The sequence below is a fragment of the Chiloscyllium punctatum genome, unplaced genomic scaffold, assembly GCF_047496795.1.
Source record: "Chiloscyllium punctatum isolate Juve2018m unplaced genomic scaffold, sChiPun1.3 scaffold_229, whole genome shotgun sequence".
In the NCBI taxonomy this organism is placed as follows: domain Eukaryota; kingdom Metazoa; phylum Chordata; class Chondrichthyes; order Orectolobiformes; family Hemiscylliidae; genus Chiloscyllium; species Chiloscyllium punctatum.
The window spans coordinates 53,538-125,626 of NW_027309963.1; the positions used below are offsets into that span (position 1 = coordinate 53,538).

Here is a 72,089-nt window from a genome sequence, read left to right on the forward strand (position 1 = left end):
CTGATGTGCCATTGATGTATTCGAACAGAGGAGAGACCATTCAGGAGTTCTCACTGCGGCATTAAGTTCAGACAATTATTTCAACTCATTACACACTAGCGAGATCACACTGGGTAGAGGCTGAGAACCTGCTCTGACTGTAGCAAGGAGTTCATTCAGTCATCCAGCTGCAGATATATCGGCAAACTCAGACTGAGCCGAATGAGAAGGCATCGTGTACCATATCCTATGTGCAAAAACACTGGTGAGTTCACACAAGCGTGAGACCATTTCATTGCGACGTGTTTAGGGAGGGATTTACTCACTCTTCTGCCCTACTGGGAGGCCAGTGAGTTCACACTGAGACTAGGCCTTTTAAATGTCCAGACTGTGGGAAGTGCTTTAAAGGTTCCAGGAAACTGATGTTCCATCAACATGTTTACAATGATGAGAAACCTTTCTGGGGCTCTCACTGCAGGACCAGGTTCAGTCAATCATCTGACATCAAACATCAGTGAGTTCACACCAGGGAGAGGCCATTCACCTGCTCTGTGTGTAAGAAGGGTTTGCTCGCTCATTCAACCTGCTGAGACACCGATGTGTTCATAAGGAACTGCAGCAATGAGATTGTGCTGTTAACCACATCCAGGCCCAAACCATGTTCACTGAGTCTGTTTATGCTCAGGTTAATTAACCTGTGTGAGACAGGTTAAATATTTTGGATAAAAGTCAAATAAATTAGTTTTGCATTAGCTATATTGAGCCATTTTAGCATCTCTGACACAAGTTAGTTCATTTTTGAAGGCATCACCCCCACTGTGGTATTTCACCATTGGCCCTATTGAAGGTTGAAGGTTCATGGATTAAGAACTCCAGAAATGGACTGGAGGACAGCCAAGTTTCAGTATCTTAAGGAATGACTGGTGAGAAACAAGAGAAAACCTGACTGAAGTCTGGGCTTTCCTTGTCAGTGTAAGTCTGGGGTGAATGATGCCTAACTCCCTGATCTGTCTGACATTCAACCAGTTTGGTACAAGATGAGCTCAGTTTCTACGAGAATAGGGACAAATATTCTTCACAACTGAAGGCAATAAATATAGCCATTAGAGAAGTGGAAAGGACTTTAAAAAGAAGATAGTGAATTATTGTAATAGAACTGAACAAAACCAAAATGTTGCGAAAAGAAAAACAAAATTGATCATTTCTGCCCTACACTGGTCAGGATTAGAAGACAAGTAAGCAAACTGAAACAGGGAGAACCAATTAATGAGTGATAAGGATTGACATGGAGATGGAGCAAAAGCTATCAGGATTTGGGTAATCCAAGATGGAGGATGGGAAAAGTTTTGGCTGTAAGAACTGCTCGCTTTTGGAGTATTTTACGTGTTGGAAGTGAGTTCCTCGAATTCCACAAGCTGTAATTACTGTTTTTAAGCTGTTGCATTGTTTTGGAAGTTTGGGAGAAAAGATCAAAACAATGGCTCTTTAAAAAGGAGGAAGTGAAGAAAGGTAGTGACCACATGGTCAGGGAGAGAAACAGAGAGGGAGAGAGACAGAGACAGAGACAGAGAGAAACAAACTTACACTGCTAACTGACTCAGCAGTGAATCTGCACAGTTACTGCCTTTGCTGTTTGAGTTCAAGTGTTTCCGGATATTGGAGTGTGTTGAAGAAAAATTGACAAACAGCGAAATTCACAGCTGACATTTGAGGAACCTATGTTGGAGAGCACACAGCACAGGAGCAGATAAGTACATGGTTTTTAAGTGTAATATTGCTGTCATTTTTAATGGTCAGTGTTTTTTTTGAGATCTGTCCTTTGATTAAAATTTAAAAATATGAAACATAGATACTAAGTTAGACTGGATTACTTTTTTTTTAGTGCATATGACTATGCTATTTTCTGTAGGTTGTTAAGGTACAAAGATGGCCTTGAGTAGAGTGATGTGCTCTTCCTGTCAGCTGTTGGAGATTAGGGACAGTTTCCTTAATACTGATGATTATGTCAGCAGTAAGTGTGTTTGGTTCTGAATCCTATCAGATCGCATCGATCAGTTGGAGTGGCAGTTTGAGGCAAGGAGGAATTTACAGGAACTAGGGGCATCTGACGGATGGTAGTTTTAAGAAAGGGAGAAAAACCAGGAAAAGTAGGAGAGGGAGGCAGGTAGTGCAGGATCTCCTGTGGTTAACCTCATCTCAAACAAGTATGTTGTTTTGGAAAATGTAGGGGGTGATTGCCTTTCAGGAGAACGCAACATGAACAGCCAAGTTTCTGGGACCGAGACAGGCTGTAATGTAACAAGGGGTATGTCAGGTACCAAGCGATCGATTGTGAGAGGGGACTCTCTAGTCAGAGGCACAGACAGATGTTTCTGCGGTCGACAGTGAGAAATCAGAATGGTGTGTTGTCTCCCTGTTTCCAGGATCAAGGCAGAATATTCTCAAAGGGCAGTGGGACCAGCAGCAGGTCACTGTGCACACTGGAACGAATGACACAGGAAGGAAAAAGGATGAAATGCTGAAGAGAGGAGATAGAAAGTTAGGCAGGAATTTTAAAAGGAGGTCCTCGAGGGTAGTAATATCTGGATTACTCCCGATGCTGTGAGCTGGTGAGGCTCGGAATAGGAGGATCAAGCAGATGAACGTCTAGGAAAAAGTGAAGACCGCAGATGTTGGAGATCAGAGTCGAGAACGTGGTGCTGGAAAAGCACAACAGGTCAGGCAGCATTTGAGCAGCAGGAGAATCGACATTTTAGGAAAAGGCCCTTCATCAGGAATGAGGCTGTGAGCCAAGGGGGTGGAGAGATAACTGAGAGGAGGGGGTGGGCCTGGGGAAAGGTAGATGAGAGTGCATTAGATGGATGGATTTGGGGGTAAAGGTGAAAGGTCGGGGGGAGGGTGGCGTGGATAGGTGGGAAGGAAGATTGACAGATAGGATAGGTCATGATGGTGGTGCTGATTTGGAAGGTTGGGGCTGGGATTGGGGGGATGGTGAGGGGGAGGAGAAAAGAGGAAACTGGTGAAATCCACATTGATAGTGTATGGTTGCTATGTCCCAAGTTAGAATGTGAGGCATTCTTTCTCCACGAGACGAATGGTTAGGGTTTAGTGATAGAGGAGGACCAGGAACTGCATGTCCTCAGCGGAGTGGGAGGGGTGGGGGGTGTTGAGAGGTTTTCAGCCACAGTGGTGGGGTTGGTTGGTGCGGGTGTCCTGGAGATGTTCTCTGAAGCACTCAGCAAGTAGGCGACCTGTATCCCCAATGTAAAGGAGACTGCATCGGGAGCATCGGATACAGTAAATGACGTGTGTGGAAGTGCAGCAAAAGCTCTGTTGACGTGGAAGGCTGCTTTGGGGCATTTGAGAAGTGAGAGGGAGATCGGGGCACAGGTCTTACAATTCCTGTGGTGACAGAGGAAGGTGCCAGGAGGGGAGGGTGGGTCGGTGGGGTGTGGGGTGTGGACTTGACAAGGGAGTGGCGGAGGGAATGGTCTTTTCAAAACGCAAATAAGTGTGTGGAGGGAAATATATCTGTGGTGCTGGGGTCCATTTGTAGGTGGCGGAGGATGATGAAATGTATCCGGAAATTGGTGGGGTGGAACGTGAAGATCGGGGGATTCTGTCCTTGTTTAGCTGTGGGAGCCGGTGGGTTTGTAGAAGATCTTGTGTTGAGTTGGACACTGTTGATGGAGATGGAGCGGTCTAGGAAGGAGAGGGAAGGTGGTGTCAGAGATTAATATGTAGCCAAGGAGCTTGTGTGTGGGAGAAAGATTCACATTTTAGATCATTGGAAGCTCTTCTAGGGCTGAAGTGACCCATATAAGAGGGATGAATTGCACCTGAATTCGAAAGGGACTAATATACTGGCAGGGAGATTGCTGCAACTGCTTGGGAGGAATTAAATGAATAAGGTGGGCAAGGGGATGGGACCCAGGGCGATAGTGAGGAAAGAGATCAATCTGACACTGGTACAGTTGGGAAAAGGAGCAAGTCAAACAGTCAGGGCAGGCAGGAACAAAGCAGAGAACAACGTAGGACTGATAAATCAAACTGCATTTTCATCAATGCAAGCGACCTAGCAGGGAAGGCAGATGAACTCAGGACATGGTTAGGAACATGGGTCTGGGATATCAGAGCAATTGCAGAAACGTCGCTCAAGGATGGGCAGGCCTGGCAGCTTCATGTTCCAAGATACAAATGCTACAGGAAGGAGAGAAAGGGAGGCAGGTGAGGAGGAGGAGTGTCATTTTTGATAAGGGATAACATTATGACTGTAATTAGGGAGGATATTCCTGGGAATACATCCGGGAATTCATTTGGGTGGAAGTGAGAAATAAGAAAGGGACTATTACCTTTTTGGGATTGTACTATAGAGCTCCACATAATCAGTGGGGAATTGAGTAACAAATTTGTAAGGAGATCGCAGTTATCTATAAGAATAATAGTGTGTTATGGTAAGGATTTTTAACATTCTAAATGTAGACTGGAACTGGCATAGTGCTCAGGGTTTAGATTCGATTAGATAAAGTTAGATTAGATTTGATTAGATTACTTACACTGTGGAATACAGGACATTCGGCCCAACGAGTCCACACCGATCCTCCGAAGACCAACCCACCCAGACCCATTCCCTTACATTTACCCCTTCACCTAACACTACAGGCAACTTTGCTTTGCCAATTCACCTAACCTGCATACTTTTGGACTGTGGGAGGAAACCGGAGCACCCAAGGAGCGGAATTTGTTAAGTGTGTACAAGAAGATTTTCTGATTCAGTATGTGGATGTACCTACTAGAGAAGGTGCAAAGCTTGACCTACCCTTGGGAAATAAGGCAGAGCAGGTGTCAGTGGGGGAGCACTTTGGTGCCAGTGACCATAATTCGATTAGTTTTAAAATAGTACTGGCAAAGGATAGACAGGATCTAACTGTTAAATTTCGAAATTGGATAAAGGACAATTTTGGCAGTATGAGGGAAGAACTTTGAAAATGTGATTATATGCGGATTTTTGCAGGTAAAGGGATGGTTGGAAAATTAGTAGCCTTCGAAAATGAGATAATGAGACAGTATGTTCCTATTGGGGTGAAAGGCAAGGGTGGGAGGTGTGGGGAATGCTGGATGACTCGAGAACTTGAAGGTTTGCGCAAGAAAGAGAAGGAAGCATACGTCAGGTATAGACAGTAGAGATTGAGTGAATTCTTCAAGTATAAGGGCAGTAGGAGTATACTTAAGAGGGGAAATCAGGAGGGCAAAAAGGGGGCATGAGATACATTTGGCAAACTGGGTTAAGGAGAATCCAAAATGATTCTACGAAAAAAGCATTAAGGACAAAAGGGTAACTCGGGAGAGGATCGGGCACTTCAAAGATCAGCAAAGCAGCCATTTGTATCAAACTGCAAGAGATGGGAGGGGGATATTAAAGGAGTATTTGCGTCAGTGCTTACTGTGGAGAAGGGCATGGAAGAAATAGAATGTGGGGAAATAAACAGTGACATCTTGAAAAATGTCCACATACAGAGGAGAAGGTGCTGGATGTCTTAAAACACAAATGTGGGCAAATCCCCAGGACCTGATCAGGTGTACGCTTGAACTCTGTGGGAAGCTCGAAGTGATTGCTGGACCCATTGCTGAGATATTTTTATCATCGAGAGTTACGATGAGGTGCTGGAAGGCAGCAGGTTGGCTAACATGGTGCCACTATTAAGGAAAGGTGGTATGGAAAGCCAGGGAGCTATAGCCCAGTGAGCCTGATATCATTGGGGGCGGGGTGCATTGCAGTTGAAGGGAATCCTGAAGGACAGAATGTATTTGGAAAGGCAAAGACTGATTAGGGATAGTCAACATGGCTTTGTGCATGGGAAATCATGTCTCTCAAACTTGATTGAGTTTTTTGAATAAGGAGCAAAGAGATTTGATGAGGGCAGAGCAGTAGACGTGATTTATATGCACCTCAGTAAGGCGTATGACAAGGTTCTCCATGGGAGACTGGTTAGCAAGGTTAGATCTCATGGAATACAGGGAGAACTAGCCACTTGGATACAGAACTGGGTTGAAGGTAGAAGACAGAGGATGGTGGTAGATGTTTGATTTTCAGACTGGAGGCCTGTGACCTGTGATGTGCCACAAGGATCAATGCTGGATCCACTGCTTTTCATCACTTACATTTAAGATTTGGATGTGAACATAGAAGGTATATGTAGTAAGTTTGCAGATGACACCAACATTGTACGTGTAATGGACAGCGAAGAAGGTTACCTCAAAGTATAACGGGATCTTGATCAGATGGGCCAATAGAGCAAAGGTTGGTAGATGGAGTTTAATTTAGATAAACGCATGGTGCTGCATTTTGGAAAGGCAAGTCAGGGCTGGGCTTACACACTTAATGGTAATGTCCTGGGGAGTGTTGGTGATCAAAGAAACCTTGGAGTTCCTAGTTCCGTGGAAGTGGATTCCCAGGAAGACAGCATAGTGAAGAAGGCATTGAGTATGCTTCCCTTTGTTGGTCAGAACATTGAGTATAGGAGTTGGGAGGTCATGTTGCGGCTATACAGGGCAATGGTTAGGCCACTGTTAGAATATTACGTGCAATTTCCCTCATAAAGGAAGGGTGCTGTGAAACTTGAAAGGGTTCAGAAAAGATATACAAGGATGTTGCCAGGGTTGGAGGGTTTGAGCGACAAGGAAAGGCTGAAGAAGCTGCAGCTAATTTCCCTGGAGTGTCGGTGGCTGAGGCGTGACCATATAGAGGTTTGTAAAATCATTGAGGCATGGATAGGGTAAATAAGGTTTTCTTTGTTTAAAGGCAAATGTGACATTGATGTTCCAGATGTGATGCAACTGGTGAAACCACTCGGCATTAAGCCAAACAGAATTGACTTAAACACTACGGTTGAAACACAAACAAAAGAAAGTGGCATTAAACGATTGGAAAACATAACCGACTACTTGATACAGTAACTCACTAATTTCCTGATCCAATGTTGTAACATCTCATAAACACACCCCTTGGCAAAAAGGTAAATTCAAACTCGTATTCGAACAGGCAGGAGGGAACAACATCCAGAGAAATGTCCACGTGCTCAGTTAGGAATCATTTACTGAAGCTTGCAACCTTCTGTAACTCAAAACATCTTGGGAATGCTGCAGCGAGACCAAAACTTGAAGAACTTGAACTGGCCACTCCTTTTCCATTGTTAAACATTTTTAAAGAAAAAGCTACAAACACTCTGGATTCTTCAGCACCTCTGCCCTTCCAATCTCTCTTCAAAAAACACAGGACAAAAATAACCTTTTTAAGATAACAGTATCCTCACATCACCACACCCTCACTCCCCCTGCCCCCGACAAACAAACACACGCACACACACACACACACACACACACACACACACACACACACACACACAGACACAGAGTCTTTTGCTATCTCTCTCTCACGCACACACACAGAGGCATGGTCTCTCTCTCTCTCTCGCTCTCTCTGACTCACTCGCTTACACACACACGCTCAGGCACAGTGTTTTTCTCTCTCTCTTACACAGATTCCACATTGTCGAAGCTAATGTCCTAAAAAGAGATGAACAAAAATACGTGACCAGGAATTGAGATATTTTTGCTCAAATATTGATCTTGGTTTGCTGCTAATTAGCCTTGTCGACTTTCAATGAGTTGCTTCGTAAAATCTGGGACCGCCAGCAGAAGGTGAGGAGCGAGAACATTTGTGGAATTGCTTACTCAGTAAATGAACATAGATACATTTTGTTGAGATTTTCACAGTAGATGCAATGACAGTGCTTCTCCAGCAGTTGGAAGTGAGGGCTGATAGTAGATCCTTCACCCAACACCTTTACTCATAAAAAGTTAAGGCACACAAAAGATTGACTGATGTTAGTTTAACATCATTGATTGAAAAAAAAATGGTGGAGTCTTTAAAAAAGGATGTTCTCGCAGAAAACTGAGAATGGCTTTACAAAATGGAAATCTTGCCTGAGAAAAGTATTGGAATTCTTGGAGAAAATGGAGGAAACCATGATTGTAATATGTTTTGATTTTCTGAAGGTGTTTGATAGCACCCATGCATAAGATTACTGAATAAGATAGGAGCCTTGGCTTTGGAGGTACTGTATTAACATGGAGAGAGGATTTTTGAAATCCCAATCAGAAAAGTTTGACTAAGGGTTTTATTTTACAGGATGTGAATCTGTGGAGTACCACATAAATCTGTTCTGGGGACAAAAAAAATTACAAAGTATTTTGATGACTTCGATGAGGAAAGTGAATATATTGTAGGCAAGTTTGCGAATGACTCAAAAATTGGAGCAGAGACAAGTGGTGAATATGACACAAAAAGAAGTTTGCGGAGGCATACAGATAGGACAAGAGAGTGAACAAGGAGCTTTGCATAATAATGTAATGTGGATGAAATAAATGAGAACAGACATAAACCGTGAATTTATGCATTTTAACAGGCAAGATAGAGATTGAATTCAAAAATCTACAGGGAGTCTGCATCTCCGAACCACAAAAAGTTAGCTTTTCATTTCAACTGACAATAAGAATGGCAAATGTCATGTTGGGGTTAGTTTAAAAACTAATGGAATATTGAGATTAGGAACAATCAGATAGAGCAGCTAATGTGTAGCTGAGGAGCTGGTGCAGGGGTTAGGATTCCCATTTTTCAATCATTGGGATCTCTTCAGGGATAGAAATGACCTGTATAAGAGGGATCTGAATTGGAAGGGGACAGATATTCTTGTGGGGAAATTTGCTAGCAGTATGCTGAAGGTTTTAAACTAGTAAGGGGGATGGTGGGAACTAACAAGATAGTGAGAAAAGAGAAATGTTTGAGGTGAGATGCGGTGAGCAATTCTAGGGGTCAAGGCAGATAACAGTTTGGCAAGAGCGAGGGAAGACTGCTAAACTGCATTTACTTTGATGCAATAGGCCTGACATGTGAGACAGATGAAAGTAGGGCATAGATGGGAATGTGGGACAAGGATATCATTACCATTACAGAAATGTGGCTCAGGGATGAACAGGACTGGCAGCTTAATGTTCCAGGATATAGATGCTATAGAATGTATAGACAGAGGAGCAAGAGAGGAGATGGAGTGGTGTTTTTGGTTAGAAAGAACATTACAGCTGGATGTAGAGAGGTATTTTCTTGGAGACTGCCCAGTGAAGTTATATGGATGAAACATAAAAATAAGAAAGAGGTGATGAACTTGCTGGGATTGTAAAATGGGCCTCCTAATAGCTAGTGGGAAATTTACAAGCGATTACGCTATCTGTAAGAAAAAAACGGATAATGATAGTGAATTTTAACTTTCGAAACAGAGTTTGGGGTAGTGTTAAGATCTTGGAATGTGGAGAAATTGGTTAAGTGTGCACAAGAAAATGTTGTTATTCAATATGTAGATGCACCTACAAGACAGTTCGCAATACTTGACCTTCTGTTGGGAACCAAGGCAGGGCAAGTGACTGAGGTGTCCATAGGGGCACGCTTCAGGGAAAGTGATCATAATTCTATTGGTTTAATAATAATGATGAGAAAGGATAGAATTGATTTAAAAATGAAAGTTTCAAATTAGAGTGTGGCCAGTTTTGATGGTATTAGACTTTGAGAAGTCGGTTGGGGGAGGTTATTCACAGGTAAAGGGACGGCTGACAAGTGGGAGGTCTTTAAGAATGAGACAATGAGAGTTCAGTGATGGTATGTTTCTGTTTGTGTGAAGGGCAAGGCATGGGAAAAGCACATTGATGAGGGAAATTGTAACTCCTGTCCAGAAAAAGAAGGGGGCATTCATCCGATATAGACAGCTGGGATTGAGTGAATCCTGAGAAGGGTATAAGGGCAGTCGGAGTATACTTAAACAGGAAATCATGAGGGAAAAAAGAGGACATAAAATAGAATTAAGGAGAATCCGAAAAGATTCCAAAATTATTTGAAGGTTAAAAGAATAACTAAGGAGAGAATACAGCCCTTAAAGATCAACATGGCTTTCCATGCATGGAACCACAGGGGATGGCAGAGACACTAAGCAAATATTTTGCATCAATATTTACAGTAGACAGGAGCATGGAAGCGAAGAAACTTGGGAAATAAATAATGTGATCTAAAAATGAGTTCATTTTACAGAAAAGGAGATGTTGAAGGTCTAAAGTAGAAAAATGGAAATAAATCCTGGAGACCTGATTAGGTATTTCCCAGAACTTTGTGGGAAGCTAGGGAAGAGATTCCTGGACCCCTTGCTGAGATATTTGTATCGTTGATAATCATAGATGAGATGCCAGAAGACTGGAGAGTGACTAATGTGGCAGCATTATTGAAGAAAGTTGGATGGAAAAGCCAGGGAACCATAAACTGGTGAGCCTTTCACCCCAGAGATGCTGCCAGACCTTCTGAGCATTTCCAGCAGTTTCTGCTTTTGTTTCTGATACACAGCATCCACAGTTCTTTCAGTTTTTATTTAGTAGTCAGAGAGCATTACTTTTTGAATTGGAGGCCTGTTAGAACATAACAACATCCGAACATAAGAAATACAATCAGGAGGAGGCCATCTGACTCCATGAGTCAGCTCTGCTTTTCAATAATATCGTGGATCATCTTTCAATGGACTGAGACTCCACTTACCCACCCCTCACGATAACCCTTCATTCCTTTACTGTTCACAAATCTATCTTCACCTTTAAAACATTCAACAGGTTAACCTCAGCTGCTTCACTAGGCAGGGGATTCCAGAGATTCACAACCCTTTGGGTGAAGACTTTGGCTTGACCAGCTATCCTTAGTAGCCACACATGCAGATGACAAGCACCATGAGTTCGACTGGGACAACACGACTATTATAGGACAAGCTAAACAGAGAACAGCCAGGGAATTCCTAGAGGCATGGCACTCATCCACAGATTCTATCAACAAACACATCGACCTGGACCCAATATAGCGACCACTGCAACGAAAAGCTGGAACTGACCACCGGAAGCGGCAGATACCAATCAATATAAATACCGGAGGAAACGTCACAGAAGCGCTTCACAGGAGGCTCCCAAGCACTGAGGATGTCACCAAGACAGGCGATGAAATGTTTGCAACACAAATTCCCAGCTCGGCAAACACAACCACAACGAGCACCCGAGCTTCAAATCTTCTCCCAAACTTCGAGCCTCCCTGCTTCTGTCTTATCTATCCCATTTATAATTTTACAAACCCGGTCCCCCATTCTTCTGAATTCCAATGAGTATAATCCCAGTCTGATCAATCTCTCCTCGTAAGCCCACCCCCTCATATCCAGAATCAACACAGTCAACCTCCTCAGCAAACCCCACCCCCAGTGCCATCTCATGTAAGGCGATGAAGAGTGTACAGAGTACTCCAGGTGTGGCCACACCAGCGCCCTATACAGCTGCAGCTCCTAATTTTAAACTCTATCCACTGGCAATGAAGGACATTATTCCTTTTTTCTTCCTAATTAGCTGCTGTACTCGCAAACCATGCTTTTGTGTTTCATGCACAAGAACACCCAGGTCCCCCTGCACAGCAGCATTCTGTAATTTTTCACCATTTTAAAGTAGTCCACTTTGTTATTGTTCCTACCAAAATGGATGACCTCACATTTACTAACATTGTACTCCATCTGCCAGACCCTTGCCCACTCACTTAGCCTGTCGAAATCCTTCTGCACACTTTGCCCTATCACTCATTTAAGTGGCTTCTGTGAATTACAACACTCTACACTTGGTTCTCTAACTTGAAGCAATCTATCTGAATTGTAAACAATTGCAGTCCCAACAATTGTAAATAATTGCTGTCTCAACACTGATCCCTGAGACACATCACTAGCCACTGATTGTCAACCAGAAAAACACCCATTGATCCCCAATATTTGCATTCTGTTAGTTAACCATTCTTCTGTCCATGCTAATGCATTGCCCGTAACACTATGCATCTTTATCTTATGCAGCAGCCTTTTGTGCAGCACCTTGCTGAATGCCTTTTGGAAATCCAGATACACCACGTTCACCAGTTCCCCATTGTCTACCACGCTCGTTATAACCTTAAAGAATTCCAATAAATCAGTTCAAGATGACTTGCCTTTCATGAACCCATGCTTCATTAAATAAATGTAGGTGTTGCGTTTTTGTAAGGCAAACCAGGGCAGGACTTACACAATTAATGGCTGGGCCTTGGGGAGTGTTGCTGAGCAAAGAAACCAAAGCGTGCAGATGCATCATTCCTTGAAAGTGGAGTTGCAGGGAGACAGAGTGGGGAAGATGGTGTTTGGCATGCTTTCCTTCATCGGTCATAACATTAAGTGGAGGAGTCGAGATATCATGTCTCAGCTCTACAGAACGTTTGTGAGGCCACATTTAGAATTATTACAGACAAATCTGGCTGACCATTCCTATGAAGGATTTTGTGAAACTTGAGAGGGTGTAGAAAAGATTTCCAAGAATGATGCTGGAACTGGAGTGTTTAAGGTATAAGGTGAGGCTGAATAGGTTGGGACTTTTCTTTTCCCTGCAGTGAGAGGAAAGGAGGCTGAGGAGTGGCCTGAACAAGACCTATAAAATCATGGGGGGCATTGATATGGTGAATAGCCAAGGCCTTTTTCCTCGAGTGGGAGAGTCCAAAACTAGAGGACAGCGGATTAAGGTGAGAGGAGAAACGTTTGAAAAGAACCTGAGGGGTAACCTTTTCATGGTTGTCTGTATGGTTAAAGCTGCCAGTGGTAGTGGTGGAGGCGGGTTCAATTACTGCATTTAAAAGGCAGCTGGATGGGTGTATGAACAGGTAACATTTAGAGGAAGATGGGCCAAATGTTTGGCAAATGGTACTCGGTCAGATTGGGATATCTGGTCAGTGCAGTTGGTCCGAAGGGTCTGTTTCTTTGCTGGATGTCTGTATGATTATAATCTTTGTTAAAACTGAAAAAAACCTCTATTCTTACCACAGCTGGAATACTGTGAATTGTTCTTTGGATTCATATCACAAAGGAAATGTACACTGGAATGTGAGACAATCCACACGAGGTTTAGTCGACTGATCCTGAGGATGCAGGGACTGTCTTGAGAGTAGAGATTGAGTCATTTGGGAACATAGAAGATTCAGTACTGACTTTCTGAAACATCTATTATTTTCAGGAAACTTGATGGTGTAAATGCAGAAATGTTGTTTCTCCTTGTGGGAGAGTTTCGGACCAGGGAGTAGAATCTCTGAATTAGAGGTCACAAATTTCAGGCAGAAGAGAATTTGTCTTCCAGAATGTAGTGAATCTGTGGAATTCATTTCCACCGAAGACTGTCGAGGTTGGGTCATTCAGTATTTCGAAGGCTGAAATGGACAGAATTTGATTTGGTAATTGAATCAATGCTTACAGTTAAAACGCTGGAAATTGGAGGTGAGGATTATCAGTTCAGCCCTGATGTCATTGTTTGGAAGACCAAACTCCATTGGCTGAACAAGCTGCTTCTGGTTCCCTATCATTGACCTTTGCTCTAAGTTACTCTTTTCAGAATTATATAGGCCTCATTTAAATTTCATGTTTGAAGCCCAGCTGCTTCAATCTCTCCTCATCATGAAAAAAGACAGGGATCATCTTTCTCCCTGTTTGATGGCATTGCATTCTTCCTCGAATGCAGTGACTGCATTTATAGTCATAGAGTCCTCCAGTTCTGTTGGATATTTGTCAAACACAACGACGACTGTCAAAGAAAAGGTTAAAGACAAATCAAAACTACATTTAAACTACCATATCAAGCACACTGTCGGCATATGTTGCATGGAATAGACACGTATTGCATATTAAAGCTCTCTCAGCACTCATCCATTAAACACTGCAAGGGTTGTTCATAGATGATTTGCGTATGTGCCTGTAGATGATAATCTGCATGTATAACAACGTTTCGGTGCATAGTGTTGTTCCCTTTTTATTCTGGTATCAAGCATTTCAAAACCAGAAAGACAGTGGGTAGGAGTCCAAGCCCCTTTACACGGCTACATCAAATGTTTTCTGTGATTGTACAGCTCATGTAATGTGCTGGGTAAATCTCCCTCTATATTGTGCTGTCCAATGCAATCATGTCAAATATATTTTAGTTTAGACATAGAGTAGAGCTGCATCCAGGGTTCCCTAAAAAAAAACCCTCCCAGAGAAGGTACAACACAGAGTTGATACAGAATAAATCGACCTCTACAATATTAAACATTCCATGAGATGTGCAGTAAAGGTTAATTATAGTCTAAATAAGCATTGCCCTGAACCATTAAACATTCCTCAGCCAAGAATAATACTGCTGAGATACAATGAAAACGCTATCACAGTCTTGCAGCCTCATTCCTATCAAGTATTTCCAGATCACTCAATACTCAGACAGATTTTTGAGAAAATCTTGACTCAAATCCCTCTAATGAAATGGATGAATTTGGCTGAGAGGATATGTTGGTGAGGTGTTGGCTTCAGGTTATTAAGGAAAACATCTTCCGATTGTGGAGAGGCAAAACACGGCATCAGATATAAAGAAAAAAGGGGAGAAGGCAGGAGGGGAAGAGAGAAAAATAGAGACAGAAATATTAGCTGTGCCAATGTATCTCTGAATTATAGACTTTTGACGAAACATGACAACTGATACCTCTGTCATTCAACAGTCATACAACTTATGTGTTAAAAAGTCCTAACATCAATTAGTATTGGAATCCATTGAGTTATTTGCATTTTTTCCACAATTCGTGTGCTGTGCTTGTGGGGAAATATAAATTAGGGTTTTGTGGTTCTGTAATCTATTCTGAGAATTCTATTTCTGTGTTTATTTACATAAATGCTTAATTGGCTTCAAAGAAGTGATGATGACAGCAAAACCAGATGAACAAAGTGATTTGTTGGTAAGATTCAAATCGAAACAAGTATGTTTTAAGAATATTGACCATTTGTAGAAGTGAATACAAATTTATGAAGACGAATTGCAACAGATTTTATTGATTGAAAACTTTTATTTAGGTTAAAAATTCAGTGCTGAAAATTCTGCAATTAAACTTAAATGTTAAACTGATCTACTCTGAATGACCAATGATTTATATTGTAGTCCGTTTAGACGGTGCAGCATCACTCAAACTGTGTGTTAGAACATTCACATGAAATACTTGAAATGACATCAGGAACTGCCGCAACAATTGCATTTAATTGATATAGTTGTTGTGAGGTTTTGTTACACGTACTACTTTCTGGTTAGGGTCAGCGATGAGTCCCTATCCCCAATTGTCCATTGAATAACTTGCTAAAGCCACTTCAGAACACAGTCAGTTACTTCCCAGTGGGTCTGGAATCTCATGTCGGCCAGACCATGGAAAGGTGACAGATGCCTTGGCATTCGTGCAGCAGCTGTTTTTGTATTTTTCCATTGACTCGGGCTACATGGTCTCCATTTGGCTTTCTTTCCGATTCCAGGATTTCTTTAAATTTAAATTTCACCCTGGGCAAACGATGGTATTCCAAACCCTGGCCATTCAACATCAAACTGGAGTTCGAGAATCCTGGTCTCATGATATCACCACTGTGATCCTAATGTGGGAAATGCACAGAAAGCACAGAAATGCAATAAATCTGACACTTTACTTCATGAACAATTATTGGAGTGCAATACTGGCAAGAACTCTCTTGCTGTTCACAGCAACACCACAGGAGACTTTGCATCCAATCATCAATCTTAAATGTGTACCGGACTCTGAACAGCCTGACTCACCATAATTTGCATTTTTGAATTCTGCACTGACTTATGAAAAAGTTAGTCACATATCCCAAGAAGGTGGTCATCAGCTACCTTTTTGAAGGACTGCCAACTTGCTTGGCTAATTATGGTTGATCTTTCTTAAGCTTTATTACAACCAAATGGCTTCTCAGTCGAGACTGTAGTGCTGGAAAAGTACAGCAGGTCAGGCAGCATCCGGAACAGGAGAATCGGCGTTTCGGGCATGAGGTCTTCATTAAGATACCTGATGAAGTTGTTATGCCTGGAACGTTGATTCTCCTGCTCCTTGGATGCTGCCTGACCTGCCGTGCTTTTCCAGCACTACACTCTCAACTCTGATCTCCAGCACCTGCAGTCCTCACTTTCTTAGTCAGGTTCGTCGCAGGAAAGGAACCATTGCCTTCTTGTTGAACAGGTAGGAAAGTCACACATCCTCCTCTGAAGGACAATACTGAACCATGTAACGTGTTTCAAAACTTTAGTAGGTCTGTGATTATCATTCATTACCCCAGCATTTTCATTTCATACTCTTTCATTAATTGAAGCTACCATGGTAGAGATTGATTCTGGAACTTTGCTCCAAACCTTTTGATTGCTTATTACATACCCATAATGCCTCCTCAACCACTTTCTCAAACTGTCATGTTAGCTTGAATGATTTTTTTTATTGACTCATGGAACACGGTGGTTGCTTTCAGTTGTCTGTAGGTGTCCTTCAGAAGATGGCAGTAAGCTGCCTTTCTGAAATAACATGTTCCAAAATTGCCTGAGGAAGGGAGTTCCAGATTTTGACCCAATTACAGTAAAGGATCGATGATATATTTCCATGTCAGGAGTGGATTAGAGAGGACCTTACAGTGATGCTGTTCCCATGTATCTGCTGTTCTTGTCCATCGAGATGCAAGTGGTAGTGGGAAGGTACTTTCTAAGGAAGTGGCTAAGTTTCTGCAGTGCAGTATTTTAGATCGTGCATATGGCAGGTATGCCTGAAGAAGGGCTTATGCCTGAAACGTTGATTTTCCTGCTCCTTGGATGCTGCCTAACCTGCTGCACTTTTCCAGCAACTCATTTTTCAGCATACGGCTGGTACTAAGCGTCAGATATGGAGGCAATGGACGCTTGTGGATGTGCTGCTGATCAAGTGGGATGCTTTGTCCTGGACAATGCCTAACTTCTTGAGTGCAGTTGAAGGTGCTCCTATCCAGCCAAGGGGCGAGCTGTGCTATTACTCTCCTGACTTCTGTCTCTTAAATAGTCAATTGATTTTGCAAGTCAGAAGGGTGAGTTACTCGCTGCAGTATTCCTCACCTCTGTCCTGTTGTAACAACCATTGTATTTATATGGAGTGTCCAGCTCAATTTCTAATGAACAATAAAACCCAGGATGTCGATAGTGAGGGATTCACTGATGGTAACAATATTGAATGTCAAGGGGTTTTGGTTAGATTCACTCCTATTGTCAATGGCCTTCGTCTCGCAGTTTTGTGGTGTGAATGCTATTTGTCAGTTGTCAGCTGAAGTCTGGATATTGTCCAGATTTTGTTGCGTTTGAATGTGGACTGAGGAGTCACAGAAAAAGTGCTAGATAAATGCAGATTTCACTTCTGACCTTCTGATGGAGGGAAGGTCATTGCTGAAGCAGCGGAACATGATTGGGCCAAGAACACTTTCTTTAGGAACTCCAACAGAGATTTGCTTTGGCTGAGACGACTGACCTCTAACCAGCAGAGCCATCTTCCAATGTGGGAGGTCTGACTGCAGGCAGCAGGGAGGTTGTCAACTGATACCCATTGAATTTGGTTTTGCTAGGACTCCATAATATCACACTCTGTCGAATGTGACCTTAATGTGAAGGGCTGTCACTCTCCCCTCATTTCTAGAATTCAGTTCTTTGACCATGTTTAAATCAAGTCTGTAATTCAGTCATGAGCTGAATAGGCCTTGCATGACCCACATTTACGCAGGTTATTGCTGAGATAGTGCTGCTTGATAGCACTGTGGAAAGCACTTTCCTACACCTAACTCATGATTGAGCATGGACTGATGTGGCAATAATTCACCAGGGTGGTTTGACCTGTTTTCTGTGCCCAGGACATGCCTGGCCTATTTTCCACATTGTCCATGCCAGTGTTGTAGCTGTACCGGGAGTGCTTGGCTAGCACAAGTCATCAGTATTATTGCCAGAATTTTGTCAGGCTCCATAGCATTTACAGTAACCAGTGCCACTCGCCCAACAGTGTCTTGATTTCACGTGGAGCGAAGGGAATTCTCTGCTGACAGGTATCTGTAATATTGGTGATCTATGGAAGATGCTGAGATGGATCAGACAGTTGGCACATCTGGCTGAAGGTTGCTGTGAATGCTTCAGCCTTAACTTTTGCGCTGATGTGTTGTTCTTTCCAAAGCAGAGCAAGGGAATATCTGTGGAGCTTATTCCTTCAATGAGTTGTTTAATTATCAACCTTAATTCATGACTCAATGTGGCAGCACTGTGGGCTCAGACCCCAGCTTCCTGAATTAATGGTCTAGCCACAATATCGAGGAGAAAGTGAGGACTGCAGATGCTGGAGATCAGAGCTGAAAATGTGTTGCTGGAAAAGTGCAGCAGGTCAGGCAGCATCCAAGGAGCAGGAGAATCGACGTTTCGGGCATGAGCCCTTCTTCAGGATTCCTGAAGATCGCTTATCGTTTGTATTTTGTAGATTCCAACAATACATCATATATTCGCTTAACTTGTTAGTCTCGAAAATGCTTTACTTCACAGACTTTAGGATATAATGTTCTGTTTTCAATTCTTCTCTCCGACAGGCGAGGTCATTGATGTCACACTCGCTTTCCTCCTCACTAATTGCAAAACCAAACGTTTTTCACCTCATCTTTTAACTTACTAATCACATTTGCTCCATTCTTGACTAAACTATTCATATATGCTGCAAACAGCAAAGGATCCAGCACCAAGTCATATAGTAAGCTACTGGACACAAGATGTCTTCACAATGACTACCTTCGACCATTACCTTCTGCCAACAAATAAACCTTCGATGCATTTGCCAAACTGCACCAGATCCCATGAACCCTTACCTTATTGAAGATGCAAGATCTGGTCAAAAACCTGATTGAAGTCAAGAAGCATTACATCCACTTTTTACACCCGATGTCACATCTCATTGCCTCTCCGAAAAACAGAATCAACCACTTCCGATATGATATCACTTCCACAGTGTCAAGAACAAACGGACAGATTGCTGTAGGTCTCAACATTGTATTTAATTCCATTCCCATTTCCCAGAATGAAACAGAAGAGACACAAGATTATTTCAGCTAGAGTAAATTATCTGTCAGAGAGATAAGAAGAGTTACCATGCTGAATTTTATTGTTTAAACTTTACTTTTCCAACTTTTAATGAATGCTGTCTCTTAGATTTATTTATTAACTTCACCCAAGCTTTCTACATTTAAACACAGGTTTATGAGCGAAACTACATATTGTCATTTAGCTCCTTTCACCCGATGGTAACTCTTCTTATCTCTCTGACAGATAGATAATTTACTCTAGCTGAAATAATCTTGTGTCTCTTCTGTTTCATTCTGGGAAATGGGAATGGAATTGATTACAATGCTGAGACCTACAGCAATCTGTCCGTTTGTTCTTGACCCTGTCAGTGGGTGTTCACCCTCAGAGGTAGGAAGACTGTTTGTGCTGATAATACGGAAAGTAGCGCCTGATGTATCATTCTCAGCTGGCGCACAACTTCCTGTTTCTATGTGCCAGCAGCAAGCCACACATCTCACTTCTGATCAGAAAATAAACCCAGGGGATGCAATCTGGCGGAAACATCTGCCAATGTAGGCAATATCAGGACACAGAGTGTGAAGTGATCACATCGAAGTGACATTTGCAAATCGACATTTCGATCTCTGTTTCATGGTTTAGATTAGATTAGATTACTTACAGTGTGGAAACAGGCCCTTCGGCCCAACAATTCCACACCGCCCCGCCGAAGCGCAACCCACCCATATCCCTACATTTACCCCTTACCTAACACTAGGGGCAATTTAGCATGGCCAATTCACCTAACCTGCACATCTTTGGACTGTGGAGGAAACCGGAGCACCCGGAGGAAACCCACGCAGACACGGGGAGAATGTGCACAGTCAGTCGCCTGTGGCGGGAATTGAACGCGGATCTCAGGCGCTGTGAGGCAACAGTGCTAACCACTGTGCCACCGTGTGGTCTGAGTCCAGGCCGTCATTGGACGAGTCTCTCGACCATCGAACAAGCTCATTCGAAACACTAGCGTCTGGAACATATCGACATGCACCTTGTCATGTCTTTGATCTTGTACTCCTTGTTACTCTCTCTTCAGATTTAATGTTCCCAGTTTTTGATTCTGTCTTCTGTATCCATCACCTTCCCAGCTGAATACATTCTGTTTGATCTGTTTCCTAAATTTTAATCAACTAAACAAATAATACAGTTTTGTACAGACAGGTAAGTCGGTGTGTCAGATTAACAGAATCAATATATGGAGAGATCACCTTGGCTGTATCTAACTCTGACCGACATTGAATTCAAATAAACCACAGCACTGTATGGTTTCAAACTTTGCAAATCCTCTCTCTTTGAAAGAGCTTGTTCTAACGGTTAATTATTTTCTTGATTATTTCAGAAACTATGACTAAAAATCCCTATTTTTAACAAAGTTTCAAATATTATTAAAAGTTGCAGTTCTGGCATTTCCTACAGCGAGCTTTGTGGTGTTTAAATGTTCTGGTCAAAATTTGCTTCATGCAGAAGACCTAATCATTGGTTTCTCCGAGTTCCCAGCCATTGCACTTGCAGTTCCATAATAACTGCAAACAATTGATAAGCCCCAGAATGAACAGAATGTCCAGGCCGTGTACACATCCAAACGCCATGATGTAGGCCTTCTTCCTGTCACCCCAACCCAAGCAGTACATGCTCAACCTCAACTACATTTCCTTTCAATCCTCCCACTTCCTCCAAACCAAAGGGGTAGCCATGGACCCCTATATGGACCCCAAGTATGCCTGCCTCTTCGTCAGATATGTGGAACAGTCAATCTTCCACAGCTACACTAGTACCATTGCCCACCTTTACCACCGCTACATTGATGACTGTATCAATGCCACCTCATGCTACCACTAGGAGGTTGAACAGTTCATCAACTTTAATAAGACCTTCCACCCTGACCTAAACTTCAGAGGGACCATCTCGGACACCTCCCTCCCTTTCCTAGACCTCTCCACCTCTATCTCCAGTGACCAACTAAACATTTACTACAAGCCTTCTGACTCCCACAGCTACCTGGACGACACTCCTCCCACCCGACCTCCTGTAAAAATGCCATCCCTTTATTGTCAATTTCTCTGCCTCCACCGCACCTGCTCCCAGGAGGAGCAGTTCCACCATAAAATATCCCAGATAACCTCCTTTTTCAAAAATTGCAATTTCCCCTCCCACGTGGTGGATGATGCCCTTGAACCCCATTCCTGCAATCTCAACAGGGAGCCCTCCTGGTCCTCAACTTCCAATGCACCGACCTTGCATACATCATATCATCCTCCGCTGCTTCCACCGCCTGTAAACAGACCCCATAACTCGGGTACATTTCGCTCCCTACCCCTATCTGCATTCCGGTGGCACATTCCCTCCGCGACTCCCTCGTCAGGTCCATGCCCCTCCACCAGCCCACTCCCCACACCTATCACCTTCCCTTGCCACCACAGGAAGTGCAAACTCTGCGCCCACACCTCCCCCTCACCTCCGAAAAGGCCCCAAATGATCCAGAGAAATTTATCTATACTTCCACAAATGTCATCTGCTGTGTCTGTTCCACCTGATGTGGTCTCCTCTACATCAGGGAGACAGGACACTAACTTGCTGATCATTTCAGAGAACATCTCTGGGACACCCATGCCAAGCAACCCCACGGCCCAGTGGCTGAACACTTTAACTCCCTCTCCCACTCCACCAAGAACAGATCAGTCATATTCTGTTCATTTCCAATGAATAAATACAAAATAACCGAGCCTGAATTTGGGATGATATTAACAGGATTCCTTTCGAACTAAGCATGAACAGATTATTTTGACGTAACAGGTGGAGAGATTCACTTCCTGAAAAAGCAGCTCAAGTGATATAAGCTGGCACCAAACCGAGTTTGGTCAATACTGAGGCAAGAATACAGCATACAGTCTTGAGTGAAGTAAATAAAGAAACTATCTTAACACCGGAACAAGATAGAGTTTATTAAATATGAACGAAGACGCAAGTATTTTAGGATATAATAGAAAAGCGATCTATAGTATATTGAAATGCAAACAGAGATGTGAATTTGTGTCTCTACATCTATCCTAGCTAAATTAATCATTTCAGAAATGCCTTTGTTAAATTTCATGAATCATTCGTTGGTCCATTCACGAACCTTGTTAGGTCCTTGTTAAATTCTGAACCATCACCTTCCAGGTTCACAGTGTTTGCGAATTTCATGTTACAGCAAATTGTGAAGTTGTGCACTGTATGCCAATGTCTTAGTTAAAAATATAAGCAATCACAGCTCCAAACATTTACAAAATATCACTATGGATCTTCCTTGAATCCAAAAAAAATTGTCCCTTTGATCAATGATTTCTAAAATTTACTCACATATCTGTTATGAAGGACGTTTTCAAATAACTTGAAGTGCAAATGGTTCACATCAGTCGGAATACAGTAACATTTCATGTGTTACCCCAGACAAAAAGAAATCAAGTAATATTTCACGAGTTGCTCTAAGCAAGTCTATGATGGACTGTTTTATCAAACAAAATCATTCCCAATGTTGTGAGGGCTTGTCTATCTTCTGTACAATGGTCTGAATTTTTTGTCTGACTGCAGATGACACTGGCTGATCTGGGTATAAGTACAGTTTGTGCCTTTCACATTTTTAATGTATATTGCTGACTTTAGTTGAATAAAGTGATGTTGTCCCAGGCATCGTCTGGCACCATTAATTTGACCATTAATTTCTACATCACGAGCCAGACTATCAGGTGGAGTGTATTGATCTCATTGAAACGAATGCTTGGAATATTTCTGGTATGAAGAGCCTCTGAACGAGACAAAGTAGGAAAGATGAATTTAGAGTAGTAGAAAATTTTTCACGACAGAGAGATCACTTCGCCCATCACACCTGTATCACGTGAAGACAGAGGCTTCCAGCCAACACCCAATTTATAGCATGTTGTCCATAACCCTGCAGGTGATAGCACTGTAAACATTCGGGAACATTGTGTAGGGTCTAATCCATTATAAACATAGATATGATCTCCAATGCTGTAAATCCTGGCTTATGGGGAAAAAGTAGGGGCAGAACTGTATCAATATTCAAACAGTTGGTACAGCCCTGAGGAGCTAATAGGCCCATTTCTAAACGTTGTTTCTCAGAACATTTTGACAATTCTTGACTTAATATCATTGTAAACTGACATGAAAAAAATGCAGACATGATCCCCAGAAATGCTGACAGCAACATACCTTTACTCAGCCAAGATCAGCAACATAAATTAAGAAAGTTTAAAAAAAAACTTTCTTTTAACTGATTATCGACAACACGGATTTCACAAAGTGCAAAGTCCAGAGGGGAATGGTGGACGGTTGGGTGTGGGCGATGTTCATTGTTCCCTGATGTCTGGTTGCATTTGTGAGCAACAGATGAACCTGCGAACCAGATTCAGGATGGTATGGCAGCTATTTCAGCAGATATTGTGTACACGGCATTCTCCCATAAATCAGCAATGATACAAACATTTATTTTTGATGGTGTTTGAAGCCAAAGAAAATTGAAAAATATGGTGGGACAAGTTCCTTTCATTTCTTTGAATTAGTATCAAGGGACACTGTCTGTGGACCTGGGGTGGCCGGAGGATCTTAAATAGCAGAATGTGAGGGAACAGAACCACCGTTGGAAATCCAGATAGACTGGAACCTTTATCACTGGAGGGTGAGAGTGCGGGGGGGCGACCTCATATAAGTTTATCAAGCCATGAGTGGAAAGGTGAATGGCTCTAATTGAAATGATTCTTACTGGAAATGTACGAAGCTTTCGTTTCAAAAATATCACATATCAATAAACTCCACCTGATAATCTGGCTAGTGATGTGGAAATTAATGGTCTAATTAATGGTGCCAGACGATGCCTGGGACAACACCTCTTTATTCAACTAAAGTCAGCAATATACATCAACAATGTGAAAGGCACAAACTATACTTATACCCAGATCAGTCAGTTCCATCTGCAGTCAGACACAACTTAAAATTCAGACCATTGCACAGAAGACAGACGAGCGCTCACAACAGTGGAAATGATTTTGTTTGATAAAAGAATCCATCGTAGACTTCGTCAGAGCAAATCATGTTAACAAAGTAGTTCTTTTTTTGTGTGTGGGGTAGTGCACGAAATGTTACTTTAATCCGATTGATGTGAACCATTTGCATTTAAGAAGTTATTTGAAAACATCTATCACAGCAGATACACGAGTAAATTTTACAAATCATTGATCAAAGGGGACAATCTTTTTTGGACTCGAGGAAGATCCATAGTGATATTTTGTAAATGTTTGGAGTTGGGATTGTTTTCAATTTTTGACTAAGACATTGGCGAATTTTCCCTATGGTGGGGGATTTCAACAATAGGGAACATGTTTTTACAATGAGAGGAGAAAAATAAAAAAAACATATCAGAGACAACTTTTTACACAGAGAATGGTTTTTGTGTGGGATGATCTTACAACCTTTAGAAGACATTTGGATAAGTAAATGAATATCAAATGTTTGGAAGTATATGGGCCAAGTACACACAGGTGGGATTAGTTTAGTTTGGGATTATGACTGGCATGGACTGGTTGGACCGAAGGGTCTGTAACCATGCTGTATCACCACATGACCCTCTGACTATTTATCAATTTTTCTCAATATCAAACAGTGCTGTAGTGATCCTCGAATGAACTGTTGATGTTAAGGTTGTGTCTGAGACGCTGCGAACATTTCCTTCAATGAGAGGAGTGACTAGTTCTCCAAGTTACATAACTGAAAAATAAACTTTCCTCCAGCATTGTTGCTGAGTCGATTTGTTTCTGAGGAGGCGGTGGTTATGGTTTGCAGTTTGCTTTCCACCAACTGGTCAACAGTGAGACAAAATATCTTTGATCCACTGCAGAAACTCCACCTGCTTCCAGTAAATGAAACTGGGAACTCAAGGACCTTTTCTGCAGTCAGTTTAATTGCTGCCAACTATTGTATCTGGCCTATTAAAGGGAAAATGAATCAACTAAAGTAAAATCCTAACAGACAAACGATATTTTCCCATTTACTCACAATGGATACATTTCACTTGGCATTTCTTCTTTAAAAAGGAAAGTCACTAAATACAGCATTCACTGTGTGACTGTCAGAAAACAGGACATTGAATGCAATGACGTTCTGGTTAGTTCAGCCTGTTTATTGAGTATCTTTAAAGCTCCTGAATATGAAGTTAATGGATCCAAAATCCCACATTGCAGTAACATTTGTTATCATCTCAAAGTAAATTAACAAACTTGAATTGGTTCAAACTCACATCACTTGTTACACCATTCTCGGATTCATACATCTCATTCAAACTGAGTGGGCCCTTTGTACATGATTAACACTGGTGTCGTGTAACAGCAAATTTTTACTGATTTTTATGAGTTATCTGCCCCTGTCAGAGCTATCAGTGAGCAGAGACATGTACTGTTTATAACCTACATCCGTGGTAATGATTATTGTAATACTCTCTAATTTAACCAAACATTCCTGATGTACCCAGACTGTTAGATATGGATGTATGGACTGTGCTGTTCTAGTTCATTAGATGCTCTTTCAAAAGTTTACCTAGGTGTTCTGTATCCCTGCCAACTCACTTTTTATTTCTCAGGCACACAGCTTTCCTTTACTATGCATTTTAGGGTCGGAGCAATTTGAAAAAAAAGGTGCAGGGAGAGACATTCTGCAATGTAAGGAGCTGCTTCTAATCTCCGAGTCCAAACTGTTTAGTGACACACACTCACATTCTGAACATAATCACTTTAGACATGCTCCATATTAGGTTGCCTAAACTGAATTTAGAAACGCAGATTAGAAATGGTATGTTATTTTGTAAAGTGAGAGAGACTTTGAGTGACAGCAAAAATAAAGTCACTAATTTTGTTGGTTAATAATATTATTGAAGTTCTTTTTAGCTTTATCTGCTTGTGGTGGAATGTAGGATTAAAGGGAGTTAACTTCTAATTGAATATTCTAAATATAATCACTTTGGACAAGCTCTATGTTCAGTTGTCTAAATTGAATTTTGAAATGTTTAGTATGAATTACATGTTATTTTGTATTGGGACAGAGACTGTCAGTGTCCTGGGAAGACAAGCTCAATTGTTTTACTAGCTGGTAATATGTTTGAACTTTGATTTTAGTTTTATCTGCTTGTGAATGAATGTAGAAATAAAGGGAGCTAACATCCGAATGAATTTGTTTTTTTTAAACAAAATACTTGCAACTATCATGTGAAACAGACCTGAAGCTACTCAATTTTACTTCCACCATTTAAATAAAAACACTCCCAAAGAAGCTATTCAGCAAAATAAATATCCCAAGGTGTGTATATGTCCATGTTTCAGCGTAACCTCGTAAATACATGATCCCATGTGTTCGGGCTGTACAAGCTGAGACCAGGATCCAGTCTCAGCCTCCAGCATGAAACCAACAGGCGGAAGCTGTAAGCCTGCCCTTTCCGATGGCCATATAAATCCTGGGCACTAGACCGTAATTCAACACTCCTGGGTCGGCTCTGTTTAGAAAGATCTTGACAGAACCGCTTCCCACAAGTTATCAGAATGATTGTGTCGACAATTTTTCTCAGTTTATTCCTTACTTTCTTATCATGTGAGTGTTTTTTGTTCAAGTCTGTCTTTGTCACTGTCTCAATGTTAGTCTACCGCAGGAATGCAAAAGACTCAGCCATGATTTCATCTGTATTAATGCTCATGGTTTATTTGTTTTCTTTTTTAAAGGTGTCCAGTCGGAGGTTGTTTTGACTCAGCCAGAGGCAGAGACTGGCCGTCCCGGAGGCAGCCTGAAACTGACCTGTAAAACCAGCGGCTTCGATCTTAGCAGCTACTACATGAGCTGGTTCCGACAGGTTCCCGGACAGGGTCTGGAGTGGCTGCTGTACTACTATAATTCATCCGACAGTAACTATGCACCAGCGATTAAGAATCGATTTACTGCGTCCAAAGACAATTCAAACAACATTTTCGCGTTGGACATGGGGAACCTGAAGATCAAAGACACCGCCATCTATTACTGTGCAAGATACTACAACTGGGGTGACACTGCAATTATGATCAATACAAAAACCTATTCAGCCTCCACTGTTTGAAACTAGTCAGTGATTACTTCTACAAACTGCCTTAACTTGCAGTGCAGTATTAGTTCTGTGCGGTTTAATGCCAGTATCATTATTTAATTTGTAAAAGTGTTGGGTAATTATCAATACACCGTTGGGAATTTTGAGAATCAGCTCATGTGTTCCTCTGTGAAGGATAAAACAGTATTAAAGTTTATCAAGAATGATCAGAATTCACTAGCGCAATTATGTGATGATGATTTATCGTGACTTTATTTTGCCTGTGGTTCTGAAAATTTAAAATGATGGTAGACTTTTGATTTGTTTTATGCAGAGCTAGTTATTGTGTGACCCAGTCCAGAGAATGTAACACTGTAACTATCTTGATTACTGGGGCCAAGGGACCATGGTGACAGTGACTTCAGGTAAGAACTTTGAACTTTCTTAGTGACTTTTTAAAAACTTTCTATTCATGTGACTAATTTCTGAATTAAATGAAACTCAGATTCTGTGCTGAGTTTGGTTTAGTTCGGATTGATTTTTGTTCAGACTGATTATAGACTTCAGTTAAGGCTCAGCAAATAGTTAAAATGGTGATGATAGAGTCAGTTGCTCAGTGTATCTCTTTTTTGTTTGATCAGATGGGCATTCTGTGTGGCTGGGTTACTTGAAACACCTAATGTCTCTTAATCTGTCAGCTATAAATAATGTTTAATGTTAGTGACACCCTGACTGTGTGTTTTATTATCAACAACAAACGCTAAGAATTCAAAGATGTTCAAGATATTACCAAACATGATTAAAATATGCAAAAATATCATTATTCATTTCTTGAATATATGTTCTTATCATGATTATATTTTCTCATTTATTTTGTTATGTTTGTTGGTGACAAGCAGGTCAGAAACTCACACAATTTTCTTGCAGTGCTATATTGCATGAGATTGAGTTTGTTTTACTCGATTCTGTTGAATTGAGTTGATTGGAGTTTGGCTTTGCTTTAGTTGATTCAGTTTGAACTGTGTTAATTGGATTCTGAATTTTGATTTTACTCGGTTTTGTTGAATTGTGTTGATTGGCTTTTGAAATTGTTTTATTTGATTCTGTTGAATAGAATTGGTTGGATTCTGGTTATCTTTCATTTAAATCTGATGTTTTGAGTTGATTGGATTCTGATTTTATTTTCCTTGATTCTGTTGAATTGAATTAATTGAATTCTTATTCAGTTTGTGAAATTGATCAGCGTTTTCATGCTTTCTGTAATTGGTGTTTTCTTTCTGGTGAGGAGAATGACTCTCTGAATTACTGTTGATTACCAATATTTGTGAAGTAATTTTGTTTTTCATTAATCATTTCTGCATTTGTTAAACTTATATGACACATTTTCTCTGCTTGATTGAAAACATTACATCCATTTGTAACTGAAAACTAACTTAAGGAAGAAAGAAGTGTGAGAAATGAAAACAACGAGTTTTTAATGTATTGACTTTTTAAAAAAAAAACTCAGTTCTAATTGTAAACTAGCTGAATTTTGTTTTGAGTAGCCTCATTCAAAATAAATTTTGGGACTAAAATCTGAAACTGCAGAATTGATCAGATTATGTAATTGAAACTAACTTAAAATTATAATGTGGTAATATTTGTCCATTCAGTAATTTTGTTTTGACCATGAAGTGATTAATCAATATATGCCTTCAACCGCTCAACTGTGTGCTGCACAGGATTGTCATGATCAAGAAGGGTGTGCAGGTTGGAAATAAATTGAACTGTTGCCAGAAACATTACAGCTTTAAGTGTTAAGTCCCCTCACAAACAAGGTTGTTGTTATGACTTGTTATTTCCATCCAATTTAATCATTAGTTTGCTGGATTCTGAGCAGCTTTGTTCGATTTCAATTTGTTTTTTTTGTGAGGTTACATCATGTTCTTGGTTCTGTTGAAAATGTTTGCAGAGCCAGTTCTGCTGCAAACACACCATGTTGTGATCTGGTGATCGTTCATCTGTTGAGGAAGGACTGTGCTTGGGTGACATTAAATGTGTTATATTTGGGAAACCGTTTCTGGTTTCGACATTGTTTTGCAATGTTAACACGGTTGGTGACAGTGAACCGCTCCAGGTCCCTCATTCAATGCAATCAGCATGCGAGTTGAAATTTCATAAAGCCTATTATTAAGTGAAAGGCAAATCGCAAAGGTTTTAGAAATGAAGGGAAAACAGATACCTTCGGGCGCCATTTTTACTTAAATGTAATAATTAAGGATTAATCTAATCCATGCCTTCCAATCCAAATTCAGAACTCCACTGTCTAGTTCAATCACAAGGTCTGTCTTTAAAGAGTTTACAAGTCATAGAGAAATATAAATAGCATTTCAAAAGTCTAATGTTCTCATAGTTCTTGCTCTTGAGCAAAAATGCCATGACTGTGTTATAATTGATCAAGAAACACCTTTCAATTCCGCTGTACACTACATACATATTTTTCTGACTAGAAAAGATAATTGACAAAGACCATTTGGAAATTCTGCACAATTCTATGAAGAACAGATCAGTTTCACTGCTTTGATCAGTTTCATACGTAACTTGAGTTAATTCATTGTTATGTCCCTGATTAAACTGGATTTGCAGGATAAAAATAAACCATTAACTGAATTATTTAATCTGCACAGTGCTTTATGTGTTCCCAATCTGTGCATTTTAATTAAATAGTTACATTGTACAAAAAAATCAACTGAAGAGTCATTCTTTCGGAAACATCTGCTGTCGTGAATTATGTGACCAAGGACAAATTTTGAATTAATTAAAATAATTCACTCATCAATTCGCAGGGCAGCATGGTGGCTCAGTGGTTGGCACTGCTACCTCACAGCGCCAGGATTCCAAATTCGATTCCACCCTCTGGTGGCTGCCTCTGTAGAGTTTGCACATTCTCCCTGTGTCTGCGTGGGTTTCCTTCGGGCGCTCTGGTTTCCTACCACAGTCCAAAAGATGCGCAGGTCAGGTGATTTGTGCAATTTAGCACAGCCATAGTGTTCAGGAATGTCTAGGTTAGAGTGCATTAGTCAGGGGTAAATATAAATTATGGGGAATGGGTCTGGTTGGGCTACTTACTGTTCAGAGGGTCAGTGTAGAATTGTTTGGCCAAATGGCCTGTTTCCATACTGTTGGAACTCTACTCTCAAAACCATGGGAGTACTTGCTGCAAACGCAGAGAATTCATTTTACATCGATGTGTTCAAACGTATGCAGAGTTCACAAATTTGCAGAAGACATGAACTAGAGGATAACGGAGCACATTGTTTATTCAGACACTGAAAATAGAGTAATATTTATTAAAATTAATATACTTGACCGATTTATTGCAATGTAGCGATCCGAAGGAATCTGCTCACATTTGTTAAGTGTGACAATCGTTTAGATTAGATTTCCTGCAGTATGTATCGGGCCATTTGGCCCAACAATCCACACCGACCGTCTGAAGAGTAACCCACCCAGACCCATTCCCCTACCCTATATTTACCCCTGACTAACGCACCTAACACTATGGACAATATAGCATGACCAGTTCACTTGACATGCACATCTTTGGATTGTGGGAGGAAATCCACACAGACACAGGGGAGATTGTGTAAACTCCACATAGGCAGTCACCCAAGGCTGGAACCGAGCCTGGGTACCTGGATCTATGAGGCAGCAGTGGCCACATTTACTTAGACATCTGTTAAAGCGGGCAACTCCAGACAGAAGCATGTTTTCAATTCATACCTTTTTAAACATTTTCGTTCATTAAAAGCAGTAAACAAGAAAATGACCTTGCCCTGATTCCTTCAACAGAAATGCTTTCCACACTGGAATGCAGTATTGACTTTATGCAGTGCATGCAAAATCTCCCCAGTTCAAGGAACGTTTTAAGAATATGTAAAAATAATTTAGAGAATAATCCATTGCCTCCAGATCTGTGCTTTAATTGGCGATATTTCCCACCTCAATCATTTTATTAAATACAATGACTTATTAAGTTTATTAACTCAGTGGTTATTTATGTTCAAGGTGAACACATTCTCGTTCACATTAATCCACTGGTTAGTTCCTCTGATGAATGTTCAAGTACAGTAAATATATTTGACGTGAGGTGCTGAGAAATGTATCCTCTAGGATTAAGTCTGTTGTACAGTTTGTTTCAGTGCTATCTCTGACTAACTTGTCAACGGTCCTGACCATTTGTAAATTGTCCAGTTCGGATCCCTGAATCTCAGACAGTTCAATTTCATCTCGCGCTTCAAAACCATTTTTATCGGCCAGAAATACAATATTCGATTAGGTGCCTCAGAATTGAGAGCCCTGACCATGTTGTTCCAATCAGAACGAACGTTTCAGGAACAAAAGGCAGATAGCAAGAGTTTTGAAATTGGTTGTTGGCAACAAGAGATATTTGATTGAGTGAGGCAGATGGAAATATGCTGTATATTTTCTTTGTGCCTCAGTTATGCAGGACATGTTTCATGGCACAATGTAGAATCAGAATTTTTTTGCATCTTATTATTTGAAAACCTATTATCAGCTTTTAATGTCACTGGCAACGGTCATATTACACTTTAAAACATTTTAATCTTTTTCAGACTAAGTAGACCATCTGGTGCAGCAACATTCACAGGGGAAAGAGGAAGGGAATTGATGGCAATACAATTCCTAGTTTTATTCCTCTGTAGTTCCCATAGAATTTGAACAATTCGGAGCTGCTATCAAAGTATTCTTGGATAAATGTTGAAATGTTACTTTCATTGTACAAACATTCTGGAAAAATTCCTGAATGTTGGAAGGTGTTAATAACGAACATGGTTTATGTACTGTCAAAACAGGTGGGCTGTGTTCTCTGTGATAGTGTCGAGCTCATTGTGTTCAGGTCTGTTGTGATGTTGTGGTAGTGTCCCTGATTCTGTGCCAGGTGGCCTGTGTTCACTTACAACCTGTAAGAGAGGTATGTAACACCATCTCTTATCAGGTTACTTCAGCGCAAGAAAGAAGATTGAGATGTTTGGATGTTTGTTGGAATTCCACTCACAGAGGCCAGTGAAATCTATTCAATCGCTGTCCTGACTTGTGTCTCTTAGATATTAAACAGAATTTTGGCAGTTAGCAGCTTTTTCCAGATCAATATTTGTTCACAAGCGTTTGGGCATCGCTAGATGGTGTTAATGGAGTAAGTGCTCAAAGAAATCCCAGCTTTTGACTTGCTGTTCTCACAATATAATTTATAACTAATCCAGATTGAATCATTTTCGAAGCATATTTGATTAGATTATGCTTAGGCTGTTTTACTTTATATTTAAACCAGTGCTGTAGCTGAATTTGATTGTCCAGTCCGGTGGGAGTTCTGCTGAATCCAACACTTGCAGCAGATGGAGATAGCTTTTCAGTTGGTCTTCAATTGCTATCTCCGACCATCCAGTACCTCTGCTAAGAATCCTTTCTCCAGCAGGAGTCAAGCCAACGTCATCACTGTTTATCTCAACAGGTGTGAGCTCTTGTGTCAAAAACATGAAAACAATTTGGTGAAGAGGGGGGTCTCTGGATGCGAAAGGTTAACCTTGCCTTCTCTCCACAGGAGCTGCTAGACCTGCTGAGTTTCTTCAGAAATTTCTGTCTTTTCTTTTGGTTTTCTAGCATTTAAAGTTTGTTGTTTCATTGAAAAAAGTTCTGTTCGATTAAACACGTTCTTCAGAGAAAAGATGCATTTGAACAAATTGCAAATGTTCAGAGATATTAAATATCAGAGAATCATTGAATTTGAGCGCCCTGATCTCGAGCTGGAGTTTCACAAGAAACTATTATGAAGTAACAACCCACTCCAGAGTGCAGTGGCTGCTGTAATTGGGTGGAAGTTATTTTGATCACTCAAATAGAGAATGTCAATGATCTCGTTCCAAATAATCAACAGAATTTTTTTAAAAGCATGTGTGAAACAATTAATTTGTTGAAATATTTTAATAAAAAGTGTTCACCGCCAGTGCTAGCTTAATGAATGACACAATGATAGGAACGTAGGAGCAAGAGGAGGGCACTCAGCCCCTCGAGCTGTTCCATCACTTACTTAGATCATGGAGCATCTGTGAGCTAAATCCGCAGGTCTCCCTTTGGCTAAAACTCTTTAACACCTTTGATTAACAAGCAAAAACTATCCCAGATTTACTGATTCAGTAAACAAAGGGAGACACCATTTCTGAAAGACATTCCTGTGAGTACTGTGAAACAATGGGGCTGGAATTAATTGCTCATGAAAGTAAACTTTAAATCTCTGACTATTTCCAATTGAAACATCCCAATCATCATATTTCATTAATTTAACACTATACTTCCCTGGAATAAAGAAATATAATGTGTGATTGCCTTGCTAAAAATGAGGGATGCTTGATTCCTATTATATGATTAAGAAATAGCTCTGTTCCTTTAGTGAAAACACAGTCAAATCACACAAACGGAAACCATGTCATCTTGTGTAGACACACAAGTGCCTCAAATAATTTACAATTTTTCCAGTGGTTGTTTGAATCTCTAGACCGGTGAGGAAGTGTCAGACTTTTTATATTGCCTTGAGAAACCAGTTGTCATCAGTCTATTTGAATTGCTGAAGTTGGTGTGGTATTAGCACATTCACAGCGCTGGTAGGAAGTGAGTCCCATGTCTATGATTGAGGAAGAGGAAACGGGCAGGGAAATAGTTGAGAGTCAAGTTGAAGTCAGATTTGGAGGAAAGCTTTCAGGAGAAGCATTTACATACATGTGCGCCCTTATCCTCAAGGGTCACAATTTTGGAACATGCTGCCGAAGGGCCATGACAACATGCAAAATGGAAGCTGAAGAAGGCACCTTGGCCCCTCTAGAAGGCTATTCATGGGATCATCATTAATCTTGCTGCTCACCAATCTTCCCAACACTCGATAACATTGAACCTGATTGTTTACTATTCAGCAAAAGAATGGTGAACCTTTGGAATTCTCCACCACAGAAATTGATTGAGGACAAAACATTAAATGATTTCAATAAGGAGATAGATTCCTTCAATCCTTAAAAAAATGCTACACATATGTGGGAGAAAGGAAAACAGGCTACAATATTGGTTGAAAGCCATGAAAAATTTGAATGGGACATGGTTTGTAAGTTTGCATGTAATGCCAACATTGGTGGTATAATTGGCAGTGAAAGTTATCTAAACGTACAATGAGATCTTGATCAGCTGGGCCAATGGACTGAGGAGTGGCAGAAGGAGTTTAATTTAAATGAATACGACGTGTTGCATTTTGAGAAGATAAATCAGGTCACAACTTACAGAGTTAATGGTAGGGCATTGGATAGTGATGTTTAAACACAGGGCCTTGAGGTTCCAGACTCATAGAGTCTTACAGAGTTAATGGTAGGGCACTGGATAGTGATGTTGAACACTGAGGAACCTGAGGGTTCAGACTCATAGATTCTTGAAAGCGTTGTCTCAAGTACCTAGTGTGTTGAAGGTGTTTTGCACATGTACCTTCATTGGTCAGAGCACTGAGTGCAGGAGGTAGGCTTCATGTTGTAACTGTCCAAAACATTGGAATGAACTGCCAGAGGAAGTGGTAAATGCAGAGATAGGTCCAACATTTAGAAGACATTTGAACAGCTACAGGAACAGGATAGGTCTGGATGGATATGGGCCAAAGGCAGGCAAGTGGAATTAGTTTAATTTGGGAACTCTGGTCAGCATGGATGAGCTGGACCAAAGGAACTGTTTCTGTGCTGTACGACTTTATGACTCTCTGACTTTATGTTGGAGTAGGCTCAAAGTTGGAAGGTGGTGAGCAAGTGAGGGGCTAGATTGGGCATGTGGGAGAATTTGGGCTGGTAGGCTGTGAGGTGTTGGCTGGCTGCTGGGTAAGCTTGCATGCACTCTGTCTGGCAAGGTGGCATCAAGGTAAGTGGTAATGGTCACAGGATAATTTGTTCGAATTGTGCTTGGTAGGTGAGGGGTAGTTTGAACTGAAATGCAGGAGGTCTGTCTTTGCCAGACAGGTTTATGGAGAGGTGGGCAGGATGCCAGGCTTGTTAGTGTAGCGGTGGGCATAGTGCCAGGATGTTTCAGGGTGGAAGGTCACTGTAATGAAGTGACAGGTGGACGTGTTGTCAAAATGCAAAGCTCCGAGTCTGGCAAAATAGTAGGTTGTAAAGCACAGATGCGAAAGTAGCGAGGATGCAATGTGCACAGGTTGACTTGGGTAAGATGTAAGGTCAGTGATCAAGGGCTGAGGTCATGTCTTGGGTAGTGGGCTTTTGTCAGAGGTTGTGAAAATGATGGTGCCAGGTCCAGTCAGGGCCAGATTCACCATGGGCCAGGTGCAGGGCGGCAGGAGTGTAAATGAGTGAAAGGAATTGAGATCATATGTCCATCTGGAATATAGAATATAGAACATTACAGTGCAGTACAGGCCCTTCAGCCCTCAATGTTGCGCTGACCTGTGGAACCAATCTGAAGCCTATCTGTCCTACACTATTCCATTTTCAACCATCTATTTATCCAATGACCTTTAAATGCCCTTAAAGTTGGCGAGTGTACTATTGTTGCAGGCAGTGCGCTCCATGCCCCAACTCCTCTCTGAGTCAAGAAACAACCTCTGACATCTATCATCTATGTCCTCTCCTGCGAGCCATCACTATTCAAGGAAAAAGACTTTCACTGTCCACCCTCTGTTTATCTTTTATGTCTCAATTAAGTCACCTCTCAACCTTCTTCTCTCAAACAAAAACAGTCTCAAGACCCTCATCCTTTCCTCATTAAACCTTCCTGTCATACCAAACAACATCCTGGTAAACCTCCTCTGATCTCTTCCAAAGCTTCCACATTCTCTCTATAATGTGGTGACCAGAACAGTGCACAATACTCCCAAGTGCGGCCACACCAGAGTTTTGTACAGCTGCAGCCTAACCTCGTGGTTCTGAAACTCAGTCCCTCTATTGATGAAAGCCAACAGAAAGTATGCCTTCTAAATAATTCTTAACAAACTGGCTGGCAACTTTTAGGGATCTATGTACATGGGCACCGAGATCTCTCTTCTCAGCTATACTACCAATATGGATTGCCTTGGATGTGTTTTGTGTGATAGGGGTTGTGTGTTCCGGGCATGAATGGGTTGGGTTTGTCAATGTGAGTGGAAATTTAGGTCTAGACAGAGTAAGTGCAGTGGTTCGTCTGAAAGATGAGGTTTGGTGGTGAACTGCGTGTCAATTTGATAGTTATTAAAGTTAAACATTACCAGTTCATTTCTCAAATCATATTTACGTAAATACTCAGCTGTAACACTCCAAAGCCTCTGAACCTTAATGGTCCTCCATTTTTCAGAGGCCTCCAGAATTCAGATAATTGTAAATTAGATGTTTCAACTTCCAGACAATTGGCATGAGTTCAGCCGTGACAGCCCTCCTCCCAGTCCCAGTGCTCAGCTCCTGCCTGTGCTGCTGCTGCAGTGACCTTCCTCCCAGAGAGAACATTCTGCCTTGCATTGATAAGTGAGGAAGGCTCACTAGACCTGATTTCCAAGTATGGGGACAGCAAACACGAGGGGACACAACTTTAAAGTGAGTGGAGATACGGAAAAGACAGATGTCAGAGGTAGTTTCTTTTGTCATTGAGTAGTAAGGGAATGGAATGCTTTTGCCTGCAACGGTAGTAGATTCGCCAAGATTAAGTCATCATTGGACAGTCTTGGATGCTGCCTGAACTGCTGTGCTCTTCCAGCACCACTAATCCAGAATCGGATTTCCATCATCTGTAGTCATTGTTTTTACCTAGGCATACAGACGTACATGGAATGGTGTAGGTGGGATGGGCTTCAGATTAGTATGACAGGGTGGTACAATATCGAGGGCCGAAGGGCCTGTATTGCACTGTTCTATGTTCTATGATTCACTCTGATTTCTCTCCGGGGGTACTGCCAGCGGTTGGGTATTTCCAGCAGCACAGTACCTAGTGGGACAGCACGCTGGTTCCGTGGTTAGCGCTGCTGCCTCACAGTGCTAGGGACTCCGGTTCCATTCCAGCCTCGGGTGACTGTCTGTGTGGAGTTGGCACTTTCTCCCCATGTCTGTGTGCATTTCCTCCCACAGTCCAAAGATGTGCAAGCTGGGGGAATTGAAAATGTTGTGTTCAGTGATTGGGAGGTTGGGTGCATTAGTCAGGGTTAACTGTAGCATAATAGGGGAGGGGAATAGGTCTGGATGGGTTACTTTTCAGAGGGTGGGTGTGGACCTGTTGGGCCAAATGGCCTGTTTGCACACAGTGTAGAATTTTGATGAATCTGCATTTCCTTGGTTTGTATTTTGTGAAAGTTCTTTGCTCTTCACAGCAATCAAGTGAAAGTGTCAGTTGGTGAGATCTTCAAAGTTACTGGGGTGGGATCAGGATGTTCTTCTTCCTAAATTATACGGCAATGGTCAAGGTCCAGGCCATGTTTCTAAAGAAGGAACCAATGATCATGATCAGCAACTGGTAGGAAACAAAAATAAACTCCAGTTATGCTGTAGACTCAGTGGGAGCATACTGGCAAACGTTTACAGCTGAGGATACATTTGAGTAACTGATAAGGTCAAATGAACAGAAACTAACTTGCTCAATTGGTCATTCTATTGTAGAGACACAGTCTCCCCCCACGCTTTATGGCCTGGTCTCCTCCTGTCAGGAGCACGACACCGGTTCTGCGACCTTTGGTTGTTTGGCGATGTACTATTCCCCTGACGTCACCAAGGTAACCTGGAAGAAAGATGGGGAGTTAATCACGACTGGATTTAAGACTTACCCATCAGTGAGAAACAAGAAGGGAACCTACACCCTGAGCAGCCAGTTAACCCTGCCCGATTCAGCAGCAGATTGCCCCAGCAAAATCTACTGTGAGGTTCAACACAGCGGGTCACACAAGAGCAAAGAAATGCCATGTCCAGGTATGTGTTGTGGGAACTGAGATAAACAGAGCATCTGGGATTAATATGAAGAAGGCATTATTTATAACCGTTTTCACAGAATCACCTTATACAGCACAGGAACAAGGCCCTTTGATCCATTCAGTTCATGGCTATCAATAACAGCCACCTAACTATTCCAGTCTCATGTGCCAGCACCTGATCCATTGCCTTGTGTGATTTGCCCTTGCAAGGATGCATCGCAATACTTCATACCTACTATGAGGGGCTCAGTCTCTACATGACTTAGAGGTGCTGAGCTCCAGGCAAACACCACCCTCTGTTTGATTTTGTTTTCCCCTGAGATCCACTTGGAAGCTCCTGGCCTTACCTTCTCTCTCCATCAAGGGGAAAGGTTTCATCCAGTTTACCCTGTCTATGCCTAAAATAAATCTAGACATTATGATAATCTTCTCCCTAATTCTCCTCTGCTCCAAGGAAAACCCCTGTCTATCTAAACTAGTTTCATAACTAAAACCCTCCAACCCAGGCAAGATCCTGGCAAATCTCATCAATACTGCCTTCAGTGTAATCACATTCCTTCGATAACATGCATACAACGCTTCAGTATGGCCTAACCAGTGTTCTATTAAGTTCCAGTATCATCTCCCTACTCTTCATTGTCAATGTCTCGGCTCAGAAAAGCAAATATCCTCTCACCTTCTTAGCCTCTTTATCCAGACGACACAGTACTATAGGGGATCGGTGGGTACATGCACCAAAGATCCTCAGGTCTTTCCAGGGTTTCAACATTCAAAACGTCATACCTCACAGATTCTTCTGCCGAATTACATCACCTTACATTTATGCAGAATAATTTCCATTTGCAACTTCACTTCACATACAACCAACCCTTTTATATCCTCCTGCAATCGAAAGCCATTATGCTCATGACTTACCAGCATGACAGTTTTCATTTCATCTGTGAATTCACTGGTTAATACTCCTAAATTTGAGTCTTAATCATTAGTATGTAAGAGAGATAACAAGGAAATCAAACCAATCCCTACAGAGCACCAGGAGACATAGATTTCCAGTCACGCAGACACCCGATGACTATTATCCCCTGCTCCCACCACTCAGCCAGTTCTCGATCCAATCTGTCAAATTAACTCCGATCCCATTGGCTCTGATTATTTCTATCATCTGGACATCGAGTTATCTCTCTGAAAACTACGATCAAATTCTTACACATGACTTCCTCTCAATAAAACCGTGATGAAAATTGTTGATTTATCTTCCAAATGAAGACTAACTTCACTTCTCAATAGTTTCCCTACCACTGAGATGAGCTTGACAGATCTGTGTTTTCATTATTTATACCTTCCTTCGTCCTGCATGACAGTGCAACTTTGGCTGATCTACACTCACTTGGCACAAGTGCTGTGGCCAGACAGGAATTCTAAATTATTGTCAGCGACCCAACTATTTCATTCTTTGCATCACTCAACAGCTCGGTATACTTTTCATCTGCCCTGGAAATATAACCACTTTTCATTCAGCAAGACAACACAGAACATCACGTCATGTGTCCTAATTTCTGAAAACTACATCACAACACCCCTCCATGTTTTCTGTCCCCACATTGTCCCTCTTACTAGTGAACACTGACAGAACACGTTCGTTTTGACCACAATCTAATCCTTCGGTTCCACTCCAATAATACACTTAATGAGCATTACTGTTTCCCGAATAATTATTTTATTTTGAATGAGCGTGTAACTTTTAAAAATATTTTCCTTTATTTTGACTGCTATTATTTTCTCATGGTCTCTTTTGCTCTTCTAATTCCTCTGTCTTTCAAACTCCCCCTTGCACATTCTGTACTCCATACTAATTCCTATTGTTTTGAGATTTCAGTTTAGACCGGAAGCCTCCCTTGTTTCTCTTTATCTCACCCTCCATGCCCTTTGGTGTCCAGAGCCCACTGCATTCTTGGTCCCACTCAGTGGCTTCCTGGGAAATGTCCTCCCTGTGATTTTCTTATCTCTCTCTTAAATGTGTCACACTGCTCTGACTCAGATTTACCAATAAGTGTCAGCTTCCAGTCCACTCTGGTCAAGTCATTACCTGATCTTACTAAAATTGTCCTTCCCTTTTTCAAAACTTTGGGCCAATTTCTATTCCTTTGCAGTACAATCTGAAATCCAACTGATTTACGATCACTGTCTGCAAAGTGCTCCACCATTGAGGTTTTACCCACTGGGTCGACTTCATTCCCTAAAGTTAAGTCCAGGTTCACCCCTCTCTTGCAAGTTCTGGATTAAAATTCTCAGTATTAAACACATACTTTGTTAAAATATTCTCCTGGGGGCATTTTCAGAATTCTGCTCCCTCTAAACTTTTGACAAAATGAATATCCAAGCCTATGCTGAGGAAGTTAAAAACCTCTTTTCTCATTCCCCTATTTAATTTACATTTCTCTGAAATTTGCCCATGTATGTTCACTTGGTCTTTTGGACCTATAGTAAGGTCTATCGTGCTCTCCCAGTAGTTATGTTTGCTGTATTTTGGTTTTGAAGTACTGTCCATTTGCCTTTGTTCGAGGAGGTATCCATGGTTTCATTTCTCTTTAAAGCCTAAAATACTCTTGTCAGAATTGCGACAGAAGCAACATTCTGCACTGTACACCCCAGCCCTCATCCTTTTCCATCTTTCCCTGTCTCGCCTGAAGGCACTAAATCCTGGAATGTTGAATAGCCACTCCTGCCTGGCTCTCAATATGTCTCTGTGATAGCAACCGCATCATTTCCTCATTTATGCCAGTAATTTGTCTGCCTTGTTCATCAGACTCTGTCATTAAAACGAATACCATCCAACATTGCTATCTCCCTTTTGATGTTACCGGCCTATAGTTTCTATGCCTCCTTGACTCCCTTGCTGTGTCCTATAATTTTAGCTTTTCACATTGTCCTGCTGATCTTTCTGTGTGGATCCCAGCTTCTGCAGCACTCTGCACAATTATGATTCTTGTATCCATTAACCACAAGAAACCTTGATATATGAGAACTGATTGTATTTGTTCTGAAATTCATCAGATAATTTATGCGATGTGTTTCCTAATGATCTAGGTATTCTCCCACCAACTCTTCTCCTAACCGTGAGCTCCAGTGAAGAAATCGCAAGCAGCAAGTTTGCAACCGTCGTCTGTTCAATCATCGATTTCCATCCGAAGTCAACCTCCGTGAGTTGGTTGAAAAATGGCCGACCCTTGGATTCTGGCTTCTTCACGTCTCCTGTGTGTGAGGCAAACGGGAACTTCTCGGTGATGAGTCGGCTGATGGTCCCTTATGGTGAATGGTTCAACAGCGCAGTCTATACCTGCCAGGTCAATCATGGAGAGAACATTCAAAGTAAAAACATCACCGCACTCCAGGGTAAGAGACACACACTGAGAGAGCTACAAATACTTCTAAACTCTGATGTGAATCAAACACGCTCATTTATCAGGCGTAGTAAACAGTACGGTACAGCTTCTCGTTTCCCAACATGCAACATATCGCATTTCACTTTGAGTGTGACATTAGCATCGCTCATGACTCAACATTTTGGCAAGTCAGAAAAGCATGTTTCCTCTCTGTTGAAGATAGATATATAGACAGTGAGCTTTGTTAAATAGTTTATTGCCTGACCATGCTGGGAGAGGCGTTCAGAGGGCCCCTTCAAGGATAGGTTTGGGGGTGGAGGGGGGATATTGGAGAGATATCTGATTGAAACATAGAAAATACTGAGAGACTGAGGTCGAGTGAACGTGGAATAGATGTTTTGACTGGTCGGCCAGACTAGGACCCCAAGGGCACAGTCTCAGGGTCAAAGGGGCACCGTTTAGAACTGAGATGTGGGGAGAAATGTCTTCAGCCAGAGGGTGATGAGGCTGTGGAACTTGTTGCTGCAGAGGGCTGTGGAGGCCAGGCCATTGTGTGTATTCAAGCCAGAGATAGATCGGCTCTTGTTTAGAGATGACAGTAGAATGGCTGTAGCCCGAAACGTCGATGTTCCTGCTCGTCGGATGCTGCCTGACCTGCTGTGCTTTTCCAGCATCATTCTGATCTAAACTCTGGATTGGCCGTACAGCCTTATTCTGATCCTCTATCTTATGATGTTGTGGTCTCAAAATGACGTGGTTAAAATATGCAGTGACCCTTACTTGAAAATAAATTAAAATGCGTTCAGTGCATCATCCCCTGCTCAGGAATGACCTGTTGGCCTTGGACATTTTACGACATCGATTTTTATCTGGTACTGAGCTCTTTAACTTCATTTATGGGATCAGACTCCAGACCAAGTGGGTATCACATCAACTGGGATAAACGTGATCTCAATGAGCTTCTTTAAGATGGTCTCTGTAATTAGTGGATGAGGCAGGAGAATAAATTCTGGTAAGAACGGTCCAATAGGGATGAATGAACTAGGAACTCGAGACAGGCTGATTTAGCCTGGTTTGGGGTAGCGATGTTTACACAGTGAGTAGTGGATGTCTATAAAATTAGTGCACATTTCCATCGCGTTTGTAGATTGATTTAAGACGCTTTTGTTTGTTTTTTGCTCCCCTGCTCTATGAAGAAATTAAAAAACGCACCTTAGTAAATAAAGTGAAAGTACAGACCAGTTACGAACAAACTGAATGGAGGGAAAGACTTAAGGAGATGGGTGTCCTTCTCGATATCCAATGCTGTACTCAATGTCTTGTTTTCTGATCTACTCCAAACACAGCTCACGAGGAACAATGACATAAATTAGAGAATGACATCACACCAATAACGCAAAGTATTTTTGATCACGTTAAATATAATGAACAGAATTTCCATGGCTGTTCACCGCTCCTGTAACACTTTAGAACTCTGCAAAGAGAATAATTATTATTTATTATAATTTGTCTAAAATGTAGGATGTGATTTGGCAGTCAGAATGACCAGCAGCATTTGCAACAAAGGGTTATGAACATGGAAATGAACTCATTATATTGAGATTACTCTTGTCACAAGTATCAATAGATGGTGTTAAGTGAGAGACAGACTCTGAAAGAAAGGTAATTCCATGGGTTACATGATGGTATCTTCGATTATTTTATTTTTTTTCAGGTTTCACTTGTTACAAAGCCAGTGTTCTTTAGGAGTAATTACACAGGGTATGTTATACGTAATCACAAATGCTTTCACAAATCAAAATACATCAACAACATGAAGCATCGTTTCAGCAATAGTTGGAGTTGCCATTTTGAAGGTGGTGTCTTCACCCTGTGAAGAAGTAATCTGAAGATTGGCTGTTTTTATCATAAAGGGGCATTTTTCATTGACTTTGATTTTTCTTTCATAGAAGATACCGAGTGCCACCCTAACACCGTTAAAATCCTCCCACCGCCAGTGGAACAAGTCTTACTGGAGGCGACGGTGACGTTAACCTGCGTTGTGTCCAATTTTCCTTCTGGAGTCAACGTGACCTGGAAACAAGAAAAGAAGCCTCTGAAAACAGAGATTGCTGACCAGCCTGGACAGAATCCCGACAGCGTGATCAGCAAATTAGACATTTCTACTGAAGCCTGGCTGAGTGGCGTTACTTTTGAATGTGTGGTGTACCATCAGAATCTACCGACTCCGCGGAGAGACTCCATCCACAAGGAGAAAGGTGAGCGGTGAGATTAAAACACAAAGGATCCCATGTGTAATCCAGATGCAGTTACATCAATGTCAGGGTTTGATTGGTATGAACAAACACCATTGGGAGTATTAATGGTGCATCTGAAGGCAGGATAGCTGGGTAGCTGATTAAGATAAAGATGGACCAAAGGATATTGTATTCTGATTCAGTCAGATAAAGTGGGAAGAAGCCTGGGTTGTGACGTCACCATCAGCAATGACAGTTGGACAGAATGTCCTTGTTGTGGGCTGGAAACATGGAGGCAACTTTCACATTAAACTCGACTTTTTTTACTGAACAGAATGTGTACCATTCTGCTCCTTTAGTAAACGGAAGTGAATAAATCCCAAATTAAACATGGCATAGTTTAATATTTAGTGAAATTGTGATATTGGTTCAGGATTTTTTGGTTGATTTATATTTGTCTCACATATTCTGCAGTGATTAATCCGCTGGAGCCATCAGTGTCGGTCCTCCTGCCACCAACAGAAGAAATCTCCGCTCAGAGGTTTCTCTCCCTCACCTGTTTAGTGAGAGGTTTCTCCCCCCGAGAGATCTTCGTCAAGTGGACAAACAATGACAAGCCGGTGAATCCCAGTAACTACAAGAACACTGAGGTGATGGCGGAGAGTGACAACATCTCCTTCTTCATGTACAGCCTGTTATCCATTACAGCGGAGGAGTGGGCCAGCGGTGCTTCTTACTCCTGTGTGGTGGGACATGAAGCGATTCCACTGAAGATAATCAACAGAACAGTCGATAAATCCAGCGGTAAACCAAGTTTTGTAAACATTTCGCTTGCACTGATGGACACTGTTAATTCATGTCAATAAAAATTTCAAAGTTGAATTTAATAATTCAACAGAAGTAATAGAAGTGTTTTTTTCCCTCCAGTTGTGAGTTAAATACTGAATTAATTGTTTCCCACCCTGACTTCCATTCCATCTGTGTAGTTAAAGTGGATTATCAACAGGTCTAGGACGAGTGTCTTGTGCAGTTAATGTTCTCTGCTCAGATACACCCTGGGTCAGAGACAGAGTAAAGCTCACTCATTGCAGGATTCCGCCAAATACCTTATCCATCCTAAATCCCTCTGTGACAAAATCTGACAATGTCCATTTTATGTCAAGGGTAGAGCACGAGTTATGAACTTGGTGTTCTTGATTCCCCCGACTGGACACTCTTACAAAATTCATGTCAGTTTTAAACTGCCACATTGCACCAATTGGAAATGTAAATTTAAGACACTTTAAAATTAAATTTGATTGGAACATACCAATCGTAAATAGTGCAGAAGAGTTTGAATGTAACCTTTGTTTCTGGGGAATTGCCAGGGATCTTGCACCAGTGCATGAGTTGACAGAACGTATCTTCACTTTCACACCAAAGAGAATCAACAGATAAGTTGTCGTGAAGCAGAGGGGAGGGGAACGATGAATGGTCTGTCCTCTTGCTCCCTGTGAAGAGTTTTCATGGAAGATGTCCTCTGTAATGTAACCCAGTTACTAACAGGAACAGTCAGCTTCTTGCTTACTGTCCAAAGATTTAACATTTCCATGCAAAATAATACCTTTGAAGCATGTTGGACATGCTTGGCTCTGTTAACAAATGATGAACATTGATTCCCATAATCCAAAACTGGTGTTTGCATCGTCCCGGTTTGTATTCCATAGGTTTGTCTCAGTTTTCTGGAGCACATGGGGTCAATTCTGGTATTCGAATACCTGATATCATTTTGTTTCACATACAGAACACAAGTGGACATTTTCTAATAAACATATTCAGAAATGTTATCTCTGGGGCAGTGGGGATTTGAACTCAAGACTTTTCTCTCAGAGACAGAAATTCTATCACTGCAACAGAAGTGTTGCTCATAAAACATTTATCTCTCCATGACGATGGGAAATGTTTCCTACAACACCAAGGTCAGATCTAATTATGGGCAATCCATTAAAATTCGAACAATAAATTAGAGCAATAAAAATTGCAGTCTGGTATAAGAACAGATACAGAGAGATGATCACAAATACACTCGTAATGACACATATACGAGCTCTCACCTAAAGACACATATTTATGTGCACACTCAAATGTGCATATAGATAAGATGTCACACATGCATACTCACACAGAGCCACAGATGCAAGTGGCACTTGAACACTCTCTAAGCTCATACAAAAACTCACATACACTGAATGAAAATCATTTGCACAAATGAACAGGGGTACTCACACATAACCATGAGAAACAAAGACACACGGTAACACACAAATACATTTACATTCATACAGCACAATGCGTACAGACATACACGCATGAACACAGATTCAAATTCTGAAAAATGTCCTCCCACTTGTCAACTCACACAGGCACGTAAGTGCACAGAGATAAATATTAATATCATAATTTTCCCATTTTCAGAATCACAAACATACAATGACAGAGGCAGCTTAATTAGTTATTTTTAAACCACATTGATCAGCATGGATACAATATCACACGTACACACAAATTCAGAGTCTCACATGCAGACACACAAGTGCATAGATCAACAAATAGAGGGGTGTTTATTAAATAAGGATAATGGGCACAAGCATCAGCAAGCATCCACAAACAATAACACAAACAAGCTTCTCAGGAGATGGTTTGGGAAAGATTGTCACACAGCAAACATCATCATATAAATATAAACATCCATCAAAATATATCATTGCATGCTAACATTTATTAAGCATAAACATGAAAATAACCTAATGTAGGTAGGATCTGAAACAGACGCATAAGCACACATTTTAGATAGCACTAATGAAAAGTGAACACTCACAAAGAAATTACAAGATAAGCATAGGGGCAGCAACGAGGTGGCATATTAGCGTGATGATGCTTACACAATGTGAAAAGACCAAAATTTAGGTACACAAACACATGAGCACACCAGCAGTAAAGGAACAGGAATTTGTTTATTCACGCACAAACTCCAACATGGGCAAGAGTGAAGAAAGAGACTCTCATAACCACATACACAAACATTAAAGGAAAACCAAACACACCAAGCAGTAGATCAAATAAATTAAGGGACACATGTACAAACACTTATTCCTAAATGTACAGATCCGACAAACAAAAATATGAAGCAATGTCCTGACTGTGATGTCACTTATATTCATGATTTGCCAAGTAATTGGTCACCAATACATAAAGATGAGAACCACATTTGAACTTTTATTCAGTGATGGCCACAATTTTCAACTAAAGTGCTATCACAGCCTATATTTTAAATATAATGATTCAATTAAAATAATCATTAGTTATCAGCATTCCTCAAATAATAATATCCTTAAATAATAGATTAAAAGAAAAATAATTTAAAGCGTTCTGACATGGACAATGAAGAAAGTACATGTGCAGTTAGTATTTGTAATTTCTTGCTGAGAGTCAATGATGCACTAACAGATACAGATAAGAGTCACACTTGAGAAATACCTGACTGCTTTATGAAGATGTAATGGCCTCTAATTACATGACTTGGATGCAGATAGATCGATCTGGATCAATAAACAATCTAAATGCGTTCTCTCGGCTTTATATTCATAGATTCAATAGATCGCACTTGGATTGAAGACTATGATGATGATAACAGCAACATCTGGACAACTGCTTCCACGTTCATCACCTTGTTCTTCCTGAGTATTTTCTACAGCGCTGCCGTCACTCTGGTGAAGGTGAGAATAATCACATCTTTCTCACGCCAAGCAGCCCAATATGTTTTGTAAAATCTCTAAGTGTGCCATTGAATAAACATTAAGTCTGAAAGTCCCTGATCATAAATATCTGCGTCATTGCTTTTTGCCTCTTTTCCAGGTTAAGTGAATGAATTGTGGACCCCCTTGATTTTCGTGATCTGCTTATCAAGGTCTCTGAATTCCCAATCTACAATCTGTCCTGTTGCTGACTCTAACAGTGAGATTACTTCAGTTTATCAGCGTGTTACTGAGACAATTATTGATGGATTTTCCTTTTTACTTTGATATCTTTGAGATGGTTGTGGATGGAAGAATTTGTAGCTTCCCAGTTGTTTGAAGCCCCATTTGTTTTGCTTTTATTAGTTCCTTACTCAGAATGGTTACCTACCCTTTCTGATGAGCCTTTGTACTCCCTTTCTTGTGACTGTTACTGATGTAACCCTTTCTGATGGGCCTTTGTACTCCCTTTCTTGTGACTTTTACTGATGTAACCCTTTCTGATGGGCCTTTGTACTCCCTTTCTTGTGACTGTTACTGATGTAACCCTTTCTGATGAGCCTTAGTACTCCCTTTCTTGTGACTGTTACTGATGTAACCCTTTCTGATTAGCCTTAGTACTCCCTTTCTTGTGACTGTTACTGATGTAACCCTTTCTGAAGAGCCTTTGTATTCCCTTTCTTGTGACTGTTACTGATGTACAGAAAACTCCCAGCTCACAGCGCATGTGTTCTCATCTGAATGTGGCATCCAGCCATTATATTCACTTCTGTTAGCTTTTACATCAACTTTTTGGATAAAAATGCTTTCTGAAATGGTTAATAAATCTCGAATGAATATGCACTAACCTTGAGTTTACTTAATTCTTTCTTCAAGACCAGTCAGTAATAATAGATTTTCCCACATCCTACTCCTTTCCCAGCCAAATGCTTTCACTTGTTCTGTTTGGTTGTGTTTCATCCAGTCATTTAGTTTAATGCTGCGCTACCATGCAGCCCAATAATGTAAATACATCTATCACACGATATGCCTGATGGAACACTCCAGAGGCAGAATGATAAGAGAACATTTCCTCTTATGCACAAAGGGTCACGACTTTGGGTCATCTAATGATACAAATGAGGAGCTTTGCTCCACCAGAAGCCTATAAAAGGCAGGCAAAGGAGTTTGAAACTTTACTCTACACTGTCTAAACTAAAAGTACTCCCAATGTGGGGACAGCCTGGGTTAGTAATGCAGAAATCACCACCTAAAGCGCCCAACGAAACATTCATCAGCCAAAAATGTCAACGTTCAGTCAGGTATTCAGACACAACACGTGCACAATCCAAGGGCAGATTCTCAGGACTGGAGTTTTTCTCACACCTAAATCTCATGTATCACAATTCCTGGGGTCTATTTGACACACCGCATCTGTCAAATCCCAGGGAATGAGACTGAGATCTATCTGAGACAGGGATATTACTGAACAGCAACCCTCATAAATAATAAATCAGAGGTCGATGTTGATCAGGCAGAGCTCATGAGTACTTGAAATATTCAGCCATTGGGATCTATGTGACGCAAGACGGAATTGAGAACCAATCAGAGCAACTGTTCACAGAGTCTGGAAACTATCAGCAGAGGAGAACAGTCCCAACGTCTCAGGGTTGGTGAGGTGTATCATTCCGGGAATAGTGTTGTGAATCAGTCACGCACCCAATCTCATAACTTCGCATCTTTTCAAAAACGTGGCATCGGAAACAAGATGCAACATTCCAGGTGAGACAAGAGACTGTTTTATTTGAGTTTAATATAATTGCTTTGTGCTTGTTCTCTACAGCGTTATTGATGAAGTTGGGTTTATTTGCTCTTCTGTCCACGTGTCATGGTACATTCCCTGATTTGTGCACATACACACGGGGGATCCTCTGCTCCTTCACCCCTTTGGGTTTACTCCTTTACTATTGTATGTTCCTCTGAGTTCATCACAAAACAAAGAAGCACGCCACACCTCCCTGAGACTGAGATCTATCTGACACACCGATATTAATGAATAACAATCCTCAAAAATGATAAATCACAGGTTGATTTCGATCAGGGAAGGCAGAGATGAGAAGTTTTGGAAACCCTGCTGCTTTCCATGTCCTGTCCCACAACCCTCTGTCAAACTTGATGCTCTTAGCTGTTCTTCCAATATCCTAACATTTTACCTTAAATTGCTATTAATATTTTTCTGTAATTTTGCATTATATACCAAAGCACAGGGTGAACCAACAAGGACCCCAAACACTGAACTCTGAGAACGTACACAATAAGGTAACCTACATTCTGAAACGGCAAACCCCCGTTAACAAATAGTTGACAAGTACAAAACAGCGGCTGAGATTAACTTGAACTCATCAAAATAAAAGTCCTCTGGAGGTACAGCGGTGTAGGCAAGACCTGGGCAGACAGAATGGAGATCGGTTTGTAAAAATCTTGTTTATATCCAGAATTTTCCTTCCACACAATGTAACCTTTTATTTCCCATCACCCAAATCACCCATGGTATCTTTATTTTCAGCTACGAACCATCACCAGTAAACTGAATAATTTATGTTCAAAGCCCCTCCCACCATCAAAGGTACGGCAGAAATAGGAAGAGCTAGAAGGAGATTGGAGTCAATTTTTCTTGTGGTGAAATATAAGTGCTGTTCTAACACAAGGGATTTCTGAGGGATGGTCCAGTGAAGCTATGTGGATGGAACTCATAAATAAGAAGGGCGTGATTACTTTGATGCAATTGTAATAGTCCCCCCAGTAGTCAGAGTGAAATTGAGTAACAAATATGTTGAAAGATCTTATTTATATGTAAAAATAATAGGTTTGTAACAATCGCAAATTTTAAACTTCTAAACATACAGTGGGACAGCCATGGTCTTAAGAGCTTGGATGGTATGGAATTTGGTAAGTGCTAAAGTCAATGTTCTTCATTAATATGCAGATGTAACTACCTCAGAAGGAGCAAACCTGACCTACTCTTGAGATACAAGGCAGGGCAAGTGACTGAATGCTTAGTAGGGGAGCTTTTTGTGGCCGGGGTCATAATTCGATTAGTTGTAAAATATCTATGGAAAGGATTGGCATTATATATAAGTTAAAGTTCTTAATTGGACGAGGGCAAATTTTGATAGTATGAGACAAAAACTTTGAAGGGTTGATTGGAGTAGACTGCTTGCAGCTCAAGGGACGGCCGGCAAGAATGAAGCTTTCAGAAGTGAGATAACGTGAGTTCAGAGGCGTGATGTTCCTGTTAGTGTGAAGATAAGGCTGGTAAGAGGAGGGAACACTGGAGGAATAAAGATATTGAGGCTCTGGGTCAGATTAAGAATGAATCATATATTAGATATAGATAAATGAGATCAAGTGAACTCGAAGAGTCCAAGAGGTGCAGGGACATTCTAAAGAGGGAAATGAGGAGGGCAAGAAAGGAAAATGAGAAAGCCTTGGGAGATAATGTTAAAGATAATCCAAAGAGATTCGACTAGTACATTAAGAGCAAAGGGGTAGATCATAGAGTCATAGAGATTTACAACTTGGAAACAGGTCTTTCAGTCTCACTTGCCCATGCTGACCAGATATTCTAAACGAATCTAGTCCCATTTGCCAGTACTTGGCCCATTTCCCTCTAAACCCTTCCTATTCGTATACACACTCAGGTGTCTTTTATATGTTGAAATTGCACCAGCCTCCACCGCTTCCTCTGGCAGTTCATTCTATACACACCATCCTCTGCATGCACATGTTACTCCTTAGGTACTTTCAACTTTTCCCCCTCTCACTCTAAACCTATACTCACGAGTATAGGTTTAGGTGAGACTCCACCCGCCTCAGGGAAAAAAACCTTGTCTATTCACAATATCCATGCCTCTGATGATTTTATAAACATTTATAAAGTCACGCCTCAGTCTCCAATGCTCCAGAGAAATCAGCCCCAGCCTATTCTGCCTCTCCCTATATAACTCTACATGGCTGTGAATATGTATAAGCCTAGAGGGATGGCTTCATAAATCATGTTACATTTTATATAAATGCTGTTTTGTTTTAATTATCATTTAGCTTAAAATGGAGGATGGGTGCCTTTTCAATTTCATACCAGTAGCACAGAAAGACCTGAGGAAATAAACTGCAACAAAAAAATGGAGAAAAAGTTATTGCACTACGGATAATCTCACCATATCATTCGTGTAAAAAATAATTCCCTGTTTTGACCTTGCAGTTAATAGAGTCTATTAATTAGTCCTGTGTTTGTAATAATTTTCATCTATCTGTCATTCTACATTTAGTTGTTATAGTTACCGTGTGGATTACTGCACGTCTCTAAAAATTCAAAACAATATAAAGTAAAACTGCAAATTAAATATTGTATCTAATTAAGACAAAAAAAGTTAGCAATTCAATGATACCAAATTGGAAATAATTAGCAAATGAAGATCCACACAGATAAATGTAAGGTGTTACATCTTGGTAGGAATAATGTGCAGGTCATTTTTCAAAGATGCACATCTAAGGGAGGGAGACAAACAAAGGGATTTCAGACAATTACATCAGTCACTAACAATTTCACCACAGGTTCTAAAGGCCATAAAAATGCAAACAAAGCTCTAAGCTTTATCTCGAAAGGGATAGATTTGAAAGTAGGGTCCCTCTTAAATGTGGGTGGCTTGGTGGCACAGTGGTTTCCACTGCTGCCTCACAGCGCCAGAGACCTGGGTTCAATTCCTGCCTCAGGTGACTGACTGTGTGGATTTTGCACATTCTCCCCGTGTCTGCGTGGGTATGCTCCGGTTTTCTCCCACAGTCCAAAGATGTGCAGGTTAGGGTGGATTGGCCATGCTAAATTGCCCGTCGTGTCGGTTAAGGTTAGACGTATGGGTGGGTTGTGCTTCGGTGGGGCGGTGTGGACTTGTTGGGCTGAAGGGCTTGTTTCCATACTGTAAGTAATCTAATAATTTGGTTGACTATAATTAAGAGTATTGCCTGCAGTTCCAGTTGACATTTTATAGAATGTATGAGAAAGAGTGAAAAGAAGATTTATAAAAATGCTACACAAGTTTCTGGCTGTGCATGTCAAGGAAGAATTCTTCTCTCTTGAAAAGAAGGCTGACAGTTCTAAAATTATGAGAGATTTTGAAGGAGAAGGTGCAGAGAAAACATTTCACTTTGGGATAGAACATAACTAGAGGCTGTCAATATAAGGCGGTACCTCAAGAAATCCAAAAGGGAATTCAGAAGAAACCTCTTCACTGAAATAATGATGAGAACGGGGAATATGTGACCAGACGGAATAGTTGAAATCAATAGTTTAGATGTATTTCAAGGAAACTAGGCGAGCACTTGGAAAGGTTGGGAATAGAGAATTACAATGCGTGATTTCGATGAGGAAAGATGTGAAACACCTTGAATGGAACATAAGCACTGGCATGGACTGATTGTGCCAAATGGTCTGTTTTTCCTCTGTAATCCTATGTAGAAAATCACCATTGTATGAAATAAAAAGTGTGTTCAGAACAACTAGAAAAATTATAAAGTTTCTCACAAAAAAGTCTCGAGTATTCAGCAGTGAATGTAAATGATTTTATCACATGGCCACACTTCACTATTTGCGTAATAGCACTAAAAAGCATTAATCACAATACTCTTACTAGGAGTAGGAGTAACCCATTGTTCATGCACCAATTGGGGGATCTTAATGACTTATTAATGGCTTCAGTAGGACCTGCCAACCTGGTCCTGGGAATGTTGTGAACACTCTAGCCCTCACGGCTTCTTTCACTCACATACTCTGATTTCCAGTTCCCGTAATGATCGCTAACCTGGACAGGAGACTGTTCCAGTATGCAGATGGGATACCCTGTTGTGAGCCATGAGGTACTTCATTAGGAGGGACATCCTGCAGGCGTGTCTCTAGGATGCAGGAGGAGGTCTCCCACCCAATAGAGGACCCACCTACTGCTAATAAACTGCCAGCACTGGCGGGAACAGTCTCTACATTGACCACCTGAGTGGTCATCTTTTCCCTAATTTGGGATCAATAAAATACTACGGAGATGGAAATATGAGAGGCACTGAAACTCCTTCCTTCCCTTGTCATCTTCCACCGTATTATCCACCTAATGACCTTGCTGCCTGTCCCTTGAGGCCTGATAGACCCCAGTCCCATTCCAATATTCAAGAACATGAAGAGCTGGAAAACTTGTCCAAATTGATAAAGCTTAACACAAACAGTCTTGGCCTGACTGTCAAATTTTAAAGTGTAGCTTGAGATGAGTTCAATAAAAATGGCAGAAGTACAGAAACAACCGCTTCCATCCATCAGATACAAATTTCTCTGAATGGGAACGGGTGGTCCGCTATTTGGAATGGAGCAGTGTATTTGAAGAGTTAATGAGGAGCAGCAATGTTATGTGATGGATGTGCGCACAGTTTGAAGCTGTTTGCTGATTCAGTTTTGCTAAAGGTTTGGCAGATACATTCCAATTAAATCTACCAAAAGTGGACATTATTACTCACATTTATGATATGCTTTAACGGAGAACATAGAAAAGTACAGCGCAGAACAGGCCCTCAGACCCACGACAGTGTGCCGAGTTATAATCCTAATGTAAAATATAATAACAACCTACACATCCCTCAACTCCCTGCTAACCATGTGCATGTCCAGCAGTCACTTAAATGTCCCTAATGACTCTGCTTCCGCCACCACCGCTGGCAATGTATTCCATGCATTCACACCTCTCTGTGTCAAGAACCTACTCTAACGTCTCCTCAATACCTTTCTCCTAATATCTTAAAACTATGACCCCCTCGTACCTGTCAATCCTGCCCTGCAGAAAATTCTCTAGCTTTGATTTTATCTATTCCTCTCATTATTTTGGACACCTCAATCAGGTCTCCTCGCTTCCTCCTTCTCTCCCGAGAGAAAAGTCTAAGCTTATTCAACCTTTCTTCATAAGGCAAGCCCTCCAGTCCAAACAGCATTCTGGTAAGCCTTCTTTGCACCCTCTCCAAAGCCTGTAAATAATTCTTATAGCAGGGTGACCAGAACTGGACACAATATTCCAATCGTGGTCTCACCAGGGACATGTAGAGCTGTCGCAAAACCTCGTGGCTCTCAAACTCGATTTCCCTGTAAATGAAAGCCTAAACATCATATGCTTTCTTAACAACCCTATCCATTTGGGTGGCAACTTTGAGGGATCTATGTACTTGCACACCCAGATCCCTCTGTTCATCCACACTGCCAAGAATCCTGTCTTTAACCCTATATTCAGCATTTGAGTTCGACCTTCCAAACTGGAAAAGGATGCACCGAAAGCCAAACAGGAGAAGGTTGTTGACATGTATCAGTAGAGTTTGGACCAATGAGCAGAAACATGAAACTGCCTTTTAAGTAAGCTTTCAAAGAGAGAATGAGTAAAGAGGGCATCTGAGGAAGTTTATCAGTAAAGTACAGCTAATTAAGGGGACTTGACCATACTCGTGGACAAAAAGATATAAAGCAATCAGAGAACCAAAAGAACAGAGTGTGTATATAAAAAGTACAAGAGACAGCATGGATCAAGGCCTTGAAGAATTTACAGACAGACATAAGTTTAAACTCAATACATTAGATGATAATGAGCCAGTTAAGTTCTCTGTCTTTTCTCTATAAGCGCCAGTTTAAATTTACCAGTCTTGTCCAGGCCAGCAGTAAATGGGATGTTCATTTGCATTGTGCACATCTCCTGATTTCACAAGATATCTTAGTTTCGTAAATGCAATAGAATGTATTTTCCACCGGTTCAGCAATTCATTAAATTGAAGTTAACATAAATAAACAACTTTCCAAAGCTGCCTTTCAACAGCCAGACTGATACAATATTCAAAGTGGATCTGCATGTACAAAGTGGGCTTGTCAGGGGGTTAAATTAATTCAACTTCGAAAACTAGATTCCATTTTAATCATGGGAATCGACGTTTTGGCTTATGCCTGAAACGTCGATTCTCCTGTTCCTTGGATGCTGCCTAACCTGCTGCGCTTTTCCAGCAACACATTTCCAGCATCTGCAGTCCTCACTTTCTCCTCCATTTTAATCATATCAGCCGGATGTTGGATCCTCCATTTGCAAAAAGTTCCCATTTTCAAACAGTTGTTTGCAAATACAGAAATTGGGTATTGCTGTAAAATAGGACATACTTTTTTTTTGTCTTGCATGCATCATCATAGTAGCAAGGATTTTGATGTAAAGGGAAACAACAGTTTACACTGAACAGGAAAAGAGATCTGCAGCTTTGGAAAGTACACAACGATTGATGGAGATGTCACCAATGGAAATGGGCTTGTCAGATGGTGATGGACAGTTAACAGCTAAACTTTGTTGAGTTTTCAATTGGCAGGTTGCCTGAGTGGTCAAGGTATTGCCCTGACAAATGAATCAGAGAATGGCCATCACCAATTTAGTCGAATCACAACAAGCAATGGCAGTTAACTGCCAATCATCACCTGGTCCATTCTCCATGTCTTTACCAATCAGCACTCATTACCCAGACAGATTAAATGTCTTCTCCCTTCCCATTGGTATTCTTGATTGTGTCCTGATAAGTACAATACTAAAGATTTAAATTTAAAAAATCTTTATTTTCATCAATACTCAAATTTCCATGTTGTACCAGCTGGCAGAGGTGAAATTTAACTATAATGTATCAGGCCTACAATGAACTGGTAGAGTTCTGCACTGGCCTCAGAGGAAAACCAGCAACAATGTACTTCTGGAGAGAGAAGAATGGCTTTACTTTGCCTTTGATACTTTTTCAGTAAGAATTTCAAAGTCATTGAGGAACAGAAATAAATAGAAACAAACCACACACAGTACACTATTATTTAAAGTAATAGAGAGAAATTCTGCACAAGCAGAAAAACCAATTGTTATTCTGAATAGTGAATGTGGCACCAAAAGCACCCTTGTGATAATGACAGTTGGAAAATCTAGCCCACATTGGTTTGTAGCAGTTGTCGAGTTGGTCATTCTATTATGAGCCTTACTCAGTTCCGACACCAGTATGTGACCATAGATTCAGATTGTTTTTAAAGGCAGATATCAATATGAAGTTGCACAGTGGCAGGAACACGGCTCTCCTATAGACAGCACTAAAGAGATCTCACACACATTGGCTCTTTAATAAAGAAATGGGGCAAACCTCAGAGATAGGGAAATGTAAATAAATGAACCACTAACAAGATTTCATCCAATTCGATGGTAACTGATACCTGACCAACAAATTCAGCTGCCACTTGAAAGGATGCAGGAAGCCCCAAAAGGGGATACACCAAATTTCACTTGATTCTGTGTGACATTATTGCAGGAGAGCTTTGTAGTTGCGTCCTAGCAGACATTATTTGTTTCCACAAACCACATAGGTTTGACAGAGAAGCATTGGTTCTGATCAGAGATCAGACCCGAATAGTGCAGAACCACATCATAACCCATCTCGAGAAGCTGTGTCAATGGGTGCTTGGGTTTACAGTGCCTCTGTGTTCTGAGCTTCGGCCCCAGTCTCTCCCTGTTCCCTAGTTTTTCTGATAAGTTGCAGTTCCAGTCAGTTTGTATTTCATCATTGTCCCAGATTATAAAGGTTTCAGTCTCAGTGAGTTCACCAGTGTAGCGCCTGGGGTAAATCAGCAGTGGCCCCACTGAAAAGGCTTTTAAATCCTGAGGGGCATAGAACAGCACATAGTTATCCCTGTTAAATGACCTAATAACAGTTAACAACATTATATTTGATCTGCTATATTTTCCATTACTGATTGCAATGAATCGACCTCATGGGATACAGAAACTCACCAATGTGAGTAAAAACCTCTTAAACTTTGGGCAAAACCCAGGCTATTGACTTAAGAGAATAAACTCCACACAATAATGCAAAAAAGAAAAGCAGATTGAAGTCAAATGCAGCACAGGTTTGATGAAGAGCAAAACCCTCTCTACCCTCGCAGGAAGACAAGTAGAAAAGTTGTGCTTTTATATAACATCTTAATGCAATCTCAGAGTATCCTGTACATCTATTTCCAGACCTCTGAAACAAGTGCAGAACCCCTGGGGCCACTGTCAACTACATGTTATCAAACCCAGGGAGTCATAGATGGAAATATCAGCATGTGTCCATGTAACAGTTTAAAATGTGTGTTTAATACCTCCGCTCGAGTAACTAACATTATTGTTTCGAGGTATGAACAATGAACGAGGATAGGTCACTTGGCCCTTCGAGCCTGCTCCACCATTCAATAAGATCCTGACTGACCCGATTTGAACAGGCTTATAAAACATTCAGCCGACAATATCCCACTTCAGCTTCTCTCATTCTATCATTTTAGTATATTCCACTGCACATCTATTCTAACCTGGAGAATACTGTTCCCGCTGTTAATCACTGATCCACACTGTACTCCTTTCCTCATTCTCAAATTGAAGGAGCCCATAATGCGCTGTTCTTTTCCTCAGCCTATTCTTTAGACAAGATAAGTTAGATTGGAACAGACTCCACTGTTTGCTGGTACTTGACACAATGAGAACTATTGAAATATTTCAATACACTCCTTTGGTGAAATATATAATTTGTTTTAAACGTTTAAAACGGGTTCAATTCGTTTTATATTTGCATTGAAAGGTATATTAGTTTCATCCAGATGTTAGTACAAAGTGAAATATTATAGCACTGAGCTTTGTCTCATTCTCCTTTGGTGGAAGTTGGAAAGGAGTTTTTTTCTTACAGCATAGAGTGAAGAGAATAAAAAATGAACAGCAAAGTTGAGTAACAATACATCCAGGTTCTGACAAATCAATTTTCAATCAGAGATATTCTATACAACAACCGAAGTACTTTTGATCATGTAGTCACATGTCAGAAAAGTGATATTTAATTTGTGTGCCATGAGAAAACCAGGAAGGAGATGATGACTGGATCATCTGCTCATCGGGATTGAGCAATAAATATTGGCCGGGACACCAAGTATAATCTCCTCACGTTCGTTCAAAATAATAAGGGTCCCTTTAGCGGGCAGAGTGGCTTTGGTTTAATGCCTCATATACATCTGATGTGTAGGATTATCTCAGGACAGCACTGATGTGGCAGTATCAATTAGTCTATTTTAACCCCGAGGGTAGATCTTGAACCCTGAACGTTCCGACTTAAAGATCAGCACACTACTCAGTGACACCTGAGCAAAACACAACACTCTGACAAGTGGCTTATTACTTACATCCCCAGGGATTAATGAAGCAATTAAGGGCAATTGCATCGATTCTGTCTGGGATGCCAAACAGGCCTCTTATCGTCGAATGGTAGTCTCCCTACCCTCGATCAGTAGCTTAAGTTCCTAGGTTAGACTGAGTAGGCTTATCTTCCTGTCCCACCTACTCCAGAAGTGTATCATACATCGATGGGCATTTTAATTTTAAATAAAGGAAAACTTCTTCAACCAATGGGCTGTTGTCATTTGGAAAGTGCAACATGTGTAATTAGGAATCAGCACTTTGGGTCACCTTTGCTGATTCCCTGTGTGTTCTACGGGAGTCAGTAATTTCTATCACTGTCCACCATTACAACCAGAAAAAGTCCTCTAATATCTCTCCTGAATAGGTCATTCTTCCCTTTTGAATATGGGCAGTGAGCACTCAGTCCTATCTCTTCCTTAGCAACAAATGGCTACCTTGCTTCCAGCCTGCTATCAGCAAGAGGTTAACTTGCACTGTCAAAGTGTGGCAATACTGATAACAACCCTCCCCATATTGATCCAGGCTAAGATCACAAGATGTAGTACAAGTCAGTGTTTATGTCCAGAATTCGATAATCAGGAAGGATGTTCTCTACGGCTGGGGAGTCCAGAACCAGGGCTCACGGTCTAAGGATACTGGCTCGGGCATTTTGGACTGAGATGAGGAAAACTTTCTTCACCCTGACAGTGGTGACTCTTTGGAATTCACTGTCATAGAAATTGATTGAGTCCAAAACGTGATAGTTTTTCTTCAGGCTAAAGGGATCAAAGCTTACAGAAAGAATGATGGAACAGGGTACTGAGTTGAATAATCAGCCATCGTCATTTTGAACAGCAGTGCCTGCTTAAGGGGCTGAATGGCTTACTGCTCCACTTACTTCTGTGACCATTCTGTGGCTTGAAGAGATGTGGTTTGTTCAAAAGCTATTTTGATAAGAAAACAAAAGAGAATGTGGTACTGGCTACAACACAGAGTGACGAAATAATTTCAGATGATTGTGAATTGGTCTCCTCAAATTAAATTGAACAATGAAGAAGTTCTGGGAAACTGGGATAAACGGCTGAGTTTCCTTTCGGATGAAAATCGAAATGACCCAAAATAAATAGTATAATCACATGGGGAGATATGTGGGAATAACCTGGGAATTACTAATCTCACTACACATAATATTGATTGAGGAAATGCTGTTCCAATCAAATAACACCCTCCAGATTTAACCTTTGAAGGTTGGCACAGGTTCAGAAAGAGACTGAACACTTGCAGAAAGACAATATAATCAAAATCTGACGTAGTGAAAAGAGTTCACCTACATCAGTGGGACCAAAGCCAGATCATATCCAATGATTATGTGTGGACCTATGCATAATCCATGCAGTTACTAAATCTGATAAATGTCCTAAATCAAGTTTGGAAGACCATATTGAGAAGATGGGAGGAGCAATTTATATTTCTCTCTACGACTTACTCAAAGGACCCCTTCAGCTACTTCTATTCAAAAATGTGAAAACAATTTCGGCTTTCGTGACACCAAAATGCACTGTACAGTTTACAGCCATGTCATGTGGTATGAAGAATGTGCCAGCTACATTTTAAAGACTAACCAATGATGCAATTTCTTCGTTCCCCAATTGCGTGGTACACATTGATGACCTGGTTTTTTGTCACACACGGATGGAAAATTTGCAGAATTTCTCAAAATTATTCACTCAACTTTGAGAGGCAGGCTTGGTGATAAACCTGGCTGACAGCGAACTCAAGAAAACATAAATCACTCTCCTGGACCATGTTATTGAACATGGACAGGTGTCCTCATCGACCAAAAGAGCAGTACGACTACAAAACAATCTTGATTATCGACATTAGACGGGTGGGGATAACTAATTGTTCGGATAACTAATTGTTCAGATAATGCATTGCTCAGATAACTGATCAGATTGCAAACAAAGGACCTTGAGATCTTGTTCGGATAATCTGAAATTTGGATAATTGACGTTCATATAACAGAGGTTGTTCTGCATTTGGTAGTACTACAAGTGGGTTTTATCAGAAAGTTGTAGGGAGTCTTAGCAGTGTGGCTGCTTCACTCATTGAATTGCGTAGAAATGCAGGAAGTTTCAATGGATGGAAAACTGTCAGAAGGCATTTGTCAGCCTGAAAGTTGTGTTAACTACTGCCCCAATATTAGCGACAACTAATAACCCAAAGCTATTCAATGTAGTTATCGATGCAAGTGATAGACGTGTTGGTGCTATACTCCTACAGAAAGCATCAAGAAGATAAAAAGACTTATTAGTTGTTTCTCAGGAAGCTAAACATTCATCAACAGGAATATTTGACAGGTCAGGCAACATCCAAGGAGCAGGAGAGTCGACGTTTTGGACATAAGCCCCTCTCTTGTGATCATAGCATGGGTCATGTATGGGGAGGATTGTTCTCAGTATTGCCACACTTTGACAGTGCAAGTTAACCTCTTGTTGAGAGCAGGCTGGAAACAAGGTAGCGATTTGCTGCCAAAAAAAGATAGAGCTGAGTGCTCACTGCCCACATTCAAAGGGAAAGAATGACCCATTGAGGAGAGATATTAGAGGATTTTTTGTAGCTGTAACGGTGGACACTGATAGAAATTACTGACTATTGCTTATGCCCGAAACGTCGATTCCCTGCTCCTTGGATGCTGCCTGACCTGCTGTGCTTTTGCAGCAACACATTTTTTATCTCTGATCTCCAGACTCTGCCGTCCTCAATTTCTCCTAGGAACATTTAAAGTTGAGAAAGAGACCTTGAGTTTGGTATTGGCGTTACAACATTTGCCAGTAATGTATCTGAGACAACCATACATATTGATCATAATCCTTGAATGTTTTTTGGAAAAATTCAAGGACAAACAATGTAGACTGGTTTTCGGGGCATGTCTTCATGAGAAAGTCTCTACATTATTTTGCAGGATATTCTGACTCTACAGCAATTTCTCTCATGGTGTTAGATTCCACATTAAAAATACAATTTAGCCACGTGACAAATCAAACTTACTTTTTCGTCACTTTTTTTTCTGTAGAATTGAGTCTATAATTTTTTTGAATGCTCTGTCTGTTAAATTGCAATTGATCAATAACCACAAAATTAAAAGCAAACTAAAATGGTGTCTGGGTCTATAATTTATTGCCAGACATTAAAAAAGCAGAAGTCTCACAATGCTGCATTTCAAGCCTTGATCAAATAATTTAATGAAACAAGGTCATACTCCAATCAGCCATGATCATGATGAATGACAGGGCAGGCTCGAAGGATTGCATGGCCTGCTCCTGCCCTATTTTCTATGTTTCTAAACTGGATTAAATATCCAAGAAAACTGAAGATTCAGAATTATGAGCCTTCATCAGTTGATTTAGGTAAACAGGTTACATATTAGATTTTTAGTCAGCATATAAATTTAGTCCATATGATCTCCAAGTATTGTTGCTGGAGCTGTGATTACACTTCATTAGAAACTTTCCGACCACTAAGATGAATCTGGTTGCTGGATTTATCCAGACAATTTTGAACAAAAGTATTTTAAATGTTGTGATTCTCCTGTCTCTGATTCCATGCCTCTATTTGAACAGGATTCGGTTGTTGTGGATATTCCCACTGCAGCTTCAATGTTCCTTTCCTCTGTATCCTCAGGTATCTCCAATTTCGCTGTTATCAGTTACAACACTCAATGATGATCAGCCTTTCTCATTGAAAAAGAAAGAGCTGGATATACGCAATGGGTCACAGGACTCGAAAACTAAAACTCTGCTTTCCCGCCACAGATGCTGCCAGACCTGCTGAGATTCTCCAGCAGTTTCATTTTTGTTTCAGATTTCCAGCATCTACAATTTTGTTTTATTTTAGCCTTTCTAAAATTCTGTCAAACTTCATCTCATCCAAGTCTCAACTACATTTTGTTTCAACATGAACTGGACATCAACTTCCTCTTCATAATACCTCAGCCAGGCCCCTGCCCCTATGACGTTTAAACAGGAGATGAATGATAATTGGCCCCACTCATTCCGTTGCTACCCTTTCACTGTTTGTCACTAATGATGACTTTTGGATTCCCTTTTGAAGTTAGCTGCCAGTCTCCCTTACTCTTTATTTCCCCTCTGAACAGTCTATATTTAGCATGGTCCTCACTGGAGTTAACAATAATCCATATCCTTTGCAACATCATGCAGGGAATTAGAGTACTGTTTTTGCCACCATTTCCTGCTTGTGGAAATGTTAAGCTGTACTGTACAGCTGAAGCTGAACGTTGCCCAGATTTGTGCTCAAATGTCCTTGCACAAATGCCCTCTTGCCCCATTGCACTCAGCCCTCCGCCAACTCAGAATTATTCTGGATTGTTCTTTGTTCATTATATAAACAAGCTAAAATCTTTTGATACAATGATCAATGCTTTCTTAAATGATCCCGGTATAATATTTAATGCAGTTTATGCATATTGTGTGTATGCACACAAATTATGAAGTTGGCAGTGCAGATTGAAGATATCATTAGGATTCTGAACATTAGAAATAGGACCGTCGCATGCAAAATAAGGAAATTATGACAAATAGTTATAAACAGTCCTGCTTTTCCCACATGTTTAGTATTTACTTGCCAATTTGTTCCCTTTAGTTTCTGACAAACATAGGTTTCCACCTAATTCACAATGTGAGGTGTCAACATTTTCACAGCTGCAACTGGTTATAAATTACCAGTTAAATCATTTTAAATACGTGCATGATCACAAAATTAATGTTTGGCACTTCTTATTAACATCGGAAGTTTTGGTTGTGAGGGTAGGAGTTGGTGGGTGGGGAGTAAAGAGGTCAAATAAAGACTTGTCTGCACTTGAACAGAGGGACAACATCCCAAATGCAAGGATTCAAGTTTAACTTCTTTATCTCTGAAAAAGTAACTCAAGCCCTTTATACACTATGGCTAATTTAACCCTTACAAGCACAATTTGTAGCTCAATGTTTGATTCAGAATCCGAATATAGTAATTTCTCATTATTCAAATTCACTGAATGTTCATGTCATATTAGTCAGTATTGGCTGTTTTGTTGAAAAGAGAATTTTATCCCTTTTCCTTTCCTGCTCCTTCATCCGTTTGGAGTTTACTGAAAGACCTGACCATAATAAACCCGGGAGTAATTACAGATCTCTGAGCCAGAGCACTGTAATGCCCTCAGCATTTAGTCTTCTATTAGTTGATGATGTCAGTGAAATGGAGTGGATGTGATGCTGCCTGTATTGAATTCACCATGAAAGCACTTTATAAGCTTGATTCAAACAAATGACTATTACTAGGGAAAGTGCCTGACTCCGTGGATACACATGGCCTCTGGCCAACTTAAATTATAAAAAGTGCGAAGCATTCAATGGCGACATTGTATGGGAGATAGACCAAGGTGAGGAGACCAGGAGCTGGTCCCAATCCATAGCCATATTTCTTCAAATATGCAGCCACATTTCATCAAATGTCACCGAACTCTGGAGACCATTGCGATGATTTTGGAGTTAGTGTGGAATCGGGGGTGGGGGAGTGAGGATGAGCAGGAAAGAGAAACAAAAAGAAGCGATGAGGTGGAGTGAAGGAAAGGAACACAATTCTTCAGTGTTTTCACTATAGCTCCGATGTCCAGAAACAGAACCTCAATATTGATCAGCAAGCAATTTCCCGTCTCAGCATTTAGGGTGGTGGTACTACTGTTTAAGACAACTCTGTCACTAACCTTAAATTCCTTGGGAGGCAGTCTAGCAGCCTCTTTAATGTAGCTGCTGTTGTCTGAACTGGCATTCGTTGCATTGCACAAAACATTTTGAAGGAATTAATAGTTCTTCAACATTCCCTTTTCACATTCTTGTATTCCAAATGAAGTATAATTAAACCACATCAAAATCAGATCAAATCAAACTCGCTTCCTCATTTCTGGCAAACTTTGATTCCCATCTTCCTGATAATCTGGTCTGTCAAAGTGTCCCCAGCCACAAGTCACCGTGAAGCACAAATTAAACAAAGGGTTTACACTTATCAATGACTTGCAAACATTTGAAAATAAACCCTGAAGATCAAAAGGCTCTATTGAGCTGATACAGCATATTTTTAAAAAAGAGAGGAATCACTCTAATCACCAGGAGTAATGTAAATATTGGGAGGGGCTGTGGTCTGGAATGGTGGGTTTTGCTATAGCACAGAGAGATGTTGTCAAGAGGAAGTTCCTCCAGAAATCTTACAGAAATTAATGCTCTCCAGAAATTCCTGTTTACATTAGAATAGATAGTGTAGACAGTCAGAGACTTTTTCCCCGGATGCAAAAGAGTGTTACGTGGGGACATAAATTTAAGGTGAATGGTGGAAGGTATAGGGGGGATGTCAGGGGTAGGTTCTTTACCCAGACAGTGGTGGGGCATGGAGTGCGCTGCCTGTGGGAGCGGCAGAGTCAGAATCATTGGTGACCTTTAAGCGGTAATTGGATAGGTACATGGATAGGTACTAAGCTAGGGCAAATGTTCGGCACAACATCGTGGACCAAAGGGCCTGTTCTGTGCTGTGTTGTTCTATGTTCTATTATATTCTGTTAAAAAAAGGCCACTTTCAAAAGATATGACTGCAATATATGCTGACTTTTTTTCAACTTGCACAGAGGTTTGCAGGACACCTTAGTATGTTCTTTTTGAAGAGATGGGGTGAGGGGAGGTGGCCAATGTAATAGTATCTGGAAGCAGTGAGTTAGGTAGTCAATGTGTTTTCAATATGTTTAGCCTCATTCTACAGTCCAGTGCTTTGAAGTGAACAACTGAAGGCCTGAATATTGAAGGGCTGGAAATGATTATTGAAAGACTTTGTATTAATGCATTATTCACTCAATTATTCACGAGCTTTTAACTGGGAGGTGGTCGAATTTGGAAAATGACAGTAGGGAGTCTGGCACCTTCTCATTGCTAAGCCATGCTGACATAGACCAGTTCTCTTTGACATCTTGACTCTGCATGATCTCTCAGTCCTGCCTCCCTCATATCCCTGACTGTGCCCACCTTTGCAGTCTCAGCAATGATCAGTATGAACAGTAGGGCTCAGAAATGTGTCCCTCTTACTGGAGTAGCAACTCTTGAAACTAAGCTGCACTGTCAACTGATGAGTAACCCCGGCAAGAATCTCTTCATTTTAGATTAGAATGGAGCTGGAAAAGCACAGCAGGTCAGGCAGCATCTGAGGAGCAGGAAAATCACCATTTCGGGCAAAAGCCCTTCATTAATGAAGAATCTCTTCATTGGTCACTGCTGGCAATATACCATCCTGAGCATACGCCAAAACTCTAGGTTTCAGTCCCAGCATTAGGTCTGCAGCATTCACTGCAAGCTTCCACCTAAAATGTCTTTTTACAAAATTAACGATAGAGCAAAGATTATATGCCAGTCAATAATTTCTTTAATGTAAAAAAACAAACTGTGGAAGTTGACAATCTGAAAAAAATACAAAAGTTGCTGGAGAAACTCAACATATTTTGCAGCATCTGTGGAGAGAAAGCAGAGTTCACCTTGAGTCAAGTGACTCTTCTTCAGAGAGGTCTGAAGTTCTGAACATGAGTCATTCAACTAAAAACATTAACTCTGCTTTCACTCCACAGATGCAGCCAGACCTGCTAGCTATTAGTAGACAGTCACACATTGTATTCAGCTTATTTTTCAATGACCTTCTTAGTTTCTGGAGAACCAGAATCACCAGCTTCCTTGCACTTTCAGCAGTTGATGTTTTCAGTGCTGCAAATGGTCATCAAGTGCCATTAAGTCAAGTTTCGCAAACATTTACATTCAGAATAAAAACATTTTTAGAAACTTGAATAGGAGTGTCAGGATTTCAAGCCACTGACAGGCAGGCTGGAACATGGAAATGAATGATGTTACAAACCTATTTCTTCACAGTTGCACAGTCCAGAAAAGTCTCATATAAAGAGCTTAGGGGCAATTATAGAAGGGCAACTAACTGTCCAATTTCTCCAGTGAAGAGCTTTGGATACTGGTTCTAATGCAGAATTGACTTTTTCTCATCAATGGGTATTGGCTCAGCAATTGCAAACATTAATGGTGGCACAGAAATATTTGCCACTCTGTTATCGTTCCGATTTCACCATCAGCTGTTTGGATTGGGACATTTCATTCTTGGGATAGTGACCCAGCAATATCTTCTTGGTCAGGCCACATCAGCAGCATGCTGCCCTTGGTGGTGCCATCCACCACAGCAGCGCTGGCTCCAGCTCTCAGTCCAAGCAGCAGGACTTCACCACAATTCACAACATTATTACTGCAAAAGTCTTGTTTAATTTAAAAAAAACACCACAATCTAACTTCTCGGAAAAATACACACTTGGGAGGCAGAGCCCAGCAGCTTCCACAATGTGCTAACTGTGGCCTGGAACAGCGTATTTGAAATTGTTCTTGCATGTATGCAGAAGGAAATACCTACATAACTTCACAAGAATTGCTGGTTCTGCAGCAATAGCCTTTATTCAAAATACAATATTATTCAGGAGTTAAATTGCACTTTGGATCAAACTGACACTTCAATTTCTTCAGTTGTTCCTGACAACTTTAGGTTTCATTTCCATTGCAGTTTGGCTTGTTACACTTACTATGCCTGCAATTGATGATAAAAGATACATGAAGTTATTTAAATGAGCATTTGCCTCCATCCCACAATTGTGTGCCAGCTGTTTGGAAGACTGAAGATTCGGGATTCAGGACTGCAGCTTGCATTCAGCCGTTTGAGTGAAACTGGCCACACTCCAGATGGGTGACTGCAAGAAATGTTCATGATTCAGTTACATCACACTGTAAACGTTTGCTATAAATTCTGTGTGTTAGGATTGAGCCCTCTACTATCACCTGATGAAGGAGCGACACTGCGAAAGCTAGTGTGCTTCCAAATAAACCTGTTGGACTATAACCTGGTGTTGTGTGATGTTTAGCAATAAATGATGAATTTGTTCTTCAAAACCTTTGTTGCTGGTGATAATGATTAGAGACAAAAATGGGATAGCAAGTTCTTGAATGTATTCATATTAAGAGTTTAGAAATTTCAATAATAAAATGTAAGCAAACTTACAATGAAGTGTCTTCGATGTTCTCTCCTGATACAATATTTTTAAAACAAAATTCTGAATCCCTCATTATAATGCAGATAACAGAGAGGCAGTTATGCAAATGCTCTTGCCTGCAGTGGTGTTCCCTGCGCTGCTGTGTGATGTTTCCTGAAAAGTCCAGAGAAAGTGATTTACTTTCTATTTTGTGTCCTCTGAATGAAGCAAAACATTAATCACATATTGTTTTCAAACTTACTTTTTTCATGATAGATTTTGGAGTGTACAGTTTTTCATCGACCTTGTACTTTGGACTGTCAGATGATCTGCAAATAGTCAGAAAAGTGCTATGCAGGCATTTTAAGCGTACATCTACATCCACAATAAAATCATCATAATAAACCTGAAGAATTGAGTAAATATTTCAAGCGATTGACAGCTGGTTTTATAAAACTGGTTCAAGATTTATTAGCTCAAAACCCTGGAGAATATAGATTTCCTGGTTCTTCACAGTATACGCAGCTGAAATTAGTCATGAAAGAAGACATCTTAAGCTAGGTCTTGATGGTGCAATTGGCTGATGGCTGGTATAAAATTACTGGATGCTCAGGGATTCTGTAGTATATTCTTTGATCAACTGGATTTATTAAGTAGATGAACTTCCAGAGGTAGTGGGACAATGGAAAACAGTAAGTTTTTTCTTTAAAACTTTCATAGGGGCTTTGAAAGACACCACAGGCAGAATGAGGGGAGCAGAGGATATAGGAACCCTAATCGTTCAATATATTTATTCTTTCTTCAGAGTTCACCGATCTAAATATTTGAAAACAAATTGTGATCTCAATATTCAATGGGCAAGCAATTTTCCACTGACCACTTTTGAAGGTTTTTTATTGATGTAACTTTTTTTTAGCAAACAAAATCTCTAATCTCCACGAAAAAATGCAATCATTATAGACATATTAAAGCAACTTTGTTAATGTGACTGACATAAGCTGGCGTTTGTTGCATTGCTGTGGCATGTTCTCAGACAGAAGCCCCTCCATAGAACTTATGGGAAGTGACACTAATTTTCTTTCACATTGTTGTGTTCTAGATGAATCTTAATTAAGTCACACATTGGACTAAAACTTTCTTTGTGATCACTGCATTCATTACTGGAATCTCTTCACAGTTTCCATATCGGCAATTAGTGTTACAGCACAAATTAGGTGATTTTAAACAAACACTTGAAAAATTCAACCATTGAAAAAGCTCTGAAGATGGAGGATTTCAGCATTATAAACTTTGTTGGATCTTTACATTGAAACTCCAATTTGTCAGTTTAATCAACCTGCCACATCCCATACAAACAGGGATGAATTAGATATTCAACATGAGTATTTCTCATTAATTGTAATGTTAAATCCACATTCCTGCCTACCCTGAAAACCTTTCACCATCCCTCTCTCAACAATAAACTATTTATTTATGCCTTTAAAATATTCCATAGCTCTGCTTTAATAAAGTGTCAGAGTTTCCACATTTTGAGAGAAAACAAATCATCTCGATGTGTTTCAAATGGGCAACCACTGACATTTAGACAGCAATCCTTCATTCTCGTCTCTTCTGTAAGAGGAAACATCTTGTTTCAATTAATTTGTCTCTTCCTCTTCTAACCACAAACTGACAAAAGCCTAGCCTATCCGAATTCCCTTTGTATGACAAGTCATTCTGGAAGTATTATTCTGGTAAGCATTCTCCGAATTGCCTCCAATGTATTTACTTCCTACCATAAACAGGGTGACCGATAAGAATTAGAGCATTCAAGACACAAGCTCAACAGTGCTCTCTACTTTTGTGTTTAAATTGCCCCACGATAAAAGGAAAACATTTATTCACTTTCCTAGTTACGTACTGCTAGCACTTTGTGATTCAGGTAATGTTACACTCTGATCCCACTGCATCTCACAGCTATGGAATCTCCCTCTATTTTTAAAAAATGCTTTTCTTGCAGTCAAAATGGACAATTTCACTTTTATCACCGTAAAGCTCTATTTGTCAGGCCTTTGACTACTCACTTTCTCTTTAGCACTCCATATTTCTCGATAGCACTCCAATGTCCTCTGAAGTTATTTTTTAACCTTTCTTTTGTCATGTCAGCTTTATATTAATTCCTTTGTGAGTCATGGACTGTGAGTCAATACTTGGAAGATTTGAGCAGATTCAGATTTGTTTTAAATAGCTGCTCAAGTTATATGATCCTAACCATTCTGAACTCCGGTTAATTCTCAGTTCCAAACACCGAAGTAATGAACATTCATGTAAAAAAGGCTGAACCCCTGAATATAATCAGAGTATACCAAAATAACAATAAGATTCTTGTCAGCCCCCCTCTCTCTCTGTCACTCTCTCTCTCTGTCACACACACACACACACACACAACATGGATATGTGAAAATCATGAAATGTAAGATGTCTGTAAGGCAAATGGATACTATAAACTTCCACTGTACTATGTCAACCTTTTAGCAAAACAACAATGGTTGACTCAGACCCGTGACCTGTGCCTCTTGCTTGATGTGGGAGTTTAGGAACGTGGCTGATGCTCCTGACTCTTACACTTGCAGGAAGTGCGTCCAGCTGCAGCTCTTGTTTAATCGCATGACGTCTCTGGAGCTGGGGACGGACTCACTGTGGAGCATCTGTAATGCTGAGGATGCCATGGATAGCACGTTTAGTGAGTTGGTCACAACACAGTTTAGAATTGCTGAGGGAGACAGTGAATGGGTGACCAATGGACAGAAAAAGAGTAAGAAGACAGTGCAGGTGTCCCCTGCCATCATCTCCCTCCAATACAGGTATCCCGTTTTGCATGCTGTTGGGGGAGATTACTTACCAGGGGAGGGCAGCAGTTGCATGGTTCATGGCATCGTGGCAGGCACTGCTGTTCAGAAGGGTGGTAAAACGACTCGTAGGACCATTGTCACAGGGAATTCTCTTGTGAAGGGAGTAGATAGGCGGTTCTGTGGCCGGAATGGGACTTCTGGATGGTATGGTGCCTCACAGGTGCTCAGGTCAGGTATGCCACCGATCAGCTGTAGAGCGATCTAAAAGGGGAAGGTGAACAACCAAATGTCTTGGTGCTTATGGACACCAACGATATAAGTAGAAAATGAGGTGAGGTCTTCAAAGAAGAATTCAGGGAGCTAGGAGGGAAATTAAATAGGAGGACCTCAAAGATAGTGATCTCGGGATTACTACCATTGCCACGTGCTAGCCAGCGTAGAAATTTTTTTAAAAAGACAGGTTAAACACATGGCTTGAGAGATGGTGTAGAAAGGAGGGGCTCAATTTGTTAGACATTGGGACCGGTTCTGGGGCAGGTGGGACTATTACAAAATGGACGGTGTACATCTGAACCAGACTGGAACCAATATCCTTAGTGGGTTTTTTGCTACTGCATTTGGGAATATTTAAACTAATGTGGCAGGAGACTGGGAACCAGAAGAGAAAACAAGTAGGCAGTGATGTGGAGACTGTAAGCATTATGAAGATTGCATTCATAACGGGAAGAGTAGACAGAGCACAAAAAAACTGTTAGCCTAAAAACTGTTAGGCAGATGAACTTAGGGCTTGGATTGGTGCCTGGGAGTATCATGTCGTTGCAATCACAGAGGCTTGGTTGAAGGAAGGGCATGAAGATTGGCAATTAAACATCCCTGGATATAGACGCTTCAAACAGGACAGGGAGGGAAGTAAAAGGGGGTGGGTGGGAGTTGCATTGATGGTCAAGGACGATATCACAGCTGAGCTGAAGGAGCACACTATGGAAGTCTTGGGTAGTGAGGCATTATGGATGGAGCAGAGAAATTAGAAGAGTGCAGTTACACTGTTGGGGCTGTATTACAGGCCTCCCAACAGTGAGCATGTGGTAGAAGAACAAACAGATTATGGAAATATGTCGAGGCCATAGGGTAGTGCTAATGGGAGATTTTAATTTTCCCAACATTGACTGGGATATACTTAGTGTCAGAGGTCTGGATGGGGTAGAATTTGTAAGAAATGTCCAGGAGAGTTTTTTACTGCAGTATGTCAATAGTCCGACGAGGGAAGAGGCCATATTGTGCCTGGTACTGGGGAACAAGGACAGGTGGTAGAAGTTGCGGTGGGGGATTCATTTGGGAACAGTGACCACAATTCTGTAAGTTTTAGAATACTTATGGATAAAGAAGAGAGTGGTCCTAA

General features: G+C 40.9%; 1 gene segment (V, D, J or C); it reads left to right on the forward strand.

The window, feature by feature from the left end:
• The first annotated feature begins 26,531 nt into the window (after window positions 1-26,531).
• On the forward strand, window positions 26,532-47,980 carry LOC140472036 (Ig heavy chain C region, membrane-bound form-like). The segment is given in 9 exon segments: window positions 26,532-26,682; window positions 26,811-27,136; window positions 27,525-27,570; window positions 37,798-38,103; window positions 41,193-41,498; window positions 43,438-43,746; window positions 44,200-44,529; window positions 47,353-47,480; window positions 47,620-47,980. Coding segments are annotated over 9 exon segments (1,809 nt in total).
• The last annotated feature ends 24,109 nt before the right edge of the window (window positions 47,981-72,089 follow it).